Here is a 72,089-nt window from a genome sequence, read left to right on the forward strand (position 1 = left end):
ACAGAGAGGAAATATCTGCAAAAGACACATCTAATAAAGTACTTTTTCCAAAATATACAAAGAGCTCTTAAAAATCCACAATAAGAAAACAACCCAATTAAAAGATGTGCCAGAGACCTTAATTGACACCTCACCAAAGAAGATACACATGGCAAAGAAGCCTATGAGAAGATGATGAACATCTTATGTCATCAGGGAAGTATAAATTAAACAACAATGATACGCCACATCACGCTTATTAGAATGACCAATATGAACATTGACAATATCAACTACTAATCTTGACATATTTTTTAAAAAGAATAATACATTTTTTAAAAGATTTTATTATTTATTCATGAGAAACACAGAGAGAGGCAGATTGCATAGGTAGAGGGAGAAGCAGGCTTCCTGTGGGGAGCCTGATAAGGGAATTGATCCCAGGACCCCGGAATCATGGCCTGTGCCAAAGGCAGACACTCAACAACTGAGCCACCCAGGTGCCCCCAAAGAATGATACATTTCTTTTTTAAGTTTGCTTTGACTGGGGAGAGAATGTGGAAAAAATGAATTCTCTTGCACTATTGGTGGCAATGCAAAAATGTGTAGCCATTCTGGAAAACGGTATGGAGGTTCCTCAAAAAGTTAAAAATAGAACTACCCTATAATTCAGCAATTGCACTACTAGGTATTTACCCAAAGAATACAAAAATACTAATTTGAAAGGATACATGTGCCCTGATGTTTATGATAGTTATCTCCAGTAGCCAGGTTATTGAAAAATCTCAAGTGCCTATCCATTGATGAATGGATAAAGATGTATATATACACTATATATATATATATATATATAATATATATATATATATATATAGTATATTTAGGAGAAGAAATCTCAACTAAGTGGGAAGTGTATAATAACACAAAGAAATGATATTGAATGTAATATTTATTGCATTTAATGTCAAATGACTGACTCCATTAAAAGGCAAAGTTATAAAATCAGCTTAAAATGGAAAAATAGGTTATAATTTTAAAATAAATAAATTGAAAACAAAATTGTCTAAATCTGAAAAGTAAGGAATGAAAGATAACCAGAAAATATAAAAGTGGGAATATTAAGAGTAGTTTAAATTGGTTGAAAGATGAAAGAAATTAAACACAAGAATAACTTACATAATGATAAATGTTGACATAATTATGATTTCAACAATGCAACAAAATATTGCCTTAAATAAATTAAACTGAAATTTTATATATACAGGGAGATATTAACAAATTTATAATAGCAAATATAAATATACTTTCCAATAATGTGATGCATCAAATAGGCAGATGTAAATAAATAAAAATGGATGAAAAAAGCAATCAGCAACTTGATGTATAGTGATATTATCACCTTACATTCCACAAGCAGAAAACTAACATTTTTGTCTTATGCCCATGGAACATTTACAAAATGAAATACATACTTGTTCACAAATAAAATCTTAATAATTTCCTCAAAGAAGATAATTTAAAGAATACATTTATTATATATACACACATTTATATATTATTTATATATACGTTGTCTCATTATACAATCAACTTGGAAATAATTAGTATCTATGTGGTCAAAACCCAAAGGTACTTGGAAAAATACAATTCTAAAATCACCTGAAATCCCAAATGCATTGATTTCTATTAAATTGGACATTACTCACCCTTCAAAAAATGAAACACTTTATACTAATACTTTGTACTTATATGGGGCTACAAAAGTCGTATTTCTATGAAAATTTAAAATACATAATGTTCCTGCATTATAGCATTCCTAAGTTGTGAAAAGTATTGGGAACTTCTTTTTTAAGCTTTTATTCAAATTCCAGTTAGCTAACATACAGCTTAATATTAGTTTCAGATGTACAATATAGCAATTCAGCACTTCCATACAACATCTTGTGTTGATCATAAGTGTCCTCCTTAATCCTCATCACCTATTTCACCCATCCCCCACCTGCTCTCCTCTGGTAATCATCAATTTGTTAATGAGGACTTTTTAAAAATAAGTATTTACTTTAAGAATTTAGAAAGATATCAATAAAAGTAAGAGGATATATATCACAATTTTAGAAATTAGGAGACAAAAACCAAAAAAGAAAAATTGCATAAAGTTTACATGTATCCACAACTAGTTCTTTGGAATGTCTATAGAATAGATTTTCTTTGTTAAGGAAAATGAAAAGAGTAAAACATAATAAATGATCTTTATATTTCTGGACATTGAAAATCATAGAGTTTGTAAAAAGTTTCATTTATTCATTCATTCAATCAGTTATTTTAAAATTTGAGGTATAATTGATATACATTAGTTTCAGGTGTACAATGTAATAATTTGATATTTATATATCTTACAAAATATTTGTCACAAGTCTAGTAAAATCCATCAAAATAAAGTTACAAAATTTTTTTCCTGTGATGAAAACTTTCAAGATCTAGTCTCCCAGCAATTTTCAAATATGCAATACAGTATTATTAACTAGTTACCATGCTGTACAGGACATTTCCATGACTTATTTATTTTATAGCTTTCAACCACTTCAGCCATTTCACCCACCATCAAAATATTTTTAAGCCTATAGATACATATACAGAAAGAACAGTGAAATGGGTGCCCACATACTTTTGTTTGTTTGTTTGTTTATTCATTTGCTTAGTGATGTTATGGTTTCTAGGACAGTGTCTCTTACATGGGAGATTTGAATACAGAAATATATTTTTTAAAGATTTTATTTATTTATTCATGAGAGACACAGAGACTGAGAGAGAGAGAGAGAGAGAGAGGTAGAGACAGGCAGAGGGAGAAGCAGGCTCCATGCAGGGAGCCCAACATGGGACTTGATCCCAGGTCTCCAGGATCAGGCCCTGGGCCGAAGGTGGCGCTAAACCACTGAGCCACCCGGCTGCTCCCAGAAATATTTTTGATACGATTTTATCAGTCTATGAAAGTTTAATATGAAAATCAAATAAAAGTAGTCCATAGAAAGTGTATATATCAATTTTACAAATATATGTATAATTAAAAATTTTATACAGTGTACAGAAAATCATCAATAAAATAACCAAACATGCTAATAAAATTGATAGGATACTAGGAACAGCCATGGAAAGATAAAAAAGCATAGAGAATCTAGGACTAGATTAAGTATTTATCAGATGGAAATATATATAGTTGGTAATTCCATTAAAAATGTAAAAGGATTCTTTGATTAATTAACTGGGTATTTATTTGGAGAAAAAAGGGACAGTATGGATATCTAGATTAAAATATTTTCCAAATGCTTATATAAAAATACAGGATAAAAATATTACAAATATCTAGAGATAGCATTCCATTACAGGTATTAAAGGGGTTAGAAAAAGTTCCTAAACAGAAATCTATAAAGTTAGAATAGAAAGAATAAAATATTAAACTTATTTGTAGGGAAAAATGGCATGAAAATCAATAGATGAATAGTAATTCTGAGAAAAAAGTGTAAGAAGCTTTTTATTTCTCTAATATGTACATCTTTTCATAAAAAGGAAAAGCGTTTTGAAACAAAAATGGTTAAAGGAAATGAGAAAATGGCCAAAAAGCACATGAAAAGTGTTCAAATATTTGGTTGTCAGAAAAAGGATGTTAAAATGACGAATATGTCACTTTACAGTTAGCAGACAAGCAAAACATAAAAGTTATAACTCATTGCTGGCAGGGATATGGGGAACCTGTGTTTCCTTAAATTGCTGGTACAAGATCTTAGTTGAGAATGCAGGCAATTTGGCAACATATATTAACATCAATCAGTACATCGTTTGAGCTTTGGAATGTTTTCTACACAGACACAATGTGCAAATATGTCCAAAGATATTCCTTAAAGCATTTTCATAGTGGTCAAGAACAAGAAACAATATAAATGCCCATTAGTAGGAAAATGTTAGAATAAAAGTGTTAAATAATATACCTACAAAAAAAAAAAAAAGAAAAAGAAGAATGACATCTAATCATTTGGAGAAATTTTTAATGAAAAAATTGTTGAATGGAAAAAGCAAGATGCAGAAAGATATGGTATCAGTAACCTGCTTTATAGGACAACGATGACAATCCTTAGGAGAAAATTAGATATGAGTACACATATGTATATGTATGTACACACATAGAAAATTTTGTGAAATTTTCATACCACTTATTAACATGGATGATTGTTGATAGTAGCAATAATGGAGAGAAGAAAAAGTTAACAGCAAGAAATACAGCGGGTACTATATAATCCCAGTTGTGTATATAAAAAGATCCATAAAAAACAGTCAATGAAATATTAGCATGTTTACATTCAAAGTGCTGGATTTTGAGGTCACCTTTATTTCCTTCAATGCATTTTACATACCATTTGAAATTTGAAAAACAAGTACTAGAGTTGAAAATATTTCAATACTGTCTCTGATTTTACATACTATATGTAATCATGTGTAAAAATACATTAAATATGTAAATGCATATGTAAAATATATTTATGAAGCATTTTCTTTTTTCAATATGAGAAGCCTATTAACTTTTTAAACTTTTTAAATACATATCTAAATAACAATTACTACCCCCCTTTTAGTGATCATTTCAGAAGGATATCCTTATTTAAAAATTATGTTTGTTGTGGTGAGCACTAGGTGTTGTAGTTAAGTGATGAATCACTACATTCTGCACCTGTAACTAATATTGCATTCTGTGTTAATTGGAATTTAAATAAAAACTTGGAAAAAATAAAATAAATAAAATACACTTAAAATCATCTATAAATATTTGGGAGAAGTGTCTTAGGCAATTACTTAAAATTGCTTATGAAAAAGTAATTACTACCAATATGTGAGATACAGAAAAGGTGGTGGGGCATGTTTTCCATTTATTCCTCCAATAAACTTTCTTGACGGGGGGAATCCTGAATAGACAATGACTCAATTTGCACTGTTCATGAATAGATCTACCACTTTCAGATAACTGTGTCATTCAATGTTTCTGGAAAATACTTATACGTTGGTGGAGCATCCTGTACTCTAGGCTATTATAATCCAAAATAACAATCCAGTTTATAAGTATATTCTTCAGAAATCCTGTCAGTTAGATCATCATTCTATTTAATTAAATAAATTAATTACCTTATGGAGTAAGACAAAGAAATTTGTATTATACTATAAAGAACAATGATGTAGGGTCACTACTTGTGATCTTAGAAAATAACTTTATCTCTTTAAATCTCTCTTTTTGGAAGTATATAGGGATGATATAGATACCTAATTCACTCTATTTCTTTAAAGACCTAAAATGTATACATATTTATGCCAATTGTTGGCATAGAGCAGATGAAGCATGTTAAATCAATTAAAGCATAAATACTACCTGCATTCTCTTTTAAAATCAATGCATCATGGAAAGGGTTAAAGTCTTCTTTTTGTGAGTCAAATTCAGTGGGACTCTAACATGTTCCTTGATCGATTTTTTTTTAAAGATTTTATTTATTTCAGAGAGAGCGTGTGTGAGCAGGGGAAGAGGCAGAGGGAGAGGGGAGACAATCCCAAGCAGACTCCGCGCTGAGCCTGATGTAGGACCCTGAGATCATGACCTGAGTGGAAATCAAGATTCAGGCATTTAATTGCCTGAGCCACCCAGGAGCACCTCCTGATAGGTCTTATGGGAGCATAACAACTGTAAGGGGTGTGCCCCTACTATTATTATACTATTATGGATGAATTCCATTACATTTGTTATTAATTGTTTGATATATTTGGGTGCTCCCATGTTGGGTGCCTAAATATTTATAATTCTTATATATTCTTGTTGGATTGTCCAGTTTATTGTGATATAGTGCCTTTCTTTATCCCTTGTTTCAGTCTTTGATATATTAAAGTCTAGTTTGTCCTATACAAGCATTGCTACTTTGGGTTTCTTTTGACATCCATTGGTGTGATCAATTTTTATCCATCCCTTCACTTCCAAACTGCAGGTGTTTTCAGGTCAAAACTGAATCTCTAATAGGCAGCATATAGATGGATCTTGCTGTTGGTTGTGGTGTTTTTCATTCTGACCATATGACTTTTGATTGCAACATTTAGTCCATTTACATTCAGAGTAATTATTGATAGATATGTATTTAGTGCCATTTTAATACACATTTTGTTGTTTTTTTTTAAAGATTTATTTATTTATTTATCATAAACAGAGAGAGAGAGAGAGAGAGACAGGAGGAGGGAGAAGCAGGCTCCATGCCGGGAGCCTGATGTGGGACTCGATCCCGGGACTCCAGGATCGCACCCTGGGCCAAAGGCAGGCGCTAAACCGCTGAGCCACCCAGGGATCCCCATTTTGTTGTTTTCCAAGATTTTCTCTGTTCCTTTCTTGTCTTTGACACTTTTAATCTTTCCTTTCCACTCAGAGTCCCTTTATTTATTTCTTTCAGGGCCGGTTTAGTAGTCACAAACTCTTAGTTTTTGTTTGTCTGGGAAATGCTTCATCTCTCCTATTTTGAATGCTAGCCTTGCTGGATAAACTATTCCTGGCTGCAGATTTTTTCCCATTCAGCACGTTGAATATATCACACCACTCTCTTCTGGATTGCCAAGTTTCTGCTGAGAGGTCTGCAGCTAGCATTATGGGTCCCTTGTAAATTAGGGACCTTCCTGCCTTCTTTTGTCTTGCTCCTTTAGGACTTTTTCTTTATTGCTATATTTTGCAAGTTTGCTTACAATATGTCTTGATATTGGCGTACTTTTGTTGATTTTGATGAAAGTTCTCTGTGCCTCCTGGATCTGGATGTCTTATTCCTTCCCCACATTAGAGAACTTTTCAGCTATTATTTCCTTACATAAATTTTCTGCTGCCTTCTCTCTTCTTCTTCTGAGACTCCTGTAATACATATGTTACTATGTTTGGTGGAGTCACTGAGTTCCCTAAATCTATTTTTATGTTCCATAATTCTTTCTTTCTTTTTTTCAGTTTCATTATTTTCCATTATTTTATCTTCTATATAACTTATTCATTCCTCTGCTTCTTCTATCCTTGTGCTCATTACATCAAGTTTGTTTTGAATCACAGTTATTGTATTTTTCATTTCTAATTTTTTAACTCTTTTATCTCTGTGGTAAGGGCTTTCCTGAAGTCTTCCATTCTTTTCTCCAGTCTAGTGAGTATCCTTATGCTTGTTGCTTTAAATTTTCCATCATGTATATTACTTGTATCTGCTTCACTTGGATCTCTGGCCGTGATCTTATCGTACTCTTTTATTTGGGATGATTTCCTCCCTCTTGGCATTTTGTCTAAGTCTCTGCCCTCTTCTCTGCATTAAAAAGCCCATTATGTTTTCTGCTCCTAAAATTAATGGTTTTATGAAGAAAAGGTTATATATTATCCAGGTTCTGGCCCTTCAGGGAGTGTATCTGGTATGTCCTGTGTGTGCTCTGCTGTTGTGTTTTGTCTGCTTTACCCTCAGGCCAATCATCTGCAGAGGCTCTCCTTGCCTGCAATGGGCAGTATTTGGTCATTGGCCAGAATGTGACAAGTTTTAACTAGGTGGGATCCAGTTTGCTTGTTAAGTGAGACCTGATACCACTTCCATGAGAACTGAAGCCCTGTAAAACTCTCTGGTCAGGAAATTTGGTATGGGCAGGAGTTTCTGCTGGTCTTCTGGGCAAGGGGCCCACCATGCTAGGACTGCAGCACGCTTGACTAAGAAGGGCAATCCTGCCAGAGCACAGAGATATGGCACTTGATTTGAAGATGTTATGTAGCCAGTGTTAGCATTATATGGGTTACCAGAGGTGGTTCTTCATTTATGTTGAAGGACAGCATTGGGAGATAGCTCATCCAACTCCTTTGTCCCAGAAAAGGCTCCTCTATGCACACTGCCTCTCCTGGAAGCACTCTAAAAATAGTCAATAGTCTCCACTGTGTGTCCCAGGAATTTTTCATATCACTGTTTCCACACTGTCTGCCTCTAGGTTGTTTGCTTGCCTTCTCTCCAGGAGCAAGGCAGTGCTCCCAGGGTTTTATCCCAGCCACAACTGCTGACCTTTAAAACTCCAGTCTTTAAGCCCTGTTGGTTGTAAGAACTCACAAAAATCAATCCCTCTCATTTTCTCAGCCAATTGCTTTGGGAAGTGTGCTTCTTGTGCATTTCTCTGTGTGTCCTCTCTCCTCTGTCTCTGTCTCTCTTTCTGTCTCTCTCTCTTTTGTGCACATGTGCATGCACATGCTCTTTTCCTCTGTGGCCAGGGCCCCCTCGCTTCAGCAGCACCAGTGATGTGATCAGTTTCTTCCCAAACCACGTATCTGCACTTCCTGCCTTCTTCAGTGTGCTTTCTTCTCTTTCTTTCAGTATGAAGTTTGTTCTGTCAGTCTTCAGGTTGATTTCTGGAGTATTTAGAATGATTTGATAGTTTTCTAGTTGTGTTCATGGAACAAGAGGAGTCTAGGGTCCTCCTACTCCACTGCCATCTTAGCTCCTATAAAGTAGTTTAAATGACTAAATATATTTAGGTCCTCCTTATTGAATTCTAATGTAAAATTTGTAGACTAATTTAAATATTTATTTTTCAATGTCATTCATAAGTACATTCATAGCTTATTTATTTTCTAAATTTGTGTATTTCCATTTTGTAGCATCATATTCTCATTTTTTAATAAAAATAAGCATTATTCAGTTCAATTTATAAGGTGAATATGTAATTAGACTTAATTTTTCTCTAATTTTTTTTACTCATACTTGAACAAAATTTGATATGATATTAATAGAACTGTTAATATTTGTTAGTCTCTCAGTTCTGCCATCATGTACTGGAACATACTGATTAAGGATTTAGTCTAGCATTCTCTCATAATCATTCTGCTATAATTTCTGAAAAAGTGTGTAGCTGCTATCCTTTTCATTCATGGAATTAGAAAATTGACTCTTGCCTGCAGAAACTTCTTATCATCATAAAATTTGAACACATAAATTATTTATTATTTATACATTACGGGCAGCCCCGGTGGCTCAGCAGTTTAGTGCCACCTTCTGCCCAGGGAGTGATCCTGGAGACCCGGGATAGAGTCCCATGTTGGGTTCCTTCCATGGAGCCTGCTTCTCCCTCTGCCTGTGTCTCTGCCTCTCTCTCTATCTCTCTCTGTGTCTGTCATGAATAAATAAATAAAATCTTTAAATATATATATATATATATATATATATATATATATATTACATTTTTCTGAATGGTCAGCTAGAGATATAAAGTCTGTATAATATTAACTATAGCTTAAGAGGTACTCCCAAGAATATTTCCATGATGGAACACACTGCTGGTGTGCAACAGGATAGTAATAGGGCTATTAAATTGCTGGTAGCTTAGGTGTTAATTTTCATTTTATAAGTAATTTTGAAGGTGAAAGACACAAATTAATTCAAATCCCTTTGATAAAATTATCTGATTTGTGCATGGCTGCTTAGGAGCCACAATTTTATAGCCCTACAAATTATAACAGCATGTATATTCTTAAATTCTCTCATATCTTGTTTTCTCCAGGTTGAAAAATATATAATGATTTAGTGACTAATAATAATTGCTGCCAGTTAATTAGAATCTACTCTGGAGCTATAACTCTGATAGCTGTTTTATGTCTATATTTTTACTGCTAATAGAACGATCCTATAAAATAGGTTTATTTTTATTTTACTTTTTTATAAAATAGGTTTAATATTAATTGTGCAGATGAGGAGACAGTGACTCTGCAGTGCATTACCTAGGGAAACCAGGGTTTTGAATCCAGATTTTGATTCAATATATAGCTTTAGGAAAAGTATATGGTCTTTAAAAAATAATATCCATATAGCACTTGATAGAATTTCTAGCACATAGAAAGAGCTGGTATTGCTCAGCAATTCAATTTACTAATAATAGTTTAAGGAAAAAAAAAAACTAAAGTGTTGAACCTGTTAGTGTATCAATAGAGATGAAACCATGACTAGGGCATTATTCATGAAAATAATACAAAAAAATTGCATTAAAAGAGGGTATCATCCTGAGAGTAAGTGATCAGATCCATATTGCTAATCTTTGGCACTTGTTACGGGATATGTTGAGAAGAATGACGCTCATTAGATATTAAAGTTTCTGGACATGTTTCAACTAATAAGATTAGATCAGTTAGTCTGTTTAGCAAAACTTCTCTGCTGCATTGTTGGCAGGATTGGTGTAGCAGTGTTTTAAGAAGCAGTTAGAGTAGAACAAAAACTGTCTACATGTAATCTTGCATTAGGATTATATTTAAAATAATACTAAAATATTGAGAAACACATTTCTCTCTTATTCTTAATTTATAATATATACTATTTATAACTGTTTTTTTTTAATTTTTATTTATTTATGATAGTCACAGAGAGAGAGAGAGAGAGAGAGGCAGAGACATAGGCAGAGGGAGAAGCAGGCTCCATGCACCGGGAGCCCGATGTGGGATTCGATCCCAGGTCTCCAGGATCGCGCCCCAGGCCAAAGGCAGGCGCCAAACCGCTGCGCCACCCAGGGATCCCTTATAACTGTTTTTTAAAAGTTTTTACTCAAATTCCAATTGGTTAACATACAGTGTAATATCACTTTCAGGTGTGTAATATAGTGATTTATCACTTCCATACAACATCCTACACTCATCACAACAAGTGCCCTCCTTAATCCCCATCATCTATTTACCCATCCCCCCACCCACTTCTCTGCTGGTAACTGATCTTACAGACTAGAAGGAACTGGTATTTATTTGTCACCTATTATCTATGAAGCTCAGCAGTGGATCTACAAATGAGGGCATTTAATTCTAATTTTAAGGTGACAGAACTGAGAATCAGAATAGTTTAGGAAATTTTCCCAAGTCTGAAACAGAAGGATTAAAGAAGAAACCCAGATAATACTAGAGCAGTTTTTTTCTTGTTGTTTTAATATGATTCAAACACTGAGGAAGAAAGAGTCCTGGTTCACACACTAACCTGATTTCCTGGGTGTATGTCCATGAACATATCGAGAAATACACTAAAGCTGTCCTAAAATGGCCCTTCAGGGACTCCTGGGAGGCTCAGTGGGGCATCTGCCTTCAGCTCAGGTCCTAAAAGGGGATCCAGGAGGGAGTCCGCATTGGGCTCCCTGTGAGGAGCCTGCTTCTTCCTCTGTGTACCTCTTTTTGTCTGTGTCTCTAATGAATGAATAAAATCTTTAAAATAAAATAAATAAAATAAAATAAAATAAAGTAATAAAATAAAATAAATAAAATGGTAGTCCAAGAAGTACTCTACCCAAATGATATATATGTGTGTGTGTGTCCCCGTGCATGTATAAGAGAGCACTGGGATAGGTATGCATATTGTATTTCTTTCTAGTGCCTCTAAGTGGTAGTTTTAACCCAGTTTAGAAATGTTGTACATGCTATAAGCACACCAAGATTTTAAAATTCACATATGGTAATATATACAAAAAAGAGAAAAATGCTATATTTATATGTGCAAAATACTTTGTGCACTCACATGGAATTTTCTCAAAGCTTTCTCAATTTTTCAAAGAATATCTGTTATCACTAAAGTGCAATGAAAAACATAATTAAGTGCCCTCATGCTAAACACTCCAGGTACTTAAATATTTAACAGCTTAGAATTAATGCCCCTAATGTAATATAGTCAGCACATAAATATTTAATCCCACTTCTGTAAACTTTCAGAGATAGCATATCTTGTGGCAGTGTTCAATACCCATAGCACATATAGAAGTGAAACCTACTCAGTTCATTTTAGCCTGTACTTTGAGCTTCCAAAACTCCTGCCAGAACTACTAAATGGGGGAAATGTACCTAGTTACCTTCTCCATTAAATTCCTACTCATCTGCTAATGGAAGCAACGGTGTTTTGTCGTTGTTTATTTTTGATAACAGAGTGAACAATGAAAAACCAGAAAGGCAGGAATAATTCATAAAATTCTTAATCCCTCCTTGAACAATCTATCAATGGCATGTACACTTAGACTGCATGCATATGCTATTGAAGTAGATCTGAAACCATAATGGGAAATGAGGTTGATCACTGTTTAGCTAAATCAGATGCAGATGCTGTGTCTTGGCGCCAACCTTAGGGTGAGAAATCACTGTCATTTTTTGCACTTCAAAAATTGGACTACTCAATTTTCATCTTTGGGTGAAACTGCCTTAATGTGAATCCTTGAGAAATTATTTTAAAGTTCCCTAAACTCCCAGAATAGTTTGAATATTAGAATTTGGGTGATTCCTCCAATATCTTTTATAAAGACAGGAGTCAAATATATAAAACAACCTAAGTTGCTTACTTGAATAGAAGTAATTTAACAGTAAAAGAGAAGTAGAACTAGGATATTTTTCCTTGCTCTTTCATTTGGCTCTTTTGAGATAGAGCATTATTAAAAGCTTGTGCTGATGATACTGGTTTTGTTGTGACACTTATCAGCCATCTATGTTTTGCATTTGAAAAAGATGCAAAAGCAAACACTTTAGTGAAAGCTATTTTTTGAAGCTATCTAGGAATAATTTATGCCCTTGAGAAGATAGTGTGTCAGCAAAATTGTTAGGCTTATGATGAAAAGATATATGCAATTTAATAAGGTTTGTAGGTCGGTGAATTGGCTTCAGGATTTCAGGCAAGAAGGGAAACAAATTCAAAACAGTTGAGCATTAAAACTGCAATAACAAAAGAAGAACCATGAGAAAAAAGACAGAAGATGAAAACTAAATTGTTTCCCCATGAACGAAATTTAGTATGATGATCACACACAATAGATTTTCAGTAAAATATAAAACAGCAACCGAGGGTTTACATTATAATTGGCACATAGTACTTAAGTCACTACATTGTTAGTTCCTGGTCCTGTTTCCTGCAATGCTAAAAAAATGTAGGTCAATAACTTTCACGTATTGGTCTGTTTTTAATAAGATGTTCCCAAATTTATGCAAGTGTAAGTGAAAAGACAATCGATTTTATGCTTTTTTTTTAGTCTTTTTTTTAAATTCCAAACTTTTCACAGAAACACTTAAGGTAAAAATAATTTAATGATAATAGCTACCAATGTGTTGAGTGCTAGACACATTGTTTAGTTGTGCCAGTGTAAGTCAGTGTAAACCAGAGAGAGAACACCAGTTGTGTAGAGAAATTTTAGGTGAAAAAATAAACATTCACTTGTGGATAAAGTAAAATAAGCATAGTCCAAATTATCATGCAACCTATTTTTTCTGAGTTAGTTTTATTTGATTAATCTAGGTGAGATCATACTTGACTTTGAATTTCTACTTTCCTAACCTAGAATTAGGAGTATTAAGGTTTTTCTAACGTGTGAAAACCCACTGCTGCTCTGTCATTTAAACATTCTGTTTATCACTTATTTTTTAGTGACATTCAGGTGGAAGTTTGTTTTCTCATAATTCCACACTTAGAAAGCTTTCTAGGGCTGGACATCTACATATTCAATCTTGATCTTCCCTAAGGCACTTTTTCTTTTCTTATGAATATTCTTGCCTTTAAGGGAAATAAGGTCACTTTGGAATTGGGAGGATTTTTCAGAATTCTCCTCAATGGCTCATGAAAAAAAAATTTCTCCTCATCTATAACCATACTCTATATACTTTTCATCATAATGTCTTAGAATAAACTTTCCAATGAGTGTAAGCTGTTATAAAAGATATTAGAGGATTTTGGCTATGAGGAATATTGTCTAAGGCAAATAAAAAATGAAAAATGATAATGTGGAGGACAATACAATATCTTAAAACATCTTGGGGGTGTTAGAGAAACAGCCACTTTAAGAGGAATAATAAAGCAGATTCAGTGTTATATTTTAAGAATTATTTTGCCATGTATGCACTGTGAAAATCATGGGATGGGTTAAAACCCTTTTACGAAAGATATTGTGGAGTCAAGGGGCAACAAATAAGTTGATTTGGTTTCATGGCAGCAGTATAAAGTTGGAGATGTTCTAGCCTTCCAATAAAACATTGTTATGATTTTAATGAACAAATATTTGCCAAGTTTCTGCACTGCTTGAAGCTGCATATTTATTAGACAACTCTTAATTAGGTAGTTTTACAATCAGTAGGTTTTTCTACTATTCTTAGAAATATATTTCATGTACAGGCTTTTCATTTTCTTCTAATTGAGAACTCAGTTTGTATGCCGGTATGCTTGTCTATGATGTGTTTATTTCCATAAAGCTTCTAAAGTTACTTACACAATTAAACTCAGATTAAAATAGAAGGAATTATGCACTAAAACATTATCCTCTCAAGAAGACCGATTGGTTATAAGACAAAGGAAAGGCATTCTAGGTTACCTGGAATGGGAATTCTGACCTTTCATAAACTTCCTTATAGAAAAACATGTATGCTTTTAAAAATTGTGGCAAATTGAGAAATAAGAGGACACTACAAATTGTTTTCCCACTTACGAGATGACAAGAATTTCCAGTTAGCAATGATATTAAATATTTCCATAAATTATTGGCTTTCCGATACAGATCACAACTGTGAACCCTAGAAGTTGAAACTTCAGTTGTCAAAATCTTCGTTTTTTCCGTTACCAGAACAATAGATTAATGTTAATACACATATGATCTGGACTTCTGATATGTTCTTTTTGTTTTGTTTTGCTTTAAATATTTTATTTTAAGTGATCTCTACACCCCAACATGGGGCTCAAATTTACAACCCCGAGATCAAGAGTCGCATACTCCACTGACTGAGTCAGCCATGCTCCCCTGACAAGTTTTTAATCTACACATAAGTAACAAAGACAGATATAGCTACAGAGATGAACACAATTCATCATTCAATTCATCTCACCAAAAAAAAAAAAAAAAAGACAGATTATGGTATTGCTGGGTAACAAGAATTTCATTCTCTCATCTATTCCCACACCATGTTTCATGAATTCTATTGTTTATTTTCTTATGACAAATAGTAATGTGATGGGAAGTTCACTATGATGCTGCTTTACTTGAAAACTTCATGCTTCCATTTACTTGTTTGAATCATTTTATATTTAGTATTGTTTTTGTATTTTATTTGCTCTCAGATTCTCAACGTGGTCATAAGAATGTTAAGCACATAATAAATGCTTTAATTATGAAACGAGCATTAAAGAAAGAAAATATGAAGCCATAAACCTAGGTTTTAATCCCGACTCCAGAATTTACCTAGCTGTATGACTTTGGCAAGTCACATAATCACTCTGAGCATTATCAACTCTATCGTCTGTAAAAGAAAAAAAATAACAGGACTCATCTTCATTGATTGTTGTGGGGATTGAATTAATATTTTTAAAGGTTAAAAACCCTATCAATGCCTAATACACAGAAAACTGTATATATATTTATTATTAAATAAAACAGTTAAGAAAGATATTATACTAGTGTCTAGATTGTAATTTGACAAACTATCTGCAAGGACCAGACAGTACATTTTTTAGGTTTTGCAGGACACAAATGTCTCTATCACATTTTGTTTGCTTTGTTTTGTTTTTATGTTCCTTTAAAATGTAAAAAACATTCTTAACTCATAAGCATAAAAATGCAGAATAGATTTGGCTCCTGAACTATAGTTTATCAATCCCTGGTCTAGATGATAAGAGCCCCAGTGGACCATATAGTTACAGACATAAGGAAAATAAACATAGCCCTAGGGAAGAGAGTAAAGTGTCCTGTTGTACTTTCATGTTTTTGATCTCCTTTACTGATGAGTACTGAAAAAAATACATTTGCCAGACCAGTTGCAGCACATTGAGTGCCAGATGCTGTGTTGGTTAGTGCTAGTAAAAATCCCATAACTGGAAGTAAATTGAGATTGAAGCCTAGCTATTGGTTGCACTTCGGAGAGTCCATATCATTCAGCTTCACCTACCTGGTTTTGATTGAGGTTTGATGGGAGTTACCATCATTCCATCCTTTCTGTCATTGATAGTGACCCCCAGAATATGATGAATTATGATTTATTTTCCTGGAAATACTTATTCACATTAGGGAATAAGTACGAAGGCTCTTTTGTTGTTGATATATCTATATCAATTAAGCATTTAAGAGCTGGGAACATGAGCAGCAATTAGAAAATCAGAAATATTCAGCAGACTGTAAGAAACTTTTGGGCTAGGACTTCATTTGTATTTTTCATCCATAAGCCCCTCACTCTACCTAGGGGGCCATGATAGCATTCAGCTTACTTACTATGAGAACCAATAGCCATCAAATATACTTAGATATTCAGTTTTCTCCAGCATACTGTTACTCAGGAAACTGGTTGCAGATACCATTGAGAAAGGACTGGGGGAATATTTATAGAGTGATAGTATAGTGGGATTTCTGTGTGTTTTTACATTTTTCATTTTATGGGCTCTGGATCTTAAAATGGGGTCAGACCTGGAAATGGATGAGGACTTGCATTTTCCCATTGTTGCGTCAGAAGTCAGTCTTCTTATCATCAACTGTTCTTTGTTTCTAGTTTGTAAAATAAGTCCATTGTCTAGTTGCCTATTCATTTTTTCATGGTTAAGATCTCATGGTTAGGGGTACATGTACCTTTTCAAATTACTATATTCATTTTCTTTGGGTAAATCTTCATTAATGGAATTTCTGGATCATATGGTATTTCTATTCTTTTTTTTTGAGAAAAGTTCCATATTGTTTTCTGCAGGGGCTACACCAATTTACATTGACACCAACAGTGCACAGGATTCCTTTTTCTCCACATCCTCATTGACACTTATTGTTTCTTGTCTTTTTTATTATAGCCATTATGACAGCTATGATGTGATATCTTATTGTGGTTTTGATTGGCAGGCATTTCCCTGATGATGAGTGATGCTCAGCATCTTTTCAAGTTTCTGTTGGTCATCTGTGGCTTCTTTGGAATAATATCTATTCAGGTTTTCTGCTCATTTTTATTGGTTTATTTGTTTTTCTCTGCCTCCCATGTAGTATTGAGTTGCATAAGTTCTTTATATATTTTGGATATTAACCCCTATTGGATATATCATTTGTAAATATCTTCTCCCATTTAGCAGATTGCCTTTTGTTTTGCTCATAGTTTTTTCTTGATCTGCAAAAGCATTGGATCACTGTCTTGTACACTTAAAACCAATGTAACTTTTGTGTCAGGTATCTAAAAAAATGCATCTTTTAAAAATAAACATTTATTTATTTAAGATATATATATTTTAAGATAGATGTGTGTGTGTGTGTATATATATATATATATATATATATAGAGAGAGAGAGAGAGAGAGAGAGAGAGAGAATCCCAAGCAGATTCCCTGCTGAGCATTGAGCCAGCTCCAGTCTCCATCTCACCACCCATGAGAACATGACCCAAGCCAAAATCAAGAGTTGGACACTTAAGACACCCAGGCACCAGGCATCCAAAAGGATGCATCTTATAAAATATATCAATGAAGCAACTTGAAAAACACATTGAGTACTTTGTAATTTCAGGTATTGGAATATGTCCTAATCTGTGATGCTTATACATATATGTTTTCAACACTTCTTGCAAGATATATTTAACAAGTCACATTGAAGACCCACTTAGGGAAAAATAAAAGCACATTTTATTAACCAATGCCATGGACATATGTACTGAGTTCCTACAGTAGCTTTGCTGCTCATTCTGGTGTTTATGCTTATAGTGCCTCTGATAATTAAGGGTTAACACTGAATTTCTACTGTCCAAAATCACATCCTATCATCACTCTACTCTACAGAGCTCATTCTATGGAGATATTTCTCACCATCAACCCTGACATAAAGAGGACACTCACCATGTGCTTGTCCAATGATACCAGTTCTGTTTCTTATTGTCTTAGCGAAATGTGTATCCTCTGTACTTTTCAGGTAAATATAACATTCCCAATTACCTGAGCCTCCTAAATGCTTATATGAACAAGTTCTATCATCTCCATTTCCAGACATTGTGGTACTGTATAGTGCCTTTTTCCAGAGAGCATCTCAGAAGTGTATCTGAAAACTGGCTTTATGTATCTTAGATGACATATTAAATCCTGAGATATAAGGAAATGCCTCCATAACCACATGCCAATTCAGTTATTCCTTAGAGTCTGTTCCCTTTAGCTCAGCATACTTAATATACATTCTGACATACTTTTCATTGTTCTTATCAGTACATATTTTATTTGGTCTACCAATATATCAGGTCTAAGTTATTTTCTCCAGGAGCAGAATATACTTCTCTCATACTGAGATCTGACCACAGTATTGCTTGAGAAACAATAAAGATAAACTCGGGAAGACCTTGAGAAGTACAACCATCATATAGAGGCATCCATTCCAGGGAGGTTCTGTACTGTGTCTGGACACATAGAGGCTACTCCATCTTGTAAAAAGGACAGAAATGGTTTTGCTGGACCAGAGGTTTCAGGATCAGGGCCTATAAGATTATTCATTGCATCCACATGGATGTTGCATCTCCCAGATATTAGGTTTCCACTCTTTCAACTTCATGAGGTGCCTTGACTCTAAAATAGATGCTTCATAATGGGAGATGCTTCACCGTTATGAATTTAGTCTCCTGTTTGCTTCTGCCATTGTTACAATGAACTTCAGGGACTGATTTCTAACAATATTTGTCTTGCTGCCTTAGAAGATAAGGACCTTTTTAATTGCTAACATGGAGGATGTTAGTGTAGAGTGGTTCCACTTTTCTGCATGGGATATACCCCAAGACCCCCAATGAATGCCTGAAGACCACAAATAGTACTGAACCCTATATATACTATATTTTCCCCTCAAATACATATCCATGATAAAGGTGGTTTCTAGGGTAAGAGGTCAATGCATTGAAAAACAAAAGGACCTAGAGATTTCATTTACATGCATTATTATCTTTTTTGCTGTAATCACATTAGGTAGGAAGAACTACTCAACCATGAAAATTTTCAGGCATGCAGACCAATTTCAAGCCCATCAAAATGTTTAACTTGTCCTTTGTCTCTAGTATAATCTACTTTTTGTGCTAAAACTTCTGTTCAGATTTTTCCTAGAGCTTATTGCAGACCTACCTTAGACCATATTTTCTTCTCTACCATATACTTTTATTTTTCCTTTTCATAATTTCTCAAGTAGGGATCTTATGACTTAAGAAAAAAAACATGAAGCATGCATGTTTCTTTCAGCATCCACTTCATTTGATTAAATTCATGACGACTAATGATGTTTAAAATTTTTTAAATACTAATTGGTCACTAGAATACTTTTTTTTTTTTTTTTGCAAAGCAACAATTCAAGATTTGTGCCCACTTTTATGTCCTTTCCTAATTTATTGGTAGGCATTTTTTATACCTCTATACAGGATATATATTTATTGTGTGATATGATACATACACACTTCTTATCTCTCTCTATATATATGTGTGTATCTATCATCTATTTACTTATAATCTATCGTCATGATCTATCATTATCTATCTACAGTTGTGTATCTTCTACAATCTTTCAATTATTTTTTACTCTCTCATTGATCTTTCATTGCATACAAGTTATGATTTTTAATTAATTATTGATTGTCCTTTTATGATTGATAATTTTTACTTCTTGTAAGAAATGTTTATCTAAAGTCATGAAGCTATTCTATAATTTTCCCTAAAAGATTTATTGTTTTACTTTAAACACTGAGATTATTTTTCTGAAATCATGTATGTGTGTGTGTATACATGTGTGTATGGATGTGCTCAGTTGCGTGCTGTTACATGGAAGTATTGGACTTTTTTTTCCTCAGGGATATCCAGTTGACTCACCATGTATCATTGCAAAGGACAATCTTTTTCCATGGGACTGCTTTATCATTTTCAAAACCGTGTGGCTATATCTATGTAGATCTATATTTGAACTCTCCATTCTGTTCAATTGGCCAGTTTGTCCATCCTAGTGCTGATATCATACTGTATTAAACACAAGTGCTTCATAAGATATACTAATATTTGATAAGACAAGTTCTCCATCTTAAAAAAAAAAGACAAGTTCTCCATCTTTATTTATTTTCATCAGGATTGCCTAGACTATAGCCATTAATTATTAAGCTCCTCCTATTTCCACAAATGGAATGATTTATATTATTTTCATGTGATACTTTAAATAAAAATAAATAATAAAATCCAGTGATGGATTTTTTTTTCTGAAACTCATACTATGTTTTCTTACAAATAACAGATTGGTAAATAATAGCTGACAAATTTACATGATTTTTTAAAATACAGTTTAACATTTTAAATATCTTCTAAATACTATTTGATTCATATTTTGATTTCACAGAATTATTTTTATTTTTACAAAAATGCAGCAGTTGGAGTATATTACTTTTTTATTTTTTTTATTTTTTTTTAATTTTTATTTATTTATGATAGTCAGAGAGAGAAAGAGAGAGAGAGAGAGGCAGAGACACAGGCAGAGGGAGAAGCAGGCTCCATGCACTGGGAGCCCGATGTGGTATTCGATCCCGGGTCTCCAGGATCGCGCCCTGGGCCAAAGGCAGGCGCCAAACCACTGTGCCACCCAGGGATCCCTATTACTTTTTTTAAATAAAAAAAAATTTAGGGGCACATGGGTGGCTCAGTTAGTTAAGCATCTGCCTTTGGCTGGGGTCATGATCCCAGGGTCCTAGAATTGAGCCCCACACCTAGTCAGGTTCCCTTCTCAGCGAAGAGTCTGCTTCTCTCTCTCCCTCTGCCCTTCTCTCCCTGATCATGCTTTCTATCACTATCTCTCAAATAAATAAATAAAAACTTAAAAATAAAGAAATAAAAATTTTTAAACAGAGCCCTCTTAACATTAATTGACATGAGATAAGTATTATGAAAAATGTCAATTTGAATGGAAATTTTAGGGATCCCTGGGTGGCGCAGCTGTTTGGCGCCTGCCTTTGGCCCAGGGTGCGATCCTGGAGACCCGGGATCGAATCCCACATCGGGCTCCCAGTGCATGGAGCCTGCTTCTCCCTCTGCCTGTGTCTCTGCCTCTCTCTCTCTCTCTCTCTCTATCATAAATAAATAAAAATTAAAAAAAAAATTGAATGGAAATTTTAGAAATTTTTTCATTGTTAATACAGGCAGGTAAACCATGTCTACATAGACTGCACATTTTGAGCAGAATCAAGTTAGTGTATTTCTAAAGCAAAAACAAATATGAGCTCTTTTAAAGAAAAAAAATTGGGACACCTGGGCGGCTCAGTGGTTGAGCATCTGCATTTGGCCCAGGGCATGATCCTGGACTCCTGGGATGGAGTCCCACATCAGGCTCCCTGCATGGAGCCTGATTCTCCCTCTGCCTATGTTTCTGCCTCTCTTTCTCTGTGTCTCACATGAATAAACAAATAAAATATTAAAAAAATTAAAATGTTGCAAATGCACTGAATGACCATATTCTGTTTCTATTAAGAATACTACTATGCTAGCAAAATTCTGTGAATTCCCAGCCCAGTTCCTTGGAGAGGAATTATGCTTGCTGATGGGCAATTGCAGTAGTTCATATACAAGAACACCATTAATAAAGCAAAGAATATTAGAAGGGACATTGGGATAATGAGGAACTCTGAAAAAGAAAGTGCCAATGTTTCAAGGGCATCTGAAAAGGAAGTATTTTTTTAAAAAATGTATCAATGTTTGACATTAAATATCAGTATTTATGTCAGTTTATATTGGACACTCCCTCTATCAAAAGTAACTCAGGGGTGAGCGGGGGGCTCAGACCATTAAGCACTTGACTCTTGATCTCAGTTCAGGTCTTGATCTCAATGTTGTGAGTTCAAGCTCTGTGTTGGGCTCCACACTGGGGAACCTACTTTAAAAAGAAAAAAAAAAAAAACTCAGTTATCTTACATATGACACAATAATTCTAAGAATGTATCATTCTAGATTAGACATTTTGCTTTTTAATACTCGTGTGTGTGTGTGTGTGTGTGTTTGTTTAAAGGGAAAGAAAGGGAGGGGAAGAAAGAGGGAGAAAATGAAAGAAAAGAGAATGAGTGACCCCTGGGTGCCTCAGCAGTTGAGCTTCTGTCTTTGGCTCAGGGCATGATCCCAGGCTTCGGGGATGGAGTCCCACGTCGGCTTCCCTCTGGGGAGCCTGCTTCTCCCTCTGCCTGTGTCTCTACCTCTCTTTCTGTCTCTCATGAATAAATAAATATTTTTTTTAAAAAAGAAAAGAGAATAAACACTAGATTATCAACATATATAGATTTCAAATTAATATATAATTCACATAAATTACAAGAGGTCAAAGGGAATTAATATGTATTGTGTAATTCAATCTCCATTTATATACGAAAATGTATGCATACATCATTCAATTTGTCAATTAAAAGTTTGTTAGGGATCCCTGGGTGGCGCAGCGGTTTAGCGCCTGCCTTTGGCCCAGGGCGCGATCCTGGAGACCCGGGATCGAATCCCACATCGGGCTCCCGGTGCATGGAGCCTGCTTGTGTCTCTGCCTCTCTCTCTCTCTCTCTCTGTGACTATCATAAATAAATAAATAATTAAAAAAAAAAAAAAAAGTTTGTTAATAGGATGTGAGGTAAATAAATCACTGTCGTTTCCATATACCATTAATTTTATTTATTTAAAATGAATACATACCAATATTGCTGATTAGCAGAGAATGAAATTGAAATGTCACTGTTTACATAATTAAGGACAAAATTATCCTTTAATTAAATAAATATCTCACTTTCAAAATTCAAGTCATTTATTTAGATATTTTGACCAAAATATATACAAAACCTTTTGTATGTTCAAAACTTATAAAGATCTAGGGACACCTGGGTAGCTCAGCGGTTGGGCGGCTGTCTTGGGCTCAGGTCGTGATCCTGTCATCTGAGATCAAGTCCTACATTGGGCTCCTTCAAGGAGCCTACTTCTCCCTCTGCCTGTGTCTCCGCCCCTCTCTCTCTGTGTCTCTCATGAATAAATAAATCTTAAAAAAAAAAAAAAACTTATAGAGATCTTAAAAATGCAATTCTTTTATGATATGATCCTTAGCTTACAATAGTTTTAGAAATGAAATCAGGAATGTAAAAATCTTAGAGAGCAAAGCATTTTGGTATAAACTAATCTTGGATAGTACAAATATGGCAGGATATCGGGTAAACAGAAGTCACAGGAGATTAATTAGATTAGATTAACTTTTCTGGCAATTTGATATGGGCACTTGGTGGTAAATTTGTTAAGAATTTGTTTGGTACTTATTTTTTCTCTAAAAGTACATTTTAGAAAATGTACTGTGTTCAATAAGGCTTACTTTAATTTCCTTTCCTTTGTAATATGAGTAAGAGGGGAATACAAAGTTATCTTAGGCATTTGAAAATTTTGAATGGCCTAAAAGTTTTTGGAAAATAATTCCCTTTATTTCTTATTTTCTTCTTCTTAAACTTCTCAAAAATTTCTTTTTTATTTTAGGGTTTTAATACCTAAGTGAATGCAATTAAGGTTTAATTATATCTTTGTATGAGTAATTGTAACTAAGATAGTAATACTTATTACTTCTTAGACTGGAGCTGGGGAGAAACAAAAGCATCTCCCTTTCTAATTGCAGTGTAGACTGATGACCAACTGGATTCCTATTAGATGTATGACTATAAAAGGGAAAATGAAATTCCTAGATTTTTGATATAAAACAAAACCATGTTCATATAATTTGTCTATAAATAAGAAATTGCTAACTAACTCTATTTGATGCATCTACACAATTAACATAGTAGATTTGTAGTATTAATATTTAGTTTACAATCATTCTGGTTGTTCATACACTGTTAATGGGATTGTAAACTGACGCAGACACTGTGGAAAACTATACGGATGTTCCCCAAAAGTTAAAAACAGGGATGTCTGGGTGGCTGAGCAGTTGAGCGTCTGCCTTTGGCTCAGGGTGTGATGCCGAGTCCTGGGATTGAGTCCCGCATCGGGCTTCCTGCATGGAGCCTGCTTCTTCCTCTGCCTCTATATCTACCCCCCGCCCCGTGACTCTTATGAATGAATAAATAAAATCTTGAAAAATATATTGAAAACAGAATTGCCATACGATCCAGTGATTCCACTACTAAGTATTTACCTGGAGGCTACAAAAACACGAGTTCAAAAAGATATAGGCACTCTTATGTTTGTTGCTGCACTATTTACAATAACAAAACTATGGAAGTAGGCCATGTGTCCATAGATAGATGAATGGATATGTAAGATGTGGGATAAAGTAGCCCATGTGTCCATTGATAGATGAATGGATAAGATGTGGGATAAAGTAATATATATATATATATATATATATAATTATTCAGTCATAAAAAAGAATTAAATCTTACCATTTGCCACAACTTGGATAGATCTAGAGGGCATAATGCTAAGTGAAATAAGTCAGTCAGAGAAAGAGAAATACCATGTGATTTCACTCATATGTTGAATTTAAGACTACAAATGAAATGGACAAAGAAAAAAGATACAAGCTGAAAAACAGAGTCTTAACTATAGAGAACAAATTGACAGTTACCAAAGGGCAGGTGGGTAGAGACATGGATGAAATAGTTCATGAGGATTAAGAATATACTTACATGATGAGTACTGGGAGATGTATGGAATTGTTGAATTGCGATAGTGTACAGCTACAACTAATTTAAAAATGTTTGTTAACTCTACTGGAATAAAAATAAAAAAAACATATACACTGGTTGTTCATATTATAGTCTTAAAATGCTATCTTTCTTTCAATTTTAAAAATTAAGTATTTTGTTATTTAAAACAATATAGAGGAAATAATAGTTCACCTATATGCCTAGCCTTGTCTTTTGTCCCATTGCCCTACATATTTGATTCTTCCACACTGATAATCCCAGCAGGACAACAATCAAAATCTCCTACAGAACTGTGTTTTATTTATTACAACCACCCATCATATATATCACTATGTTTTCTCCTTTTGCCCATGGCTTGCCTTAAAATATATATCCTTTCCAAGAGGCAATGACCTGCCTTTAAATATAATGTCTGGCAATGCAATGGTTTGTCTTCTCACATTAATAACCTGAGTGAGAACAACATCTTGTCAAATGTCATTAACTGTAACCTCAATGCTGTGTCCTATTATTCTTTGGTATGTAATAAATTTTTTTTTAAATAATAAATTTATTTTTTATTGGTGTTCAATTTGCCAACATACAGAATAACACCCAGTGCTCATCCCGTCAAGTGCCCCACTAAGAGCCCGCCACCCAGTCACCCCCACCCCCCACACTCCTCCCCTTCCACCACCCCTAGTTCGTTTCCCAGAGTTAGGAGTCTCTCATGTTCTGTCTCCCTTTCTGATATTTCCCACCCATTTCGTCTCCCTTCCCCTCTATTCCCTTTCACTATTATTTATATTCCCCAAATGAATGAGACCATATAATGTTTGTCCTTCTCCGATTGACTTATTTCACTCAGCATAATACCCTCCAGTTCCATCCACGTTGAAGCAAATGGCGAGTATTTGTCATTTCTAATGGCTGAGGAATATTCCATTGTATACATAAACCACATCTTCTTTATCCATTCATCTTTCGATGGACACCGAGGCTCCTTCCACAGTTTGGCTATTGTGGACATCTCTGCTAGAAACATCGGGGTGCATGTGTCCGGCGTTTCATTGCATCTGTATCTTTGGGGTGAATCCCCAGCAGTGCAATTGCTGGGTCTTAGGGCAGGTCTATTTTTAACCCTTTGAGGAACCTCCACACAGTTTTCCAGAGCGGCTGCACCAGTTCACATTCCCACCAACAGTGCAAGAGGGCTCCCCTTTCTCCACATCCTCTCTAACATTTGCTGTTTCCTGTCCTGCTAATTTTCACCATTGGCACTGGTGTGAGGTGGGATCTCATTGTGGTTTTGATTTGTATTTCCCTGATGGCAAGTGATGCGGAGCATTTTCTCATGTGCTTGTTGGCCATGTCTATGTCTTCCTCTGTGAGATTTCCGTTCATGTCTTTTGCCCATTTCATGATTGGATTGTTTGTTTCTTTGCTGTGGAGTTTAATAAGTTCTTTATAGATGTTGGAAACTAGCCCTTTATCTGATATGTCATTTGCAAATATCTTCTCCCATTCTGTAGGTTGTCTTTGAGTTTTGTTGACTGTATCCTTTGCTGTGCAAAAGCTTCTTATCTTGATGAAGTCCCAATAGTTCATTTTTGCTTTTGTTTCTTTTGCCTTCGTGGATGTATCTTGCAAGAAGTTACTATGGCCGAGTTCAAAAAGGGTTTTGCCTGTGTTTTCCTAAGGAGTTTGCTGGAATCTTGTCTCACATTTAGATCTTTCATCCATTTTGAGTTTATCTCTGTGTATGGTGCAAGAGAGTGGTCTAGTTTCATTCTTCTGCATGTGGATGACCAATTTTCCCAGCACCATTTACTGAAGAGACTGTCTTTCTTCCAGTGGATAGTCTTTCCTCCTTTATTGAATATTAGTTGACCATAAAGTTGAGGGTCCACTTCTGGGTTCTCTATTCTGTTCCATTGATCTATGTACTACAAAGCTGTGGTCATCAAGACAGTGTGGTACTGGTAATAAACTTTTTCAGCCAAAATTTACTATTTAAATGATCATACCTCTAAACCATTCTTAACTGAATATACAGTCACCTGAAATTCTCATAATTCCAGAGTGGATGAAAAAATAAGTCATTTAACTTCGTTATGTCTTTTTCTCCCTTTATACCATGAAGGATATTCACCAAATTTACAAAGAGTTTTTGGTTTGGTTTATTTCATTGAAGCTACTTCAAGCCATGGTTTGCTCAGTGTTTTTCAGAAGCATATGCATCCCAATCTATTTTTCATTGATCTGAATGCACCCTGAAGTTTTGAAATATAGAGAAATCATATTAGAACACCCTGGTCTGAGGCTCCATTCATTGCATTTCTTCTGAGATCAGTTTTTTAAAGTCAAATAGAGGCAAATGTAAAGTGCTGAGAATATACGGAAATGCTAAAATAAATTGAAAACTAGGCCAAATAATTTAGGAAAGCACAGTCACATGAACAACTATAGCTGCTTTTTCCTAAGATGGATGCAAATCATATATTCTTGCTGAGCAAAATTTTTAAGTTTCAGCAGCATTTCTCCCTCTCATTATTTATATGGAAGTTACAATAATGACTACATCTTCTCTCTCTTTTTTTTTTTTCCCCTCCAGGTATGGTCAATAAAGATAATTAAGTGTGTTTCAGTTAACTAAAACTTTACATAATAAACTGGCTGATTCTTCTTTGCTAATTGTATTACCTTAAGCAAATATTTAGGAAAAAAATAAAACCAGATTTCAGTTAAAATTTTTATGTATTCTAAGGGCACCTGGCTGACTCAGTCAGTAGAGCATGGGGACTCTTGATCTCAGGTTGTGAGTTCAAGCCCCAGATTTGGTGTAAAGATTACTTAAAGAAATTAAGTTCTACCTTATAAAATAATAACTGTTTTTTTCATTTTTTAAAATTTTTACTTATTTATGATAGTCACAGAGAGAGAGAGAGAGAGAGGCAGAGACAGAGGGAGAAGCAGGCTCCATGCACCGGCAACCCGACATGGGATTCGATCCCGGGTCTCCAGGATTGCACCCTGGGCCAAAGGCAGGCGCTAAACTGCTGAACCACCCAGGGATCCCAAATAATAACTGTTCATATTTAAACTACTATTATTTTTCTACTTGGAAAGCCTGCGGTGATCCTACTGCTCTTTGTCTTCTGTGGTAAGGAGAGAAGATGTCCACTGCTTCTGAAGTGGGGTTGATGCACTCACACCGTAGTCTTCATGATATGAGAACAATTATGACTTTTAAAGTATTCCACAATGCCAATAATTTATATATTTGGGCACAATTTGGGCAAGTAAATCCTTTACAGGAATTGTGAGGAAATCAGAATCTCCATGAGTTCCCCTGTGGACCTACCAAAAATAAAATCCTCTTTTCTGTGATAGTGTTACCTAAAAATATGATGTGCACAAAATCCAGTACTAGCTTTGTTCAGACATATTGCAGTAGCATTGGATAGTAGCAGAATATGAGATAGACTGAGGCAAAGAGAGGCAGAGTTAGCATTAGAAATCAATAAAGAGGCCTACTTACATTCCCATGGCCCTACGACTAGCCACACCTGGGGGTGAAGGGGATGAGGAATACTCATAGATTTTTTCTTTCATTTACAAATGTAAATTTATTTGAGATTTATCTAATTTGTTTTCTAATTTGAGATGGGTTCACATTATTTGCAATCCAAACAGAACAAAGTAATACAGACCTTGATAGAGGGCAGAAGCTTTTGCAAATGACAAACCTTAAAATACAGAATTAGCTGTGTTAAAGATGACTCAAGAACATGGACTATACTCTGCCTCTTTCCACCTCCGGAAGGGAAATTAAAAGTATTGTCATATGGAACCCCCCCAAAATTATAAATTGTTCAACAGGCTGTACCTTAGAATTCAGGCTCACTCGACTATGACTTTAAGGAATATAGTAGGAAAATGTCCAGAGATTTGTGGTTTTGACTTAATTTTGTGGCTCTCTGTAAATGAAAAGGACAAAGTGTGATTGTACAAGGCAACATTTAGTCATGCAAACAATTTTAATAGACAATGATGAGGGCCATAATAATACAATAGCTGGTGGGAAATGTGCTTCTCATAATGTCACAGTTATCACCTCATTTCAGCCTCTTCTCCCTTCATGATGATATGAGAAGACACTTGAAATTGTTATTCAGACCCTCAAAAGTTGAGATTCAAAGAATCTCCACTTCATTAACTGTATAAAAATATATCATTAATTCTTTTTCATCTTACAGAATACGGATAAACAAACTAGGCAGCAATAATCACCAACACTCAAGTTGAATTTCTTCAGTAAATAGTAGAATGGTATTGAGCTAAATTCAACCAGAACCCAGGATATGGCTTTGCTATGGACATATTTATAACTTCGCACTTTTGCAAGAATTTTTCTGTGATGTCTTCTCATTGACTGGTGACAGAACGTAACAGTATTAATGGACATAGGAGCTTAGGTCTTTTTGTGAGGAGGTGATGGATGGTCTTATTTCTTTTTGTTTCATTGTTCAGTATATCTCTTTGAGGAAATGCTGAAGACTATAATAAATTCTCATCATATTTCCAGAACCTCTCCTTTATACTGAAGGTTGTTTGGAATGAGCTTGCCAGCACTTTCCAATAAAACTCCACTATCAATGTCAATTAAGGTAAAATTTGTCACATTCCTTGTCTAAAAGTCAAATTAATGCTAATTATGCCCAGAAATAGACGCCTGTTTGATGTGTAGATGCTTTTTAAAAAAATTAAGAATTACTACATCAGAAAGAATGCATTGTTTTCATACTTTATTTTCTCTAAAAGCTTTCAGCATAGCAAAAAATTGCTTTGTTTATTTTTAATGTTAAATGTGCTTTAAGTATCACAGTGATAAATAGTAAATGAGATCCCATCCTGTTCGATAAAATGTGTACCACTTTTTCATTACATAAATATAGATATAAAAGTAGATATAGATGAGAGGCAAGAAAGGAAGAGAGAAAGAAAGAAAGAATAGGAACAAGATTTTAAACTTACAAAATTCTTTCCTTCCAAATGTGTTTTTCCTGTTACAGGTTTGTCAGCAAACCCAAATTAGTAAGACCTTCTTAAAATAGAAAGCTCTGTAGTCACAACAGGATTTGAACTCTATATTTGCTACCAAATAGTTCTGTGACCTTGGACAAGTTGTGGAATTTCTGTGAACCTCACTTTTTCATCTAAATAAAAGAATATACTGGTTTAATCTGAGGAATAATTGAGATAAATTATTTATAGTTGTTAGATGAATACTGATTACCTAATAAATTATCCATAAATATTTATTGCTTGTATAGTTATCATTGTGATTCTTCTGGTTTTTATTGTTGAATATCTATTAGCCATTGAACCAAAGTACTATATATTCCAACTATGCAACTAGTGATTTTCAGTTATAGAAAACTACGTGTTTACAAATTGATAGTTTATTAAAATCCTATATTATTTATGGGGTTGCACATTCATGTTTCTCTGTGACTTTAAGGTTTAAGGCCCAGCTGAAACTCTGATACTCATGATGTGCCATATCTATCTATCTATCTATCTATCTATCTATCTATCTATCTATCTATTTAAATATATATAGTATATGTCATGCATAGTTTTTAAGACCAGAGACTTAGAAGTTTTGTAGAATCTGATGGGAGACATGCATGTTAGGCATGCATCTATCTTTTCTAAATCAAAAACCTCCTCAGTATAGTTACGGTTATTGCAAATGTGCCTTTATGGCATAAAATTCCCCACAGAATCTATGAATTTCCAAATACATTTATATTTTTAAACCAATTTTAAAAACTCTACAGATAACTTGGAGATTTGGAAATTAGAAATGTTTAAAAATAAAGAACACTAATCTCTCCACTAAAAATAACCCTCACAAAAATCACAACTACTTTCTTTCCAGTCATGTGGGCCCGTGTAGTTGAGACACAAGGAAGTATCTCATTTAATGAGGCACAGAGCACATTGGAAAGTCAATATTTGTATGTTTCAAAAATTATAAAGGATTTCAACTAAAATTTTTGCACTGACTTATTTAAAATTTCTACCGTTCCATATACCACAGTACCGAAAACTTCATATTTTTCCTACCACCCAAACCTTCCACTTTTGTTCACCAATTATAATTTCTGTTTTATTTCTTTTTCTGTCTTTTCACCTCTTTCTCTTTTTCCATCTTTTTGTCCTTCCTTCTTGAGGCACTCTGGACAATAGACTTTCTATTCATCTTTGTGTGGAAACAGACACATCACTCACCTTTAATATAAGCCTTCTCTTGCAAAATTTCTCATGGCTTTTTGTTTAGTTAGTCCAAGATCAGTAAAATTTTATACAGAGATTTTTAATTTGCACTGTCAGAAATTGCTTAATCAACCAGAAGCTTAAAATTATCACAGATAACTGTCAGATTTATGTGCGCTGAATTTAGAGGTAACATTATTTTTTCTTAATTTCCTAAAGTTTCTAAAATTGATATGCATTGATCATTGTCAGAGATATAAAATTTCAAAAAAGAACTTTAGAAAAGTAAATATCCTTTGAGCTAGAAAATCATTTTAGGAAAATATATGCCAAAAATAAAAATGTCAGAAATGTGTACCCCATTTCTCATCAAAGATATTGCTAATGTAAACTGCACAGTTCCTTTTTTGTTTTTTAGATTTTATTTATTTATTTATGAGAGACACAGAGATAGAGAGAGAGGCAGAGACACAGGCAGAGGGAGAAGCAGGCTCCATGCAGGGAGCCCCACATGGGACTCCATCCGGAGCTCCAGGATCACAACCTGGGCTGAAGGCGGCGCTAAACCGCTGAGCTACCTGGACTGCCCAAGATCTCTGAATTTTAATCAAGAGAAAAGTTGCCAGAACTTTTGTGTCAGACTCTCCATTCTGTATATAGTCCTTAGGATATAATAGATTTTACCAATGTAAAATGATCATCTGCTCATCTTAATATTTTGCCATTATTTTAAACCTACTTTTAATTAATTAATTAATTAATTAATTAATTATTGATTTTGTTTCAAGTTTTTATTTAAATTCCAGTTAGTTAATATATAACGTAATATTGGTTTCAGGAGTAGAATTTAGTGATTCATTATATAATACCCCATTCTCATCACAACTGCCTTCCTTAATCCTCATCACCCATTTAGCCCTTCCCCCCACCTACCTCCCTTCCAGCAACCTACAGTTTCTTAGTTAACAGTCTGTTATGGTTTGCTTCTCTCTCTTTTTTCCTTCCTTTCCCCTATGTTTATCTGTTTTGTTTCTTAAATTCCACAAAAGAGTGAGATCTTATGGTATTTATCTTTTACTAATTTATTTTGCTTAGCACAATACACTGTGGCTTCATCCACATTATTGCAAATGGCAAGATTTCATTTCTTTGATGGCTAAGTAGTATTTCACTAGGTAGTAGTTCCTGATGCCCAGAGCTTCTATCTTCTTGTTGGGTTGGGACAAATATAGAAAGAATTTTAGTAGTTCATTCATCAGTGAACTACTACAATGAATATTTTAGTAGTTTTAGTAGTTATTACCTACATTTTCATTTAATATTATGTGCCCCAATTTAAGATATATTTTTTAGAATTATAAATATTTTATGAAGAATAGAAGTAATCATGACAATAGCTAATTTTCATGAAGAGCAAAAGTGATAAAGCATGTCTCATTATAATTATGCAATTCATATATCTGTTTTCAACTTGCCAATAAATGTCATGGTTAATCTTCTGAGGAATTAAATTTTGTTTATATAGAGAAATCTAATTTTGGAGTATAATTATTATAAGAAAAAGTCCAATGTCAAAGAAAAAAATGTATTTATCTCTAGTATAGAAAGAAAATTAAAGTTTGATTGTATAGAAACTTAGAAAATGTTGAAAGTGTTTAACATTTCTTTTTCATAAGAGCACTATCCCTTAACATAAATGCCATTTAATTTCTATTTCATTGATTTTTCAAGTAATGGATAAGGAAATTTAGGTAAGATTATTTTGCTATATTGATAAATATTTTAATTTGACTCAGTGTTATGAATAATAAGTTATGATAAATATCAGGGTCATTTCTATTCTTATTGTAGCAAAAGTTATTTTTACTTGAATGCTTAATAAATATGTTCTTTAAATTATTTCTTTGTTCTTTCTCTTGTTCTTTTTTCCCAGAAGACTCCAGAATGATTTTAGGGTCCAAGTAATTCCAGAATGCTGAAAAATACTACAACCATCACAACACTGTGTGAAAGATGTAGACTGTTAAGATGAGTATATTTTCTCATACTCTATTTCCTTGGAATGTCTTAATTTTAAAAATGTTCTGAGTTTTCCACTTTTTTGGGATTTTTACTTTAATTACTCTACCTTATTTCATTTCAATAACCCAAGGCAGGTAACATAATTATAATAATTTTATAATTATAATTATTTTATTAAAATTGAGGCTACATTGTTCATAATGGCATATAAATTAGATAGATATTTTTATTTATTTTTTATTTATTTATTTATTTATTTTTAATTTTTAATTTTTATTTTTTATTTTTTCAAAGATTTTATTTATTCATTCATGGGAGACACCGAGAGAAGCAGAGACACAGGCAGAGGAAGGAGAAGCAGGCTTCATGCTAGGGCCTGATGTGGGACATGATCCCAGAACTCCAGGGTCATGTCCTGAGTTGAAGGCAGATGCTCAACCACTGAGCCACTCAGGCGTCCCTAGATAGACCTTTTTATATATGTATTTTAAGGAGTCTCAACAAAGTTCTCACAGATGAATGTTTTCCCAGTAGAACAACTCTGTTGTTTATATTTATAAATATTTATCATATGTCTATAGTATATATGTACTAAATATATCATAGTATATATGTACTAAATATATCAAGTCTATAGTATATATGTACTAAATATATATTATATAGATTATATACAAAGACATATATATCTTGCTGAAAAATTTTAGATTTTGATAAATGTTGATTGTGGAATGATTCATATATTAAACCATACATTGTAATAAATATTATATATAAGAGATGAAATTCCAGTTACATTTTAAATGTAATTGGAAAAACATCAGGTTCATTTTAAGAGTCAGGCTAATCATCTACAAAGGGGATGTGTATATGTGTATTACTAGTGCTAGTTGAGGTTATGTTATTGAATATTGTGGAACTATGAGTGAGCAATGTTTTCAGCATTTATATCCTAGCATGATACTAAAAATAGTAAATAGTACATGGTACATGGTAAACACTTACCTATTCATCCATCCACAGTGGAGAAGGATGAGTAAATGGTTAAAGAATTACAATTTCCATTTATAAAAACTGTGAAATTGCTTCCCCATAATATGTCTGATTTCCACCAACATGTTACTGGCATTAAGCCGTAGTAACTATACACATATGAATGCCTAATATGGCTGAATCTGTTGGTTGCTGCATATAATATCTATTCCCAGTCACTTTTTTTTCTCAATTACTTTGAGGAGAAAACATACTTCTCAGGCTTCCTGGCAACTCAGGAATGTCAATTAAATATGTCTGAGTGTTTGTACTTGAATAAAAACATAAAGTCTCATCAGAGTAAAATCCTTCATGCCTGGGACTTGAACATGATGCTTGAATATTCAGGAGCCATAGTGCTATACAATAAAACAAAAAGCAAGAAGAGAAAAAGCTGACAGAATTATAAAATTACTTACTTTAGTATTACAGAGCTTTGAAACAAATAGCAGCAGCTGCTTCTCTGAACTTTTATTCTGTGAAATAATAAAGCTCATTTTTTAAAATCTGATAGTGGGATTTATTTTACATGCAGTCTAATCACACTTATACCATTGAATTACCAGAGGTTTATGCTGTGAACCTTTTTTTTTAAAGATTTTATTTAGTTAAGACAGAGAGAATGATCAGGGGGTGGTGAGTGGAAGGAGAGGGAGAAGCAGGCAACATGCTGAGCAGGAACCCAATGTGGGGCTTGATCCCAGGACCCCAAGATCATGACCTGAGCCAAAGGCAGACTTTTGACTGACTGAGCCACCCAGGCGCCCCTGGATTTTTAAATTGACAACAAATATATTCCTGAGAAAACAAATATTATACTATAATAATAAATTATTATCTACCTACAATATAGTAAAATATAGAATATCTTTTGGATTGCCTCAAAACTGTCTAGAAAATTAAATTTTTGAATTTGTCAAGAACTGTTATTAGATTGCAAATCCATTGAAGTAGGCTCCTCATGTTTAAAAATCCCATTGTATGGCTACCTGCTATCTCTCAAAATTGACATTTTTAATCTCTGTGATCCTCTGGCCCCATGACATATTTTTGCAATTATGAGGTCTAAACAAATATTTGTTAATAATATTGATGAAAGAATGGATGAATGGATGGTGAGTAGGTGGATTATTTAATGAAGGGATGGATATTTAAACCGTCTTTGTTTACTGTCTGAGAGATGTAGTCAGCAAAACAGCTCATTAATAATAGAATCTTGATTCATTGAATGGAAGTATTAAGTCTAAAATAAGTCTATGTTGAATTCTCCCTTGTACTTGATTTACATTTTTATTGCAATGTAATATTCATACTTGATCTATGAAAAGACTCTTTCTTTCATAATCATACATTTAATAATCTGTAGGCTCTGCCCTAGGTATGTTAATAGCTATACTTAAGGCAGGCTTAGCTTTCAAAGGCTCTAAATGCAATGATCCCTTTTCTCATAAAATGGCATCTATTTTTTGAAAACTGCCGCAATTCTGCTGGGTATTATATCAATGGATGTTCATAAAAGAGTGGTTTGAAGGATGAAAGAACAAAGAACAATGTCATTATACCTGTCAATGAATGATAACCATATGCATAAAGATTTTTCTTTCTTATTCCTTGTACATGGTAATGTTGTTTTCATATCCTAGGACACATGCAGACTATACTTTTCAAATTCACACATACATACACACATGCATACTGGAACCATTTGTTAGAACTGGGAACTTCTTAATTTTTCCAATAGGATTATTACAACAGTGAGGAGGAAACCGAGTGTGATTCCTTTTATATTGGCTTTTCAATTTGGAGTGAGTAAATAAGAGATGATCCTTCTGATAATTTTTTAACTGTACAAGCAGTTCCACTGTAGTTTAATGCAATTTTGCCTTCTGGTAAGAACAAAACAAAAATTTTTAAATATACCACATTATCTTAGTTATAAAAGAACTATATCACATTATATTTGTGTTCATTTCCTTGGCCAGGGGTAAAGACAACACTTTTCTCCACTTTTATGTAAGAATTGCTCTGGATAGAGGTACCTGAGTGGCTCAGTTGGTTAAACATCTGACTCTTGATTTTGGCTCAGGTCATGATATCAGGGTTGTGAAATCAAGCCCCATATTGTGGGTTCTGTACTGGGTATGAAGCCTGCATAAGATTATCTCCCTCTACCCTTTCCCCTTCTCCCAACTACCTCTCACAAAAAAAAAAAAAAAAAAAAAAAAAATTTGCTCTGGATACACTGAACATCATGGACACATATGATTAAAAGGACCCAGATTAAAAAGGACATAATTTGTCGATTGAAAGAGATAGCACAAAAGTTCAAAAAGTAGTTTGAGGAAGTTACCATGTATTTGCAAGGTATTACATGGAGAGATATAGAAATATATATTCTTTTGCCAGGGTTAGATTGTGTTGTATTCAAAGTGGACATATATTTCCTTAACATAAACAGGTATAACACAAGTGCTTATGAAAAAAATTATTTTAAATGATATAATAGATATTAATTGTATTTTAGATACAATTGTATCAATACAATACAATATCTATTATTGTATAATAGATATTAATTGTATTTTATTTTATTTTAGGGGCTAATGAAATTTTCCCCTTGTAAGGTCTTCAAAAGTAAATTTGTAAAAGAAATTTAGATTAATTGAAGTAATTTTCTGTACTTTGGAAAACTGCAGGACCTGGCATTTAGCTTTTTCTCACCAATTAAATATTAAGTCACTCAAATACATGTGATTGCATAGATTTGAATTTCAATTAATTAGTTAATTTTTCCCAGGGATTTAGTATTTTTAAATTACAGAGGAGGAGAAATTTTCACAAAGTAATGCAATGACATATATAACTCTTTAACAACTTAACATTATTTTATATACATTATTTCCTTTAATATTTAAAACAACTCAATTCATGGGAATTATTTCAAATGTTGTTTAAAACTCATTATGTTAAATGTAAACTCACTGGGAAAGTGAACATTATTTTTACTGTAGTCTATGCAGTCCATAGGACTCCATATAAAATTTCTTAGAATATTCTCCTAGGTATATAATGAAAGGTGCAGAGATTTTCTTGATGATTAAAAAATATACTGAAAAGATGAAATATATTCATATGCTTATATGAATTAATAGAAGTTATTTTTATTATACATCAACCATTGCCTATGCAATTAGGCTTGTGGTATACCAATGGTGGGTGTCACTATAGCTGTATGCTAGTGCTGGCTCAGGTCAGTTTATGAGATCCCGTTGTTCACTTCTGGCAAAATTGAACAAGTAGGTTATTAGCTTGAAATCCATCATGGTGTGGCTATGATATATATGCATATAGAAATATGCAAATTTGACAAATCAGGATGCTATTTTTCCCTAGGCAGTCAGTTTTTACACATTTACTAGTTTGCTTTTGGGTTATTTTCTCAACCTTTAGCACTTTCTACTTTAGAAACTGGTCAAAAATAGTCTCACTTTAGTTTTGGCTGTTTTTCTTCTTCTTGTAATATCCTTGTTCAAATATCCCTCTTTGTAAGTCCTTTTTCAAATAATTTTACAAAAATTTACATAGTTTGAACCATATTATAGTTTGCAGATTATTCTCAATCACTGCTCATGCAATTTTCAAAGTTCAATAGGGAATATGCATTTTAATCATTTATTTGTAAAACTATGAGTGATTTAAAACTGCTCTAAAAAAGGACCAACACTACCAACATTGGTTTATCTAAAAAGATAGTCCTTTCTAAATTCTGTATTCTATGTCAAAGTGGAAAAGAATTTAGAATAATCCTCCATCACATTGAATCAGTGCTGCTTTGGCCAATATTATACAGCAGCAGTGACATAGGACCTATCATTAAGATTATTGGCCATTACTGTGTTCTATGCATAGTACCCTTGGGCTGCCATGTTTGAAGTCTATGCTACAGAGAGATGTCCCAGAGAAGAGCAAAAACATGCAAGAAGTTTAAAAAAGAGTGTTCTAGTTTTGTCGAGCTTCCAGATTATCTTCCCACTACCACCACTAGTTTATCCTAAAAGCCTATAAGATGACCAGGTCTTAGACCAAGATTGAATCAATAAATGATATTTGGCACTGAAAGATCTTTACAGCTAAGAAAATTTTATCTTAAGATGAACTTATTTTAGCTTCTAAAATCCACCTGTAATTAAATATATCAGATAAATGTTTTGTATTCTGTGGCAGGAATTATCTTCCATTCTTGTGGGTATTGTGAAACATTTTTCCTCTATTCACTGACACTAAACAATGCCTGTCCTCATTCCCTCTTCCTCTCCTTGTCTGTCAGCCTAATCTGTTAAGCTGATATTGCTCAGGCACAACTTTTCATGTTAATAATCATGTCCTGCCTATAAAAATTTTGATTACATATATTCACTTTTAAGTATAGTCTAGCTCCTATAATGATTATTTAAGAAATTACTTCCCTTCTCCACTGTACTTTTAACATTTCTCCTCCTCTGGCTCAAGTATATCTGTCCTTAACAAAGAAGAAAATTTGTCATGAATCTTCCTTACTCTCAGGATTTATACCTAACTTTTTAAAATTTCATTGTAGCCAATTATCTTTATTTTATTTTTTTGGTACCTATTACAGCTGGTTAGGATATCTCTTTATTCAAAGAATTCAAAATGTTGAAAATTGCATGTAACTTCTGTTAACTGTAAAGGTTGGGTTCTCTAAAAATTTCTTTATCAAAATGATAATTGCACATGATATTAAATAATATGGTCTGGAAAACCTAGAATTAAAACAAAAAGTGCCATCTTAGGCATTATCAATTGTTTCTTTCTAGAGAGAGAGCATGAATGGGATTAAGCAGGGTGGAATGCTGAGGGAGAGGGAGAGGGAGAGAATCTTATGCAGGTTCCACACTTAGCTCAGAGCTCCACATGAGGTTCAATCTCATGATCCTGAGATCATGACCTGAGCTGAAACCAAGAGCTGGATACTTACCTGATTGAGCCACCCAGGTGGCCCCTAATATTCTCATTTAAAAATTTTGCATGGCTTTTTTCACCAAGGCTATCTAATTTTTCTATAAAACCTCAAATACAACTTCCAACAAATTGGTAAAACATCTCTCAAATGGATTTTGAAACAATTAAATCCACCAGATAATATATAATCTATGTATTCCTTGGCTCCTTTGAAACTTCTTTCTTTGAGTTCTTCATCCTCTCATTGCAAACTGTATTTGTGATTCTCTAGGAAAATTGCATAACTATTGTCCTTTGACCTTTTTTTGTTGTTGGTCTAGGAATTTCCCTCTCGTATTCTACATTGGATTCACTTTTTCCAAGATCCTGTGTCTTTTTAATTGTTGTTGGACATTGTTCATTTATTCCCTATGAAAGGACAGAAAATTGGTAAATTTTAGACTGTTAATTTTCCAAATATGTTTATTCTACTTGCACACTTATTTTATAGTTTACCAGATACAGCATTAAAGATTGGAATTCATTGTCTCTGATACTGCTCTCTTGGTGAGATATGATTTTGGTTTTGAGAAATCGGAGATTTTCCTATAACTTATCCTTTTTATATTGGCATTTTTCCATTCAGAAATCCTCATGAATTTTCTCTTTATCTTGATAGTATTGAATTTCAAGCTTCTGTGTCTTTGTGTGCTTTTTAAATATATATTTCTAAAGATTATATGTATTTATTCATGAGAGACACACAGAGAGAGGCAGAGACATGGGCAGAGGGAGAAGCAGGATCTCTGCACTGGGGAGCTCTGGGTCAGGACCTGAGCCAAAGGCAGATGTGCAACCACTGAGCCACCCAGGCATCCCTGGGTTTTGTTTTTTTTTTATACATTCTTTGTGGATTGGACAAATGACACATCCTCTCAACTTGGAAACTTCTCCAATTTTTAGACTTTTAATTTTGAAATGACTATAGATTCACTAAAAGTTACAAGAACTGTACATAACATTCTGCGTAACCTTTCCCTAACTATCCCCAAATGGTGGGATCTGATGTAGCTGTAGCACAATATCAACACTAGAAAACTGACATTGGTATATTACTGTTAACTAGGCTATAGATCTTATATGCTGTTTTCACCTTTTTAATTAATATGCACTTGTGTGGGGGTATATATGTGTGTGCATAGTGTTTTTTTGTGTGCGGTTCTCTGTAATTTTATTCCTTATATTGATTTGTGTAACCACCCCATAATCAAAATACTGAATTGTCCCACAACTACACAAGAACCTGGTTGTGCACTTTCATATTCACTTCTACTGCTAAGCTGAACTCCATCTCTATAGTATTATATAAATATTATGGGGATCCCTGGGTGGCTCAGTGGTTTGGCGCCTGTCTTTGGCCCAGGGCATGATCCTAAGGTCCCGGGATTGAGTCCCCCATCGGGTTCCCGGCATGGAGCCTGCTTCGCCCTCCTCCTGTGTCTCTGCCTCTCTCTGTCTCTATGTCTATCATAAAGTAAATAAATAAATCTTTAAAAAAATTAAAAAAATAAATATGACTAAACAGTCTCTGCATCTTCAGCATGTGTAATATTACTATTTTTATTTTAGGTGTTCTAACAGATGTGTAGGGATCCTGCTCTAGTTTTGAAAAATATGTTTATATAATTTCTTAAGATATTTCCTTCATTATTTTTTTAATATTTTCCTTTTTAGAATTCTCTTTATGCATTGATCGCATTGATCACCTTGTTTTCTTAGATCTTTGCTCTCTCCTTGTCCTCCCCTCATCTTCCTTTTCCTCCCCTTTTGGTAAAATCTAGGATAAGTTCTTGACTTTATTATAACTAAAGCTTTAGGTTTTTTTGGATCGAATCCCATGTCGGGTTCCCTGCATGGAGCCTGCTGGTGACTCTGCCTCTCTCTCTTTCTCTCTTTCTCGAATAAATAAATAAATAAAATTTAAAAAAAGCGCATAGCACCAACAATGAAAAATTTCACTTACACAGGACTCCTTAGAAGCCTAAATTCCTCCCAAATCTCTTAATGTTCCATACACATGAACTTCTTAATGTCAGTCTCACAGTAAGACCAATGTTCTATTCAGTTGGGTTGTATTTTTCAGTTACAATTCTAATTCTTGGGGATGGGGGTGTAGGCAGGTGAGGAGATACCACGACAGGAAATGGCAGTAAACTATACACGTACAATTCCTTGTCAGTAATGCACTAATCAGATTGAGCACTCCATATTTCTATGGAAGGAACAAATGAGGGATGGAAAGAAAGTAGAAATTTTATGTTAATGGAGAGCTTTTCCCATGGAAGGGATCACTAGAAATAGTGAATACTCATTTCTCCTAATCTTCATTACTTCTTTCCTTGACTGCAGCATGCATTCAGTGTTCAACTGACTGGGGATATTATTAGCAAAGATATGCTATACTCTGCACTTTTGGAAAAAAAAAGTCATGGATTTTGCCAGCTATCATATACATCTGCTATCCATATCCAAACAAATATGTCAGTAACAACTCTCTCCATTAAATACTTGAGACATATCTTTCAAACCAGTTTTTTTCTTCATGGTTCAATTTTCTGCTTGCTCTACCTATCTCCCTCTCTCAAACCAATGTTTATAATGTACAGTTTTCATTATATAATTTAGTTTATCACATTTTCTTAAAATCTTCACATGGATGACTCCTACTTCACCTCCAAGCATTTATTCTGAATGTACAAATTCATGTCTGAAACTGCTTGCCAAAAATAAGTGTAAATATCCTGCTAGACTATAATTCAACCTGTTAAAAAACTAAATGAATTACTTTTTTTCCTCAATAAATTTGGCCTTTCATCTTTTTAATGTCTTTCATTTTCCAATAAGACATCCAACGGCTCATCATGTCACCATTTTTCAGGATGTCCGATCCAAAAACCTCGATATCATTGTTCAGTCATTTCTCCTTTTAAATATTCTTCTTCTCTCGATCACATTGATATCTTACTCTGTCTCTGAAATGTCACACTTAATTTCAAGTGCCTTACTGCTGTTACTGCAAATGTTGCAAATTCTATGAATGTCCTCAGCATTCTTCACTTGGGTAATTGCTAATGTCCTGCTTCTCTATAGCCCTGAGAATTAGCCTTGTTAGTTCATTCTTAATATTGCTGGCAAAATCCAATTAGCGCACTTGTATATTTGAAATCCCTATTGCTTATGGAATAGAGCCTACATTTCTAATGCAAGTCCATCCACTATCTGGCCAAATTGCTACTTTCTATATGTGAGGTATATTTCTCAGTAGCTTACAAATACATGTTCTTTTACTTTTTACATTTGTGCAATCTAAACCATGTAAAACTATTTATTTATTTATTTATTTATTTATTTATTTACTTACTTAATTACTTACTTATTTACTTACTTGCTTACTTATTTACTTATAATCCGTGTTGCATTTCTCATAGGTTATGCACTGACTGTTCATTTCTCCCCAAACTGTATGTATGTATGTATGTATATATACATACATATCATCCCCAATGCAATTGTGTTTGAAGGTGGAGGCTTTGGGAAGTGATGAGGTCATGAAGGTGGATCCTTTATTAATAGGATTAGTGCCCTCATAGAAAGATCCCAGAGAGTTTTCTCATCCCTTCCACCATGTGAGGACACAGCAAGAAGACAGACATTTATGAACCAGGAAGTAGACCCTTGCTGGACATTGAATCTTCTGGTGCCCTGATCTCAAAGTTCCCCCAGACTCTGCAACTGTGAGAAATAATTTCTGTTGTTTATAAGCCACCCAGGGTTTGGGATTCTGTTATAGCAGCCTGAACAAAATAATAAAACATATCACACTTTCTTATATTTAGGAAAATCACACATTATAAAGGTTAAATTAGAATTTCTAAAATTAATTTTCCTTCCTAATTCAATATTTTAGTGAATTCTACTCACTTAAAAACATCACATCTGATTTTTTTTAAGTTTAAAAAATAGTCTTCTTGTCAGATTAAAAAGGACTTGAGTCACATTGATTCTGAGCTTTTGAGCTCAAATATAAATTACCTTATACATCCAGGTTACAAACTTACAAAAATGTTACAATGAGATTGCTGTAACTGGTCAAGAACTCTGGGAGTTTTAATCCTGATTCTGTCACAAACCTGCTCAATGACCTTGGCAAATTAATCTATGTTTGTGTATTTTTATAGAAAAGATCTCCATTGTACCTAGGCACTGTGATAAACATGTCATCACAATACAATGTAATGCACAAGGAAAATCACAGATTCTCAGAATATATGGCCTGAAAAACAACATGAGAGAATATTCAGCTTATACTTTAAACCTCAAACAGTACTTATACATAAACCATCAGTCAAATCATGTCAGATTCAATGCTGACTATGGATGCAATCTTACGCAAGAGACATCTATTTTGAAATTTTAATAAAAATTATTTCCTGCACAGTTAGATCATTAATTATAAAATTTAGTAGGAATATTCAATTATATGTGATGTTTGCTTAATTATAAAATTTAGTAGGAATATTCAATTATATGTGATGTTTGCTCATTTTTTCTTATATTTTTAAACTATTTTACATGCATCAAATAAAATGTTATGTCTTTGAAGATGGATTGTTAAATTTACACTTCTTCAATGTTTTCTTCAAAAGTCTGATTTAAGATCTTACCTGTCTTTGTATCTTTTCCCAATAAGATCTAAGATCTTGTCTTCATTTACCCTAGAGCTCCAATCACAAACATGTTGGTTTATATCTGATCATAGCAAATATATTGAGTTCAGAAAGACTTAGATTTTTTTCTCAGGAGTGTAGGTCTTGAAGAAATTACACCTTAGGGTGATTTTATTTTATTCAGCCTCATATAGCCATATTCCACATCCTGTATTCCTAAAAGATTGTTAATCAATGTGTTCTTTTATCAACTTTCATATTATGTTTTCTTTATAATTCTACATCATGCAACCTTAAGCTAAATACTTTTAACATCCATTTAATTATAAAGAAATATTATAGTTTAGCAGAATTAGTTAATTTTGAAAAAAGTGCTAAGCCAACATAGGAGAAGAATTCTTTCTGGGCAATAAACTTATCTAATCCCAGCTAAACTTGTTTGACATTTGAAAATCGATCGTTGAACAATCTGGATTTATGAGAGAATAATAATACTTATAATAATTCTCTATTAAAAGCTTACTTCAAAATAAAGCTTACTTCACTTATTTATGAAGCAGAGGCATAGTTTGAGTATGTGAATTTAAAGAAATATATTAAATTACCAAGCCTTAACTATGTAAAAGTCCTATTAACAAAAATATTGGTATTCTGAGCACTTCACATTACTACTTATATGATTTCACTCATGCACATACCCCTCTAACTTCAACTTTATCAGGGTATAATACATATATATCCATATTAAGTGAGGAGTACATTAAGTTTTGACAAAAATACTCACTTGTATGAATTCTATTCCTAGAGGTTTCAGTATATGTTCATAGACTTGAAAATTCCCTCCTGCTGCATTTGTAGACAATGTCATACCCACTTCTTGCCTGGGGGGTGTTTTAGTATCCATTTAGTACCTGATTCCTGTCAGTTTAGATTAGTTTTATCTGTGTTAGCATTTGTTTAGCTTGTTGGATCTGTGAGTTTATGATTTTCACTTCATAAGGGATTTTAGCCAACAATTGTGTCAGTAATCATTAGTTTCATCATGAGTTTTATTTTATGTCTGAGGATATTAAGATTCCAAATGTTTAAGTGGTTTGGCTTTGACTCTATGACTTGTCAGAATCAAAGTCAATCTCAATAGCTAATTCTTAACTCCTTGCCTGAACATTCCTCATCTTGATTACACTTAATGTGTCACAAATAATGGAAAACTAATATGATGAAATTTTCTGTCATAACTTTTTCCTATTCTATCCTGAATATTTAGGAAGGAGAGTAAAATGTTCTCTTCTCCACTATATATTTTTTAAGAAAATGCCTTCATCTTTTGAACTTAGATAGCAAATATAGGCTGAGATTCAAATATCAATTGTAAACATTTAATTCTATCAATTTGGACTGTCTTTGGCACTAGTCACAATTGTCAGGCAACTTTTCTTCAAGGATGCCATAAGAATTGCCAATAATGTCCTTAAAAAAGTTACATATTTTAAATTAGGCAGACCATAACTGCCTTTTGTTAACATGGGTTTTTTAAAAAATATTTTATTTATTTACCTGAGAGAGAGAGAGAGAGAGAGCACAAGTGGAAGGTGGAGAGAGGGAGAGGGAGAAGCAGACTCCCCACTGAGCAGGATCCTGATGCTGGGCCCAATCCAAGGATCCCAGGATCACACCCCAGCCCAGGGCAGATGCTTAACCAATGGAAACACGCAGGTACCCCTTGTTATATGTTTTAAAAATGTATCAAATAACTGCTTATTTGCCAAATTTTATTCTTTTTAAGTTAATAATAAGTTCACTTAGTTCTTTTATCAGAATTACAGCCACAAAAAGGCAATCGTGTATAAACTAGATTTCAAAAATTTATGTCTTAAAATCAGAATGCATGCTTTTCAAATATTTTAAATATATTAAAATAATAAAATAGAAAAATAATAAATAGAAAAAGGAAATTCTTAATGTGACAATGTGCAAAAGAACATATTAAATCACACGAACTACTAGGTATAAAGTAAATAACACTGAAATAGTGGAGAAAAATAGTTTGAGCTTGCAATAGTAGGTTGCAATACCTTACTAGGAAGCAGGAAGCATTTTCTCCCCATTGATTCCCTTTATCTTATATGGCTAAATACTGTTCTTCTACTCTTCCTTCAATTGGGCACCAGAACTGAGTTTGAAGTAAAATATTTTAACTTTATTTTAAACTACAAGTTATTTTATATTCATTTTAATCTTTATTTACCCAGATTCTAATATGTACCATGACATGTGTTGGGTTAGACATATAGAAAGGAGCAAATCTCACAGAACACTCATGATAATATATCTCAAGAAGGAAACAGAGAAAACTAGAAGAAAAGCAAATAATTATATTATACTTTTTTTATATTATACTTTTTGAATGGAAGAATAGAAACCTGAGACCTGAAAAGTGAGTTATGAGTTGGCCAGGTGAAGAGTGAAGATAAATGCATTCCAGGTGATAACTTTCTCCAAATGTGCATCTGTGGAAATATTAACTACTCCAGCATAAATGGCATCACTTTTCTCCCAGAAATATGGGCATTCACTTGGAAATGACAATCACAAATAAATATACTTATCTGAAACTTAAAGATTCATGGAGAAAAACATGAATTTGAGAATTCTAAAATTTCTATTGGGAGCCAAATAAATGATGGGACAGTTTCAAACAGGAAATTTTGACGTTTGAAACTAAGAATATCCAATTCTGATCCAGAAGGAACTTTACCAGTTAAAGGGCACATCAAGTAGAAAGGGCCCATAAAACCATCAGAGAAGGATTGGTGGAGGCATAGCCTGTAGTAGTCATGTGAGTAGGGAAAAAAATAAAAAATATATATTTTTAAGATTTTATTTATTTATTCATGAGAGACACTGAGAGAAGGCAGAGACATAGGCAGAGGGAGAAGCAGGCTCCTCACATGGACCCCAAAGTGGGACTCAATCTGAGAACTCTGGGATCACACCCTGGGCTGAAGGCAGATGCTCGACTACTGAGTCACCCAGGCATCCCAAGAAAAATGTATTTAAAAAAAAAGTAGGAATGATCAATTCTGCTAGAATGTTGTGAAATGAGGAGAGAAAAAACATATATCAGACTTAGGAACTTGGAATGCTAGAAAATGTTAGTAAGAACAGCTTTGTTCTGATGCTATATGCCAAACAATAGACTGAGAGTTAGAAGCAAGGTGGCGAAGTAGAAACATCATGGGACAACACTTTTTCAGGAGGTTTCTATGCTTGGAGAGTAAATTGATGGACAGAAGCTGGATATTGGGTCAGGACAGTTTTAGTTTGCTTTTTACAAAGAGGTGTCTCATCACACATCTACAAAGCTGATAAACTAATCCCATAAAAAGAAGGGTTGAATATGCAGGAGGGAGTAATTAATGAAAGTCATTCCTGAAATGGCAGGAAGATCACAAGTGAAGGTTTTGCTCTTGTATAAGAGGAGAAAAGAAACAGTGGATAATGAAGGCAAATTTGTAGATTTAGTAATGGAACAAGTAGTGATGACTGATGAATGGCTTTTACTCTATGAAATGTGAGGCAAGGTCATGATTAAGTTTGGCATTTTTTGTAGAGAACGTATGAAATAACTGCAGAGAGTAGAGTTTTTTCCCCTTTAGCTATGCTAAACTGAGGACTTTTACATTTCAAAAAATAATAGCTTTCCATACTTATTATGGTCTTGAAAATGGTGCATGATGAGGAGGGAATTGAAGAGAACATTAGGGACAACCTTAGATATGTAGTCTCCTTTGCAAAACCAGGTAATACCAGAATTCTTGAACTCCAGTGTAGTTGCTTCTGTCTTATTTTACCCTTTATTCACTTCTTTTGTAATTTTGTTGCAAAAAAAAGTATACATGGGTGCAAAATGTGTGTGTGAGCTCATACGCACACACACACACACACACACACACACACACAATGTAGGACCACTCCATATGAGTAAGAGAACTTCCAATATACTAGTGATTTTTTGCAGGCAGTTATGCCTCACCAACAGGAACAATAATAAGGGTAATGGTATATTGAATACCTTATACTCTTGGATTCTTCATTCTTAAAATGATCTTTGGGTGCTACAATTTTTCATGCCCATGTTTCTCTGCTTTTTCAATCCATACAGTCACTTTCAAAAACAGGACAGCATGTTGTACTTGGTAATATCCCATTGGTGCCAGAGTTGTTTCATCAACTGTTCACTATTGGCCTCTCTCATGGATATTTTTGGCTTAAAAATAATGAACAGGTGGTGTGGAGGTAAGAAGCCATGTGGGTGTTAATGTGGCAATGCTTTCTGTAGAACAAGAGGAAGCATTTTCAGAATTTCAGGCTGCCAATATACTTAGTTGGCACCTGCAGTCTAAACTGGAACACCATTTTGAGAGCAGGACTGTTGCCATCATAACAGATGGTTATGAGTATTGACAGCCAAGTGATCATGTATGTACATCAGTTGTGGGTGTTGAAAGCAAGCTGCTCATTTAAGAAGGTCAAACAGCAGTCTGTCCAGAGCTTCCACAAATAATATTAAGAGGGTTAGTTGTCTAATTCTCATATTCTATTAATTATCTTCTTACTTATTCTCTTATACTATTGCTTAAATAGCTCAGGCTAGAATTTTATATTGCAATCAACAGAACTCAGTGGCATAGCAGTCTGGAATCTGGAATAAGTAAAACAATTAACTTTGATAGCCAAAAAAACAAAAAGGCTTAAATGTCACATAAAATGAGAGGGAGTTGTGGTAAATTACATGTGGTATATTCTTTTAAATAGGATGCTTGGTCTGGTAAATTTATTCTCAAACAACTCTCAAGGTTCCACTAAACTGGCTTGGCTTATTATTTATTAATTTTGGAAAATCAGCATATTCTAGATCCTATAAAAAGTCTATTGAGTGTTTTTAAAAAGATCTTATTGATTTATTCATGAGAGACACGACAGAGAGAGAGAGGTGAGACATAGGCAGAGAGAGAAGCAGACTTCATGCAGGGAGCCCAATGTGGGATTTGATCCCGGGACTGCAGGATCATGCCCTGAGCTGAAGGCAGATGCTTAACTGCTGAGCTACCCAGGCATCCCTTGAGCATTGTTTCAACCGGCTTTTTCCCCTCAATAAGCTAAATTCAAATACTACCAATCTCCAATGATATCTATTAGGTCATCCAATTTTGAATGGATTATCAAAAATATTACAAGACATACAAAAATATATGCCCTTCAATAACTTACATTCACGTTTTTTTAAACTGATACTATTTTTATAAAAGAATTAATGAAAGCATAGTTGTATGTGTGGCAGACAGTCTGTAAGATGCTTTCCCCTTCAATTATCCCTAATTTTTTCTATCCAGAACCTTGTTCCACTTCCTCTCTTTGAGTACTCACAGTACCTGTTTCTTATTCTAACCAACAGACAATGACAAAGATGATGTCATATTTCCTTCAACAGGGCATTACATAATTTGTAACTTGCTGGTGGACTTGCTTTATTGCCTTTTTGTTTTTCATGCTTTGAGGAAGCAAATGGTCATGGTTGAGAGGTCCATGTGATTAGGAATTGAAGGTTACCTCTGTCCAACAGCCAGCTAGAAAGTGAGGGGGACCTCTAGCTGATAGCTAGCAAAATAATTACTCTTGCACTCCAGAAGGCTGGCTGTAAGGGACTGAGACTTGCTGGTAACTGTGGTAGGTTGGAAGCTGATCTTTCTTCAGACTAGCCTAAGGAGAACTCCCAGCTCTGGTTGCTACTTTTTTTTTTTTTAAGATTTTATTTATTTATTCATGAGAGACACAGTGAGGGAGGCAGAGACATAGGCAGAGGGAGAAGCAGGCTCCTTGTAGGGAGCCTGATGCAGGACTCAATCCCAGGACCCTAGGATCAAGACCTGAGACAAAGGTAGATAAATGCTCGACCACTTAGTCACCCTGGTGCCCCTCTGGCTGATACTTTGCAGACATGGGAGATACTGAAGCAAAGTACCAAATAACTCATGCCAGGATTCCTGACTGTTGGAATCTGAAATGACAAATGTGTGTTGAGTTAAATCACTAAATTTGTGATAATTCATTATGCAGAAATTTGCAACTAATACAATATTTATAAATAAATCAGTGACCTTTTTAGGTTATGAAGGTACTGTATGGACTGGAAATGGCCAAGAGAATCACAGAGAGGAGATTGTCTTTAAAATGGTAGGAGTAGGAGGTGTCTGACCCTAGAAGACAGAAGAAAGTGGGATCCATAAAGAAAATATTATGAATGTTAGGGAGAATGCTGATATGGAGATAAAAATGAAAATTCCTGCAGCAAATAACTCCACGCTTTTGTCAATTTTCTTATGTCTAAATTATTATCCATTTTAGTTATTAATATGTAGTAGATTCTCAATAATTTTATAAGTAATTGCAAAATAATGGAAAATTGGAAGAATGTATGAGGTTTTGATAGAAAATAATACTTATCTGCTGACTTAAGAACAATAATCTCATGGTGAGGTTATTTGGTGAATAATTGGTTAAATAAGATTGACTATTTTGTGGTAATAACTATGATGAGAATAACTGACATTTACTTCCTATTTTCTATGGGTAAACAATAAGCACATGTTTTGTGTGCATTATTATGTTTGCAACAGTCCTACGAGAGCCACTATTATTGCAATATAGCTCTCAGTATGGTAAGGCTTAGACGTGTTAATTGTACAAGAGATCTCACTTTTGTAAGAAGATGGACTAGGGCTTAAACTCAGGGTTATCTGATTTCAAAGACAATGTTCTTGACCACTACAAAAAACTAAGCAAATGAGGAAAGAATAAAAAGCTAGATAATATGGTTTTGATTTAGTGAAAAAAAGAATAAAAACTTGTTTTTGTTCATTTTTATGTAAAGAATAAAACATGTTTTATAATGTGTTATAAGCATAGCTCTGTCACGTATAGAATAATTAAAAGATAATATTATCTCTAAAATGAGAATTTTTTATCAAATAGGCTAATTTTTCCACTGTAAAATTCTATAATTCTAGAGTATATGAAGCCTATTTTGATTTATGAGTTAGGAATTCATATATATATATATATATATATATATACACATGAAGTGTATATAAATATATATTTCAAGATATTGAATTATATGTTATACTGGAAATTACATCACTTTATATCCCACTGCACTATTTCATTTGACAATCTGAAGGGCTTTTTAAAATAATTTGTTTTGAGTACAGTAGAAATAAAAGATTTTATGTTCTAGGAGAGTAAGGATGAATGACAGCGAATGTTTCTTAAAAGGAGATGGGAAGGATAAATTATAGTGCAGGTAGAAGTATTGTACTTTAATCAGAGGGACACATGATTTGTTTCAGATGTGCGAGAGGGGAGCTGAAATCATCAATATGAGTATGAGATTTTTGGGAAATTACTACATTATGGATTTTATTAGATCTTTTATATATGAAGTCCATAAGTGTATAGGGAGGAAAGGAAAGAAAAAAATCTAGTTTGAAAAGACTTGAAATCATTATGAGCAGTGGACAAAGAACAAAATTTCTTTTTTTATCTGTGGCAATTCTCACGTCTGTGTTCTTTTTTTTTTTTAGTCTATTTTTTTTAATTTATTTTTTATTGGTGTTCAATTTACTAACATACAGAATAACCCCCAGTGCCCGTCACCCATTCACTCCCACCCCCCGCCCTCCTCCCCTTCTACCACCCCTAGTTCGTTTCCCAGAGTTAGCAGTCTTTACAAGAACAAAGTTTCTTGAGGATCATAAAAAAATAAAGTGTGATTAAGAACTAGTTGTTATTAGTGTCTACAAATGTATAGCATAGTAGTGACTATTTTTTTTCCCATCAGCGATTGGTTGTATAAAGGCAGATCGAGAGAAGTTAGTGATTTTAAACATTAATAGGTATTTCTTGGAAAGTTCAAAATGAAAGAAGGACAAGGAAATTAAAATAACAAAAAATGAATTTCAGTTGTGTATAAAGGTAGCCTGTGATGATAAAAGGCTATGGTTAGACATTAAGATGTTTAGCACAGTAATTTCAAGGATGTTTTAGATCTACATGATCCAGTATGTTACTATAGGATGAATGACAAAAATGTAGGAGAGAAAATTATTTCTAGGAGATAATAATTTTATCAAGTATATGAAGGCATCCTGATGCCTTTGTTTTGTGTCCTTATAGATATGCCCACAATATGATCTATAGAATCTCTCTCAGGTATGACGATAGTGGATGAATAAAGATAATATCCATAAAAAAGAATGATTACACCATAAAGAACTGTATGAAGAAGTATTTCAAGATGGCACAGTGATCAAATAATAGTGAGTTTTGCAAAAGGATGGAGAAGAAATAGTTTGGGGAATAAGAAACAGAGTGATCCTATATTCCCAACATGAGATATATGAAACATGAGAGAATAAAAGGCCTCCATTTGTGTGGACTGAAAAGGAAGCAGTGTGCTTGGTTAAGAAATAAAGTTAAAAGAAACTTTCAGACAAGAAAAGTTAAGAGCATAGCTGAAGATATTGACATTGGAGCAGCAGTGTTAGAAGAGTGTGCGAATGAAGAATAAACTTCTTCAGGGAAATGGAAAGTTAGTGGATTACCAGAGAGATAAGGATAAACTATAGGACTAATGCTCCAAGAAACTTATATGTTGACCATTGACTAAGAATAATAGTGATAAGTGGTACAGTTGATTTAGACTTGATGTTTTCTTGCAAAACAGAGAGAGCCTTTAGGTCTAATAAAATACAGCAGAAGCCTGGAAGAGACAGTCTAGAAATTATGATATGAAGCAGGGTATTACTTTTCCTGATTTAGTACAGTCAATACTGTCACCAAGAGTCAAATGTCTTGTGAGTGTGAGAAGACAGTGGATCCATTTGGCCATTACTCAGCTCATTCTTGTTGGGGCAGTATTCTGCTGGGTTGGATATACTGGTTCACCTGATTTGCCATTTATCAAGGTACTAGTTTATCTGCAAAAGATGTTGCAATGATTAGAAAATATTTGTTTTGTAAAATAATAACAACAACAATAATAATAATAACCACGTCAAAGAATTAGAATTGAAAAAAATGTATTGAAAAATTCTAAGGCAAAAAAATTCTAAGGCTGAGAGAAGATTTATATATCATATGGTTCTATTCCTGGAGATGTTTTGCAAATTTGGTTCCAATAGCGGCCCCCCACCAAGGAGTCATAATCAATTAAAGGATATAAGGAAAGTAGAAAGAAAACAAACATTAAGCCCCAAAAAACAAAACTCATTTTTAATGGAAAACATATTTCTTCATATTGAGAATTGAGAAAAATTATTTAGGCTTACTATCATGAATGAAAGCTTAGAGGTTATAAACACTTTCTGGGGAACACAATTTAGTCTACTTCTAGTTTCTTCTATAAGCCAATGAAATGTGGAAAGAGAATTCACAAGTGCACAAGAAAAAATAAACTCTTTCTAAAGGAAGCTGATTTAAACGTAGAAAAATATCCTCCAATTTATTCCTGCAAATGACAGGAAATGTTTTGAAGTTTTACTAGATAATATATAATATGCCTCTTTTTTCTTTTCATGCATCAGCTTGTTCATCAGTAGAAATGGAATTACAAATAATACTTCATGAGATTATTGTAAGAATTAAACAAGATTTTAAAAACTAGCTTAGCAGGTTGGTCATTTTCACTATTATTAGACATTCTCTCTTCCCATTAAGCATTTGTCAAAGAATTCATAACTGCAAAATATTCCATCATTTGGCTATAGGTTAATTTCACATATTAATACTACATGCTAATTGACTTTCTCAATTCAGAATTGACTTTTTTAATGTTCTTCATTCTAATCTGCCAGCAGTACCCTATAATGCTTTAAAAAATAATTCTTTTTAAAACTTTATTGAAGAATAACTCACAAATATAATTGTACATATTTCAAGTACACAAAATGATAATTTGATATATATGTGGTATATATTCATTTATATATACAAATTGTAAAATAATTACCAAGATCAAGACAATTAACACCTATATCATTTAATATGCCTAATGCTAATAATTTTAAAACTATTAAAATATTATTTAACATCAGCTGAGCTAGTGATATAGTTGATATATATATTTCTCTATTTATTATAAATATATATAAATTTTATATGGAATATAAAATTTATAAGGTTCAGGTAAATGGATAGATTTTATGTTCTTTAGTAAATCCTTTATATATACTTTATTAATTAATTAGGTATTTGGTAAACTGGTATTTGGAATATCTAGAAGTTCAAGGTAGTTTTACATGGCAGGATGAAACTCTACTGAATAGCAAACAACATTTCTACAATGTAAGAAATTGGAGGGTGGATATTTTATAATGTCTGTTAATGGCAGTTATACATGATTTAGTAATCAGTGAGGCACAGACAAGTGTTAAGTCCTTACAGAAAAATAAAATAAGACCCTACCAAAAAGACTTCTTAAATTTATCAAGGCAGAATGCAAATATCCTAAGCATAAGGCCTGAGTTTCCTCAGGAAACCGATCTGAGTGTATTTGTTCCAATAATAAAATTAATGAGTAGTCATAGCCCTGAAACTCTATCATGGACATTGTATGTAATTATTTTAAATTTGGAAAACATTCAAGCATTGACATAGTTGTTTTCTTAAAATCAAATAAATCCTTATAGTGGTCTCATTAAAACAATATGATTATGTTGAAACCTTCAAGAGGAGAGTTGTAAATTGGTTACTCAAATAACTATTTTATTGGATTGCTGAAGATATGCCATGGAATTCTGGAAAATACTCGGCAAAGAGGATGGTTTTGTTTTTTGAATAACTAATGGTAATCCTTGTTCTCAGACACTAATTAAGAGAGCAAGAACAACTTACTCTATTGGTTAGTTGAGGCCACTCTGTCATAGTGTAGGACATAACACCATATAATTGGAATAAAGGCAACTACCAAGTTTCCAATTTTAATAGTAGGTGTTTGAATTTGGCATTTCCAAAATTAGAATTACTGTGAAGTAATTTTTACCATTTATGTTGAAGGGTTATAAGGTAAAAATCTGAAGTATATTCTTGTCCATTGTTAGTGAAAAATTTGTCTGATTTTTAGAGAGACTGCATTTATATGATAATTGGAGGATGGCAATTCTGAGCAGAGACAGAATCAGACTATAAGACTATTACAGTGAGTCATTCAACACTGAGATGAAGTGGCCTGAACAGATGTGATAGAATTGGCATAGAGAACAGTGAATGAGGCTGAGGTATATATCAAATAGACACAGAACAGACATTTGTAACCTACTGATATCAGAAATTCTGGTTTAGGGGAACTACATGGTACCAGATTATAGCCCTAAATTTTAGTACACATACACACATTTACTGTTATTAGCAATGACATTCACTGCGCGCATCTGAGTGTGTATACAGGAGATAAGCTTTCAACCACTGTTTAACTGAATTTGAAACACTGTTTCACTGAATTTGAAATGTCCTAAGGTATCTTTCAAATGAAGCGCTGTATGTATCAATAGTCTTCAGTTTTGGGGGAAAAAAAAAAAGTGCTTTCTTGAGCAGGAAATGGACATACCTTTGGCACTTAGGCTTTTCTTTCCCGGGATGCTCACACTATCAGTCTCTGGCTGTTTTCCATGCAGAACAGTGTTTTGTTTTTGTTTTTGTGTCTTTCACTCTCTCAGATTCACAGGACGCTTTAGCTGGTTCCTGTGAGATTCCTGCCCACACTTAACTGAGAATAGATTTTGCACAACTACTCCTCTTGGAGCTACTTATTTCTTGAGAAATCCTAGGTCAGCAATGTCGGTAATATTTACTAGATGAATGGGAAACATTTTTATGGATTTACAGTTTAGCTGCCCAAATACTACAGTAATTAAGAGACAATGAAGCAGAGTATACCACCGAGTCAATGATACATATTTATGGAAAGAAACTTTGTACATAAAGATAAAAGATGATTTATCAGTGAGTACTAATGTTGTCATACAGATTTGTTGAGCCATAATACATATAGCAAAGTTTGCAGAAATGCAGAATGATATTAATATTTTTAATTTCCTAATTAGGTTTAAACATTAAATGACTTGCCAAATCTAGACCACATTACCTTGTCTTTGTTTCACTTCCAATCTTTTTTAATATATAACACTTCAAGAATTAATGCTAATATTAGCCTTAAAATGAATTCCTGTACTATTTTGTGTCCAAATGGTCCAATTGAGAGTTTCATGATTTCCTCACAGAGACTAAAACACTCAGAAATCATTAAATAGCTTTTTGTCCATTGCAGAATGGACTCTATTTTTCCATTTACCTTGATAATTTCTTTATCATGACATGACATGACATGCCATGATGAAGCAGAATATTTATTTCTCATAGATTTCTCTATTTCTAATTTTTTGGCAGAATAAATCTTTATCCATCTCTAATTATTATGAGGGACCAGAAGTCCCACTTCAGAGGGCAGAATAGATCATGATGTTGTAAAGGTAAGCAAGCTAGTAAGTGATAATAGTTACCAAAGTAGACATTCAACAGGCATAAGCAGTAGAGATTTGTCTTTGCAATAGATAATCAAGTCCACATGATGTGCAGGAAAAATACCTGCTTCACAAGATTTAGAATGTTCATATGATCAACCCGTGACAGAAATAGAGCTAAATTTCAAATTATGGTAATATTTCAAACATTAATGACATCACAAATACATAAATGTATAGAGTACTTCTGACTGAAAACCATAAAGAAAAGATGAAGAGAGGGGCACCTGGTTGGCTCAGTCGTTGAGCATTGGTCTTTAGCTCGAGTCATGATCTCAGAGTCCTGAGATAGAGTCCTGCACCAGGCTCCTGGCAGGGAACATGCTTCCCCCTCCACCTATGTCTCTGCCTCTCTCTGTGTCTCTCATGAATAAATAAATAAAATCTTAAAAAAAAAAAAAAAGAAATGATGAATAGAGTGGACATCTATTTTTTTATTTATGAAGGATATTAAAACAAAGATAAAATCAAAATAAAGATCATACTTATTTGCATATCAGTGACACATATATTCACTTGTTTACACATTAATTTTGATAACACAATATATTTTAAAATTTAAAGATATTTAAAAATGCATAAAAATTATGAGACAATTCAATAGAACTTTAAAAAAAAAAAGCAGTGAGGGTATTATGTAGATAACCAGCATAAAATCACTGAGGGACTAGAGATTGCTTTAACCAGCAATATATACGATTTACTCCAGCCCTGCTGAATCTGTACCTTTAAATGCAGAGATAAGATATCTACATATTTAACAATTGCCAGAGAGTTGTATACCTGACATTACTTGAACAACTATTGGGTTAAGTATTTAAAAATGATCAAATTGAAAAATATTGTACAAAAAATTTAAGAAAATACTACACATCACAATAAAGAAATGGCAAGTAATGTAACAGCAATAAAATTATATTCCCCATTAAATTGTAAAAGTTAAATATGTAATAATATGTAGTATGGCTAGGGGTTTCTAAAAGTCAGGTACTCTAAAGTGAATAGTGCAATTTTAACTTTTACTTTTAACTTTAACTGATACCAACTTTCTAGAATCCATTTTAATATATGCACAAATATTAAGTGTTAGGTCATACTGAAAAACAGCATTACTTCTGGGCATTTGTCACAATAAAAAGATCAATATTTTCTGAAAAACCTGTTTATTTTAGAGAGAGCACATGCAAGTGGGGGGAGGGGCAGAGGGAAAGAATTACAGAGATAGAGAATGTCAAACAGACTCTTTAAGACCTGAAATCATGACCTGACCCAAAATCAAGTGTTGGTTGCTTAACTGACAGACCTACCCAGGTGCCCCTAAAGATCAATATTTTTAAAAATTAAGTATAGGTAATTCGTTTAATTATTCAGTTTAACAATGAAAGGTAAAACTTTCAGAGCACCTGGGTGGCTCCACCGGTTAAGCATCCGACTTTTGATTTTCTCTCTGGTCGTGAACTCAGGGTTGTGAGATCAAGTCCAAAGTTGGGCTCCATGCGTGGCATGGAACCTGCTGAAGTAAGATTCTCTGTCTCCCTCTCTCTTTGCCTCTACTCCACTCTCTCTTTTCTCAAAAACAAAAAAAGTTATAACTTTCAAAGTGTCCAGCAATAGAAAATTATTTCAATACCTTATGGTACATTCATTTGACTAAACATTATTTGGCTGTAACATTTTGTTTAGAAAAATATCTAATCATAAAATTAAGTAAATGAAAAAAGGAAATGGTATCCATAACATTTATAGATATAAATAATTATAAACCCATATGGACAAAAAGACTTTCTAGTCAGAAAATATGTCTTGGAAATCATTAGGAAAATAATTTTTCCTAAGTTTTTATTTAAATTCCAGTTAGGCAATATACAATGTAATATTAATTTCAGATGTGCAATATAGGGATTCCACAGTCCCATACAACATAGTTCATCACAAGTGCACTCTTTAATCTCTGTCACCTATTTAACCCATCACTCTACCCACCTCCCCTCTGGTAACATCAGTTTGTGTAAGAGTCTCTTGGTTTGTCTCTCTCTCCTTTTTTTCCCTTTGCTTATTTCCCTTTTTTCCCTTAATTTCCTCATATGAGTGAAATCATATGGTATTTATTTTTCTCTGACTTATTTCACTTAACATAATACTTTCTAGTTCTGTCCACAGCATTGCAAATGTCAAGATTTCATTCTTTTTGTGACTAATATTCCATTCTCTCTCTCTCTCTCTCTCTCTCTCTCTCTCTCTATATATATATATATATATATATATATAATGATTTCTCTCTTCATTCATCAGTTGATGACACACAAACTCAGGAAGAAAATTATTTTAAAAACACTAGCTCTCTTTACATATTTATAAGACTTGTGGGAAAAGCTTATCAATTGCTGAAGACTGAAGTATCAATTGAGCTCATTATTTAAACTCATTTAGTTCATCATAACCAGAAGAAGTATAGTTACTATGATAATGTCATTGATGCAAGTATAGTTATAAAGTTAGAATACCCTAGAGGATGAACAATCCAATTGCCAAGTGGGTTTATGAGTCATTTTATTCATGGTTATTTTATATTTAATCACTATAATACAATGCCTCAGTGCAGTTTTAGAAAACAGAAAGATAATCAGTGGGGTTGAAGATGGTTCCTAAGAAACTCTGCTTATAAATTTGGAATATAAATTCTATAAAGAGAGAACATAAAGTTTATTTATCACTTATTTCAAATCAGCATTTTTTTAAGTTTATGCTAGGTACGTTAACCAATTTTCTATTTTCTATGATTAAAATTATTTCAGGTGCTCCTGGGTGGCTCAGTTGGTAAGCCTCTTATCTTCAGCTCAGGTCATGATCCCGGGTCCTGGGATAGAGCCCTGAGTCAGGCTCCCTGCTTAGCAAGGAGTCTGCTTCTTTCTCTCCCTCAGCCTCTCCGCCCTACTTGTGTTGTCTCTCTCTCTCTCTCTGTGTCATATAGATAATAAATAAAATCTTAAACAAAATTTCAAAAAGTATTTTCTAGAAAAAAAAATGATTCCCAGATTAATCTAATAATGTAACAGAATATATTTTTACAGTGGCATATTTAAATTGACCTTTGTAAAAGTAAACCATTTTAATAGTTTGCGATTTTTCCTTACCATGGAACACAGATGAGACTTATGTATGTTTTCCAAATAACCTAAGACTCTAACTGGAATTTTATTATGCAGATAGACTTGAAACATCATATTCTTTATGCTTTTCCTCCTTCTTTTCATTCTTCTACTGTTACTATTGTGCTAAATATTTTACATAAGTATTTTGCCTATATTTGCATATACTAACCCATTTAATCCTCACAACCCCACAATGTACACAATGCTATTTAGAAGGTGAGAGTGACTTATTGAAGATCACACTTAATTATCATCAGAACAGCAGAGAATTGACCCCAGGTAGTTTGATCTAACCACCATATTTTACTTTAAATGCTTTGAAAAATTAAAGACAACAGTTACAGTAAATCTTTGTCATTAAGACTACAAAAAATAAAACTTTATATGTACTCAAATGAAAATATGGTAGGAATAAGGTTCACTGTACTTATTTTCTTTTTTTTTTAAGTCAGGGAATCCATATGTAAGACACAAAACTCTAAAACTCCTAGAAGATAATATAGAAAATGTAGATAGGGATCCCTGGGTGGCGCAGTGGTTTGGCGCCTGCCTTTGGCCCAGGGCGCGATCCTGGAGACCCGGGATCGAATCCCAGGTCGGGCTCCTGGTGCATGGAGCCTGCTTCTCCCTCTGTCTGTGTCTCTGCCTCTCTCTCTCTCTCTCTCTGACTATCATAAATAAATAAAAATTAAAAAAAAAAAAAGAAAATGTAGATAGACTTGTGTATGGTGATGACTTTAGATACAATATCAAAGGCATTATCTTTGATAGAATGATAAGCCAGGCTTTGTTCAAAACTTCTACTTTGAGAGAACATTAAGAGAATGGAAAGGCAAGCCACAGAAAGGAGAAAATATCTACAAAGACTCATCTGATAAACAATTGTCACCCAAATTATGCAAAGAACACTTAAAACTCAACAATAAGGATACTAAAATGTCTGATTCTGCTTTTTTGTTATTTATTTATTTGTTTTCTTTTTAATTTAAAGAGCAGAGAGAGACAGTGATAGAGACATTATGGGGACGGAGAGACAGAGTATCAGAAACAAAATGTTATTCATGGATCTGAACACTGAGAGAAGTTGTTAATTTACTCTATTTTACATGTCTGAGAGTAATATTAAAACTTAAAAATGCCTTAATTAGTTGAATTTTAAACTGTCATGAAATGAACAAGAATGCTTTGCCCTGTTACTAAAAGGGTAAATACAAAATGAAAAAAAAAAAAAAAAAGAAATTCCTCTATTAAAAATAAAGGAAAAGACTTGCCCCGTTCCTTTTTCCTAGAGCATTTACTTTAGAAAACCCATTATTGTAAACTATTTCTCTGCTTCTTTGAAATGTATAAAATATTTCTTCAAAGCTAGATAATACTATTGTTAACCTATAGTCCAATAATGTCTTTCTCAAGAACCTGGTATTGCATCTCTGAAATGTAATCATCAAGGATGATAGAGTCTCTATTTCCCAGTTTCTGTAGGAGGTTAGGAGTCTAAATTCTTCAGAGCTTGCTCTAATTTAAAAAGTGCTTCCTGGGCAGCCTGGGTGGCCCAGCAGTTTAGCACTGCCTTCAGCCCAGGGCCTGATCCTGGAGATCCGGGATGGAGTCCCACGTCGGGCTGCCTGCATGGAGCCTGCTTCTCCCTCTGCTTCACTCTCTCTCTCTGTTTCTGTGTCTCTCATGAATAAATAAATAAAATCTTTTTTTTTAAAAAGTACTTCCTGTCAAAAAGTTATGAAAGATTCCCCGCCTCCCCGGCTAAAACCAATGAGCTAGCACAAGTGGTCACCCCAAATACCAAGTGAGTTTTAGAATGAACTCTGTGTCACAAGTGTCATTAGAGCCTCTACTTGAGAGCTTGTTGTTTACCTTGCCAGCATGTGTGTAATGAGTTGTATCTACGTGGCTTTGTAAAAAGAGTGAGATTTTTATCTCCCTTTGTAATCTGTTAGCAGGTTGCCTATGATGCACATTGCATTCTGGTTTAATGCTTAGTCAATAATAAAACTGATTTATTTCTTTTCTACCTTTGTGAAGAGGCTTTATGGATTGGGAGGAGATTCTCATTTTAATTATATTTTCTACAACATTTCCAATTCTTAATTAGTCTCAGCTATTTGTCTTGTGACATATTAATGATGAGTTAGGGTTTTTGTTTTCTTTATTTTAATATCCTGAATCTGTTCTTTATGGAAAATTCCAAAGTCTCAAATATTTCCAAAATATGAGTTGTAAGCTTTGAACTATCAGAATTTGTATATGATCATCTTAAGTTGCTTTCATTTTTATTTTTATTTTTTTAGCGTATTGGTTCATGACGTAATAAGACAATAACCTGAGGGATAAAATGAGGTATCTTTGTAGTAAAAGTGCAATAATTTGCAGAACTTAAAAAAAAACACGTTTTTCTTTTTCTTAATAGCTGCATAATTGTGACTCATTCTAATATATTTCTCTGGATTTACTTTTATTTTTTTTGTGCCATTGCTAATAATCAGTGTATACAATTAATGAAGACCGCACTTATAACGTCCTTCTAAAAGATGAAGTGAAATAACTGGAGACATGACTTTACCATAATTTGTCACTTTTCATTATGTTGGAGATAATATTACGGATGTTTAAAATGAATATTCACAGACAAAGAACTTGGAACCTTAGTGGCAATAACAAATAGAAACAGAAAAAGATTGAAGTCACAAAATTCTGAATATTAATTAAATGTGAAGGCTAAAATAATTTTGTTATGATCATAGACTTAAGATATGGCAATTGCTTAATCAGAACTGCATGGATAAAAAACAACAATACTCCTCAATTATACAATTCATGGTTCTGACTCTTACCCATAACAATTTATAAATATGTGCAAATGACTAATTTCATTTCTAACATGAATGAAATGTATGTTATGAGGAGAAGGCACATATTTAATAGTTAGAATGATAATGTTACTAGAAACAATTCTACTCTTTCCTCTCTAGTGAATAACTGGATATTGTAGGAAAGACATGGTCTATGTTGACTCTCCCCTTCCAATCACTTCCCTTATCTTTAAATGACTTACGTAAATAAATTATTTAGATTCAAGAAGAGAGTTTTAAATGAATCTTTTTTTCCCCACAACTTTTTAAATATGTTTTATATATTGCTGAGATAGGAAAACTTGGCTGTATAAAAATGTTTTTTGTATAAAAATGTTTTAAAGATTTATTCACTAAACGTATTTATCACTCAAGACATAGTTCCTATTGATGTCTTTATTTTGTTTCTCACTGATGTTCACAAACAAATCAATGTTAATTGCTTTTTGATGAAACTAAACATGTCAGGAATGAGTCTCTAAATTTGAGTTTGTGAAGTTTTACAATATGGTGAGTAAAATAATCTTCTTATAAAATAATGAACTGATCAAAGAGGTAGTAAACCTAATAACAGCAATGATTAAATCCATTAAATTTCCCAAGACACTGTAAAAAATGACACTCAAGAAAAGTAGGAAATATTTAATTACACATTATACTTTTCAGAAACAAATGACTGAATAAGACAGCTTGGGATTAATAAAATCATTTTATTATTTATAACCATAGTTTTTGCTGATTGAAACAGAAACCCAAAAAATGAGTGGCTTAAACATATTTGTTCTCTCACTAAGGAATCTATATGCAGAGATTAGAGACCATTATGAAAGTTACATTTTACAAGGTTGGCCATGGACTCACACTCCTGCAATGGTTTTGCTCTGTCATCCCTACCACACTTTCCTCATCTTCCCAAAGTTGTCTTATTTGTATATTTCATGTAGCAAATTGGAGGAGGAGAGGGAAGCCATTCCTCCTTGAGTAAAATACCAGCAGGTGAAGCACAGTACTTTCTCTTCTATACCACTAGCCACGTCCTAATCATATTGCCACATCTAGCATTTAATGCAAAGATAATATGGAACAGAATTTTATTTTTCTAGGCAATAATATGGGCTGTGCCTCCCAACTCCAAACTTAAATAAAAACACAATACAAAAGAAAACACAACCAAAAACAAACCACCAAGAAAATCTCCCCCGAATAGGCCTCTTAATACCAAAAGGAAAAGGTGGAAAAACTGAAATTAAGGGAAAGCTAGCAATCTCAGGGATGTAAAGAAGTAGAGAAAATACTAAAACAAATTATTTATAATTTATATTAAAATTCAACAAAATTATTTTAGTACAGTGTAGTGGTTTACACTATTTAAATATATAATCTTCTTTCAATCAAAAATACCAAAAACAATTCTAAGTTACAAAAAAATACCAAATTACAAATATTCTGAAATGTCTTATAATGATAAATGCAACATGTGCTTCCAAGGGCCAGAAGGTATTAGGAGATTTTAGACATAATAAAGGTGAAAACTTCAGCTAATATTGTTCAAGATGACATAACGATGCATTATGATTCTCAAAGTGATGACAATTTTCTCTAAACTGATAACTAAGAAAAATGACTAAGAAGAGAGTGCAATTGAACTTCATTATATGAAACATTTCAAAATATAGAATTAGGTGTTTTAGTTTAAGTATTATAAAATTATCAAAATAAAAGGACAAGTAAAATTTTATATGATTCATTTATAAATCAATCAGCTTTGTAATAAATAATAGAGGAATCAGCTTTGTATAATTTTCATCTTGTCTCTTGATGAAGTATAGTAATAAACATGCACACATGCACAATCTGGTTTGTTACCATAGCATAGGGGAAGAACACTTTGTAATAGTCATGCTGAGTTCTAAATTGCTATATCAAGATTATTGCCACAACAAGGTCACTTTCCCTCTAGTGCTTGCCTGGGAAAGCAAAAGTAATTTTTAGGGTGAAATGTTATGTGTTTTGATATGAAGTAGATAACAAGGTTTTATACATTTTTCAATACTTATCAAAGTTAACAATGAAAATCTATCCATTCTACTTACATAACTTAAAACTTAATACAGTAATTAATTTCAAAGGGGGGAAGTTTTATAAGTAAAACTTATTTGCTATCTCATTATACAGATTTAATTTAACTGTATTTTAAAACCCTGAGACACTTTTCTCATAAGTAATATTATGTGAAAAATAAGACAATATTAAATTTTATAAAAGATTTAAAACAAAATACCCAGAAAAATTCCTCAATGATATGTAAATTGTTTCATTAAAATATTATAAAATAATTTGAATTTTATTTATAAAAACAATAAACAGATTACAAAAATCTTCTTAATATAATAAAGCATTATTATACAACAAAAAGCTTTCTTGTTGTAACAAAAAAGTATTAATATAACAACAAAACTGTCTCTAATATAAAGCCAGAAGTGAACAAGTCGCTTAGGTTTTCACGTGATACTCATTTTTCAAGCAAGTTCTGATATGGCTCAAAGATCTCATAGCTCCAAAGCTACAATATTTGAAGAGATATATTTGGAAAGTGGTGTCATAATGTAGAAAAAATTTTAAAAGGATATTCTATCCTTAAAATTTTCCTAAGAAAATAAAAATATCAGATAATAGATTTATTTAATAAAGCTAATAAAATTTTACCAGGCATGATAGTCTAAAGAATTACAATGTAATGAGATTTTCATTTAATGGTTATTTATAATTTTTATGTTGTTTATTGAGTTACTAATTCTTTAAAATGTTTAAAGCTAGTCTTACTTGGTTTTAATATTTATTATGGAATGTAATAAATACAATATTTTATAAACTGGACTCTTATTAAATTCTGGTCTCTAGAGTTCATTTTATGGGCTTACCATTGTAGGTAAAGATAATATAATGTGGTCCTTAGGTAATTTCTGGAGCTAATCCTCTCTGGAGAGCGTCAGGATAAATTGACCTTATACAGAAATATTCTCCATATTATATTGCATGTTAACACTTTGGTGTTTTACTACCCACAGAAAACACATTATACAAGAATAAAACATCAGTATTTTAGACCGCTAATACCCTTCTAGTTTACGTAGGCCAACATTTTTCAGAGTTCACTGGTCACTCTGCACAGGAACATAGGTGAAAACTCACACCAAATAAATATACTGTTAAGTACCACATATTTAATTTGTGTATTCAAAATTCAAGTTCTCCATTTTAAGGACCTGTCTACTAAGAATCAGAAAATGTTCCAGTTGCCATTAACAGAGCAAAAATCACAAACATACTTCCTATTTTCATAGTTATTTCATGCTTGCAAGAAGAAACGGAGAAAGTTTTTTAAATGAACAATAAATGTGCAATATGTTGGATGTACAAGTGCGAGAAGAAAAATCAAGATGGTCAAAAATGTAGGGAATAATAGAGATATTATTTGTGAAAATGTGTTTGATTAAACTAAGAATGTAGGCATGCAGATATATCTGGCTTATAATAAAAATGTATTCTCACACTCAAGGATCTGCAGGTTTCTTGACGTTCAGCTAATCTAGTTTGGGCTTGACTGAGTAGTTCTCATTCAGGCTGAAAGCCGACTGGATATGGCTTCTGTCTGTAAAATGGGTCTAGGATGGCTCCATTAATTCTTCTTCTGTGGACGAGGCATGTTCCCCTCATGGCAAATGAAAGATGGATCACCAGACTACAGAAGGATATTTTAGGCCTCTCTTCATGTCAAATATATTCACATTCCCTGACCAAAGCATGTCACATAAGCAAATCTAATTTTAATATGGACAAGAAGTATAGTTAATCCACACTGAGAGAGTCCTGTAAAACAACATGGGAAAGAGTATGGGCTTATTAACCTAATTAACCTATTACACATAGAAAAGTTACCCTTCTGTGGTTGAGAAAGTACAGGGTCTTTTGACCATGATAAAGGTTTCATATTTCATTCTGAGTGAGATATGAAGCTCTGATAGAATTTTGACCTGACATGTCTTGAAAAAAGTCACACTGAAGAATAGACTGTCATGGAACAAAAGAAGAAATTGAGAACTTTATAATAATCCAGGTGAGAAGGGGTCAAATCTAGGACCAGGGTGGGTAACGGTATAGTTAGTAAAAAATGATGAGATTTAGGATATATTTTGAAGGTGAAAATAATAGGATTTCAATTATCCATTCAACAAATATTTATAAGTGCCAACTATGTGTCATTATCTTAAGTACTTCAATTAATAAAACAAATGATAATCATAACCTAGAGCATTCTAGTGAAGAGAACAGATTAAAAAACAGACATAAACAAGGAAAGAGATGTCAGAGAGTAGTAAAAAAGAAAACAAACCAGGCAAACCGATGTGAAATTTTTATTTTGGGAGAGTTGGTTACAGGTGTTATATAAGTAGGAATGATAGTGGAGACCTCACTGACAACCTGACTTTTGAATAAGGACCTGAAAAAAAATAGGGCATGCAATCATGCAGATATCTAGATAAAGAGTATACAAACAAGTGTAAAAGTGCTCAGTTAAGAGTACAAATACTACTCTGTTACAGTTAGAGAGTGCAGGGGAAATTCCCAATGTGATTAGAGAATAGTGAACAAATGGTAGAAAAGAATGAAAAAGAACAAGAGTTGCCATGTGCCAACTTATGAATGGCCATGCAGGTCTATGCACAGTAATAAAAGGTGGGGAAGATTGGTAGCAATCTGAACCAATCACCAAAAGCAAACCAATTTGGAAAGTATATGTACAAAATATAGCTCAGATTTAAGAGGTTTGGACCAGGGTGGTAACAGTGGGTATGATGAAATGTGGTTATATTGTGGATATATTCCAAAATAGCGGTGACACGACTTTCTGAAAATATCAGATGACATTTGTGAGAGAAGAAAGGAATTAATAATGACATCAAGTCTTTTCTTCTGAGAAACTGGAAAGTTGATTTCCCCATTTGGTGACCTGAAGAAGGATAGGTGGAGGAGATTAGCTAGATATTGTTTTATATTTATGGATGAAAACAGATATCAATAGTTTTCATTCAGACTAGAAATGATATCATTATTAGATATCCAAATGAAAATACTAAAAGGTAACTGGATTTCTGTGTCTGGAGGTGAAGAGGTCTAGAGTAGAGATCTAATTTGAGAAATGTCAGGATCAGTTGATAGTCAAATCTGTGACTGTGGGAGTTTACCAACATGATCAATCATTTTAACATACTCACAGATTCAGGATGTCAGATATTTTAAAAGGGCAGTGTAACGATTGCTTGTCTCTGTTCCATGAAGCTAAGGGTCTTCACTTGGAGTCCTTAAAAATCATAAGTGACTCATCGGCTGGGTCAAGACTTACCTGATGTATCCTGTATATATATTCATTCACGTCTGCTTTGACCCTTGTAGTTGGCTGGGACCTCAACTGAGGCTCTTAGATAAAATACTAAAACATAGTCTTTCCATGTGGCCTGAACCTTATGCAGTATGACAGCAAAAACCTCACAGGTCAGTCTATTTCTCCAAATATAAGTATCCCAAGCAAGGTAGGTGGCAGCTTTATTTTCATTTATGACTCAGCCTCAGAAGTCATGTAGGGCTCATTTCTACTGAAGTGACAAGATCCTCCAGATTTGATGGTAGAGAATGCAGGCCTTATCTCTTTATGAAAATGATATCAAAGTCACACCATAATAAGAGCATGTGGGATGGGAACAGTGGCAGTCATTCTTGAAAAATATAATCTTCCAGTCTCCCCTCTGCCGCAAAATTGCACATCTCTCCTATGAAAAATACACTCATCTCTTCCTTTATTACAACTATGGCAGCATTAGTTCAAATTTGAGAATGAAACTAAGTTTCCAGGAATGGATGCATTTGTTCAGGTGAAGTATATCAAGTACAGCTCCTTGTTTACTGGTTCTCTCAATCTGTAGATGTACAGACTAGAAAGAAAAGGCACTTCTCTACTCTACCACACACGTCATACAACTGTGGGACAGGCATAAGCAATCACTGTGGATGTACCCAGTTTAAAATGGGAAAATCAGGAGGAGGTACACAGAAACCACTAGTTCATAGTAATCCTGAAATCAATTTGGGCATATTTTTCACTTAGATTCAAGTTCACTTGCAGTGTTTTGGAGTTTTCCCTATAGTTTTGAATCTGCCTTTTAGGCTTCTGGTTCTGCCATGTGAGTTATCTTTCCTTCTCAAAAAGAAGCTACACGTGTGTATATACAGATAGTTTGTTCAACATCCCTTTGCTTGTGGAAGTTTAAGAGTCAGGGAACGTCTGCATGCCCTGGTTAAGCATCTGATTGTTGATCTCAGCTCAAGTCTTGATCTCAGGGTCATGAATTCAAGCCCTGTGCTGGGGTCCACAGTAGGTGTGGAGCCTATTAAAAAAAATTGAGGGGTACCTGGGAGGCTCAGTCATTTAATTGTCAGACTCTTGATTTTGGCTCAAGTCATGATCTCAGGATTGTGAGGTTGAGCCTGGTGCCCAGGCTCCATGCTGGGTGTGGTGCCTGCTTAAGATTCTCTCTCTCCCTCTGCCTCTTCTCTCTCTGTCTTTCCCTCACTCTCTCAAACAAGAAATGAGAGTTTAAAATACTTCTTTTGCTTTATTTCATTTACCATTTCCTTTTCAAGACAACTAGGTGCAACACTTTCAAAAAGCTGTATGTCAATTTATAAATCAGTCCATAGATATGAACCTCACCCCCCAATCTCAATCCTGTATGGATTTGGTTTCCCAGTGTACTGCTGTGAGACAAAGTTCTTAAGATTCTCAGAACCCCCTGGTTTAACAGAGAAGACCTGTGAGACACCCCTTATGATCCTTTGAGAGACCTTTGTCTATGTGAGACATCACCTTAGATCTTTTATGTTTTTAATGTTAGGATCTTGTAGTTCTACCATGGATTTATTTTTGCCTGGAAGCTATTTCTTAATCTGAGAATGGCTTTCCAACTGAAGTAGTTGGCAATAGATGCAGTTTAATTTAGAATTATATACTCTCACTTTTAAAATATTGAACAATTCATTCTTTGGCTCATATCTCTCTTTCTTTTATTTTTATTTAAAGTCAGATGAAAAGGCAGGTGGTGTTTTAAACCATTTGCCTACACATCTCCTTAGCTAGATGGTTAAGTATATTAGATATGTCTTCTATTTGCACATTAATTCAGGCAAGAGTGTTGCCAAATTTCCTAGCACTGTATGGCAAGTGTCCTCTTTCCCCTAGTTCTTAATGGCATTTCCCTTAATACTCTAAACTTTTACCAACAGGCTTCCTCGGGCCATTTAGGCTTCACTAATACTCTTGCAAAAACTCTTTAAGTTTTCATTAACAGGAATATCTCAAGGCCAAAAACACATATTAGCTTTTGGTTATGGCCAATACTACTGGCCGTTTCATGACTGGCTCATTTATTTATAAGTTCATAGCAAATTACCCCAAATTTCTCATCTTAAGACAATCATCTTAAGCTTAAAGGTACTGTGGAGTAGCAATTTAGGGGGAAAAAGCAGAAGGAGTTTACAACCATTCAACAATATTAGAAGCTACACCTGAGAGGCTTGAATTTGGGGACAAAGGAATCACATAAGGGTAGGTTAACTCCCTTGTCTGGTGGTTCATGGTGGCAGTAACTAGGGATTCCTCCTGCCATTTAAGTCAGAATGTGATTTCACATATCCTGGGCTTCCTTATAGCACGGTAGCTTTGAATTTCTTTCACTTATACTCAGGGCTCCAAAGGTCTCCAGTGTCCCTTATATGAACCAACCTCAGATGTTTATCATGTGATATCTGCCGTAATCAAAAGCCAACCACATAGATTCAAAGGGGGAAAAAAGAAAAGAGACCCTCATGTTTTGATTGAAGAGTGTCAAAGAAACATTGTACAAAAAATATGTGGGATGGGAGATATTCTTATGGTCATCCATATAACATGTGATCTGTCACACCTGCCCAGCTCAAATTCTATGTCTTCTTACAGAGAAGACATTCTATCATTTAAGAAAAATGGCAGAAATGATGTGTACTAGTATTCATAAGAACATTTTCTTTGTTTTGCAACATTAAATTTGCTATTAATATAGTTGATTAGAAGTAACAAAGGTACAAAAGCACATTCCATATCATATTATGAAGAATGTTAAACACCAGGTGCATGTGAACAAATTCCTTATAGTAAATCTGTCTTTGCTTCTGTCTCTGTCTTCTCTCCTCCCTCTGTAGATGTACATATAGATGGATATACAGATATATATCTGTATATAAATATCTGTATGTAGATATATATGTGTGGATTGATAGATGATAGATAGATAGATAGATGATAGATCTGTTGGTTCTTTTTTTTTTTTTTTTTCTGGATAACCTTAATGCAACGGACTTCTATAATTCTGGAAGTAAAAAAAAATGATCTCTTAAAAAGTGAATTATACTAACTGTATTTTTAAAGTGATGAAGAAAAATAGTCATCATATTTTTGTCTTGAGGGAAATAAAACCCAGCCTTACACAAATTGAAAAAAACATTTCATTTCTGTTATTATGGAACCGTTTTTTAAAATCTACACTAGACTAAAATTGATATTGAAAACAAAGTGGCATTCATCTTTCAGTTTTTTATCTGGGAATATTACACAAAATAATTTAAGGAGAAGTGTTATAAATGCAAATGATTTCACTATTTGTTGTTCTTATTTGTAAGAGAAGTCTATTTTTACACTGTCTTACTACCAGTTCACCTACTTACTCTATGAGTGATTAGTAATACCTAAACCCTGAGTATTTGATTGCCAAATGAAATTTTTACCAAACTTTGACAAAATGGCAACATATAGATGAAGAGCCACATTTAGGAAATATTTTTTTGTTTTTGTTTTTGTTTTTGTTTTGTTTTGTTTTGTTTTTTTGAGATAGAGTGCAAGAGCAAGTGTGAGCGAAGTGAGGAGCAGAGGAAGAAGGAGAGAATCTCAAGCAGACTCATCACTGAGTGTGGAACTCCAATTCGGGCTCAATCTCATGACCCTGAGATCATGACTTGAACCAAAGCCGAGTTGGATGCTTAGCTGACTGAGCCAACCGGGTGCCCCAGAAATGGTGAATTTTGTAATATTTATCTATATAATAAATCAAAATTGTGAAAATGAGAAATTCAATATTTATTTTTATTTAGAAAATAAATTACAAAATAAATTACATAAAATTAATTATGTATCAATCAGACTTTGTTAAGCTCTTTACAACTATAACATTTTAACATCTTTTTGTCCATAGTTTCAATGCATTTCTTATCCCTCCTAATCAAATAAAAATTGAATGGATGAGTGAATAAATGAAGCAACCTATGGACTGAAGAAACTGAAAAGTCAACTCCTTAACATGTGTATGAACTATGTGGATCAACTTCTATGTGGATTTTTTTAATGTGGATTTTTAAAAATTTATTTATTTGAGAGAGAGAGAGAGAGAGAGAAATAGAGAGCATAAGAGAAAGCAGGGAGAGGTACGGAGGGAAAAGGAGAGGGATAAAACATCCAGCAGACTCCCTGCTGAGCATGGAGCCCAATGTGGAGCTTGAGCTCATGACCCTGAGTTCATTACCTGAGACAAAACCAAGAGTCAGACACTCAACTGACTGAGCCACCCAGGTGCCCCAATGTGGATCTTTTTCCCCAATACAGTACAGACTATAAATGAATTTTCTCCTTCTTATGATTTTCTTAATAATATTTTCTT

This window comes from Canis lupus, chromosome 31, assembly GCF_003254725.2.
Source record: "Canis lupus dingo isolate Sandy chromosome 31, ASM325472v2, whole genome shotgun sequence".
Classification (NCBI taxonomy): domain Eukaryota; kingdom Metazoa; phylum Chordata; class Mammalia; order Carnivora; family Canidae; genus Canis; species Canis lupus.